The following is a 72089-nucleotide window of genomic DNA, read 5'->3' on the forward strand; positions in this document are numbered from 1 at the left end:
TTACTATAGTTTTCTTGATTCATTAATTTCTGAAAGGAATATAATGATCACAATGTGTTCTGATTTATTATTAAAATGGCTTGTTGAATCAAGCAATTTTTACTTGAAATCAATTAAACGAAACTTGTATATTTAATTTTTAAAGAGTTTATAAAGCGTTAAGACGAGTATCATTTGTAACAATTAATTGCGGTGGCAAAAAATTCTTGAAAAAAAAATTGATTTGAACATATTGAATATTCTGGGTAGTATTGTACCCTTTAAAGTGCTTTATGAAAATAGTGATATTGGTATCAAACAGATCAACTAAAAAATTGTAATGAATTATATCTATAACATTATTTAGGTTTCAAATAGGGGTATTTTTTATTACTATTTATGGTGATTTATTATTTAAATGTTTTTAAAATTTGAAATTAAAGTTTTTATTTAGATATTTTAATATATATTGTACAACTAATGGTATTGACTAAAAATTGATCTGATAACATTTAAAAATTTAGTAATTAATATAACACAGTATTAATAGATGAGAAAGTATGTATTTTGTAATATAGAAGGTTTATACCTACACCAAAATTCTTAGTAAACATCATTCATGGTATGTTCTTAAGTTTAAATACTCAATAGGGAGACTCTCATTGTAAGTTCTTGATCCATAATAGCAAAACATTTGTGTAGTACACGTCCATCCAAATTATGCATAATACATTGAATACTGAAATGAAAAATTATGGTATAATCAAACAAATTATTCTTATTGCTCTACAAATCTTAATTATGACCTAACTGAATGTTGTGTGTAGTAGACTGTATAAACATTGGTAAGGTGAATCCAGTGGGATTGGATTCAATCTTACCAATTGAAAATCGAACGGTTTTTAAATAAAACAATTTAGATATTTAGAATATGATGTTTATGTTTATTATAGTTTTCTTGATTCATTAATTTCTGAAAGGAATATAATGACCACAATGTGTTCTGATTTATTATTAAAATGGCTTGTTGAATCAAGCAATTTTTACTTGAAATCAATTAAACGAAACTTGTATATTTAATTTTTAAAGAGTTTATAAAGCGTTAAGACGAGTATCATTTGTAACAATTAATTGCAGTGGCAAAAAATTCTTGAAAAAAAAATTGATTTGAACATATTGAATATTCTGGGTAGTATTGTACCCTTTAAAGTGCTTTATGAAAATAGTGATATTGGTATCAAACAGATCAACTAAAAAATTGTAATGAATTATATCTATAACATTATTTAGGTTTCAAATAGGGGTATTTTTTATTACTATTTATGGTGATTTATTATTTAAATGTCTTTAAAATTAAAAATTAAAGTTTTTATTTAGATATTTTAATATATATTGTACAACTAATGGTATTGACTAAAATTGATCTGATAACATTTAAAAATTTAGTAATTAATATAACACAGTATTAATAGACGAGAAAAGTATGTATTTTGTAATATAGAAGGTTTATACCTACACCAAAATTCTTAGTAAACATCATTCATGGTAATGTTCTTAAGTTTAAATACTCAATAGGGAGACTCTCATTGTAAGTTCTTGATCCATAATAGCAAAACATTTGTGTAGTACACGTCCATCCAAATTATGCATAATACATTGAATACTGAAATGAAAAATTATGGTATAATCAAACAAATTATTCTTATTGCTCTACAAATCTTAATTATGACCTAACTGAATGTTGTGTGTAGTAGACTGTATAAACATTGGTAAGGTGACTCCAGGTGGGATTGGATTCAATCTTACCAATTGAAAATCGAACGGTTTTTAAATAAAACAATTTAGATATTTAGAATATGATGTTTATGTTTATTATAGTTTTCTTGATTCATTAATCTCTGAAAGGAATATAATGACCACAATGTGTTCTGATTTATTATTAAAATGGCTTGTTGAATCAAGCAATTTTTACTTGAAATCAATTAAACGAAACTTGTATATTTAATTTTTAAAGAGTTTATAAAGCGTTAAGACGAGTATCATTTGTAACAATTAATTGCGGTGGCAAAAAATTCTTGAAAAAAAAATTGATTTGAACATATTGAATATTCTGGGTAGTATTGTACCCTTTAAAGTGCTTTATGAAAATAGTGATATTGGTATCAAACAGATCAACTAAAAAATTGTAATGAATTATATCTATAACATTATTTAGGTTTCAAATAGGGGTATTTTTTATTACTATTTATGGTGATTTATTATTTAAATGTCTTTAAAATTAAAAATTAAAGTTTTATTTAGATATTTTAATATATATTGTACAACTAATGGTATTGACTAAAAATTGATCTGATAACATTTAAAAATTTAGTAATTAATATAACACAGTATTAATAGACGAGAAAAGTATGTATTTTGTAATATAGAAGGTTTATACCTACACCAAAATTCTTAGTAAACATCATTCATGGTATGTTCTTAAGTTTAAATACTCAATAGGGAGACTCTCATTGTAAGTTCTTGATCCATAATAGCAAAACATTTGTGTAGTACACGTCCATCCAAATTATGCATAATACATTGAATACTGAAATGAAAAATTATGGTATAATCAAACAAATTATTCTTATTGCTCTACAAATCTTAATTATGACCTAACTGAATGTTGTGTGTAGTAGACTGTATAAACATTGGTAAGGTGAATCCAGTGGGATTGGATTCAATCTTACCAATTGAAAATCGAACGGTTTTTAAATAAAACAATTTAGATATTTAGAATATGATGTTTATGTTTATTATAGTTTTCTTGATTCATTAATTTCTGAAAGGAATATAATGATCACAATGTGTTCTGATTTATTATTAAAATGGCTTGTTGAATCAAGCAATTTTTACTTGAAATCAATTAAACGAAACTTGTATATTTAATTTTTAAAGAGTTTATAAAGCGTTAAGACGAGTATCATTTGTAACAATTAATTGCGGTGGCAAAAAATTCTTGAAAAAAAAATTGATTTGAACATATTGAATATTCTGGGTAGTATTGTACCCTTTAAAGTGCTTTATGAAAATAGTGATATTGGTATCAAACAGATCAACTAAAAAATTGTAATGAATTATATCTATAACATAATTTAGGTTTCAAATAGGGGTATTTTTTATTACTATTTATGGTGATTTATTATTTAAATGTCTTTAAAATTAAAATTAAAGTTTTTATTTAGATATTTTAATATATATTGTACAACTAATGGTATTGACTAAAAATTGATCTGATAACATTTAAAAATTTAGTAATTAATATAACACAGTATTAATAGATGAGAAAAGTATGTATTTTGTAATATAGAAGGTTTATACCTACACCAAAATTCTTAGTAAACATCATTCATGGTATGTTCTTAAGTTTAAATACTCAATAGGGAGACTCTCATTGTAAGTTCTTGATCCATAATAGCAAAACATTTGTGTAGTACACGTCCATCCAAATTATGCATAATACATTGAATACTGAAATGAAAAATTATGGTATAATCAAACAAATTATTCTTATTGCTCTACAAATCTTAATTATGACCTAACTGAATGTTGTGTGTAGTAGACTGTATAAACATTGGTAAGGTGACTCCAGTGGGATTGGATTCAATCTTACCAATTGAAAATCGAACGGTTTTTAAATAAAACAATTTAGATATTTAGAATATGATGTTTATGTTTATTATAGTTTTCTTGATTCATTAATTTCTGAAAGGAATATAATGATCACAATGTGTTCTGATTTATTATTAAATGGCTTGTTGAATCAAGCAATTTTTACTTGAAATCAATTAAACGAAACTTGTATATTTAATTTTTAAAGAGTTTATAAAGCGTTAAGACGAGTATCATTTGTAACAATTAATTGCGGTGGCAAAAAATTCTTGAAAAAAAAATTGATTTGAACATATTGAATATTCTGGGTAGTATTGTACCCTTTAAAGTGCTTTATGAAAATAGTGATATTGGTATCAAACAGATCAACTAAAAAATTGTAATGAATTATATCTATAACATTATTTAGGTTTCAAATAGGGGTATTTTTTATTACTATTTATGGTGATTTATTATTTAAATGTCTTTAAAATTAAAATTAAAGTTTTTATTTAGATATTTTAATATATATTGTACAACTAATGGTATTGACTAAAAATTGATCTGATAACATTTAAAAATTTAGTAATTAATATAACACAGTATTAATAGATGAGAAAAGTATGTATTTTGTAATATAGAAGGTTTATACCTACACCAAAATTCTTAGTAAACATCATTCATGGTATGTTCTTAAGTTTAAATACTCAATAGGGAGACTCTCATTGTAAGTTCTTGATCCATAATAGCAAAACATTTGTGTAGTACACGTCCATCCAAATTATGCATAATACATTGAATACTGAAATGAAAAATTATGGTATAATCAAACAAATTATTCTTATTGCTCTACAAATCTTAATTATGACCTAACTGAATGTTGTGTGTAGTAGACTGTATAAACATTGGTAAGGTGAATCCAGTGGGATTGGATTCAATCTTACCAATTGAAAATCGAACGGTTTTTAAATAAAACAATTTAGATATTTAGAATATGATGTTTATGTTTATTATAGTTTCTTGATTCATTAATTTCTGAAAGGAATATAATGATCACAATGTGTTCTGATTTATTATTAAAATGGCTTGTTGAATCAAGCAATTTTTACTTGAAATCAATTAAACGAAACTTGTATATTTAATTTTTAAAGAGTTTATAAAGCGTTAAGACGAGTATCATTTGTAACAATTAATTGCGGTGGCAAAAAATTCTTGAAAAAAAAATTGATTTGAACATATTGAATATTCTGGGTAGTATTGTACCCTTTAAAGTGCTTTATGAAAATAGTGATATTGGTATCAAACAGATCAACTAAAAAATTGTAATGAATTATATCTATAACATAATTTAGGTTTCAAATAGGGGTATTTTTTATTACTATTTATGGTGATTTATTATTTAAATGTCTTTAAAATTAAAAATTAAAGTTTTTATTTAGATATTTTAATATATATTGTACAACTAATGGTATTGACTAAAAATTGATCTGATAACATTTAAAAATTTAGTAATTAATATAACACAGTATTAATAGACGAGAAAAGTATGTATTTTGTAATATAGAAGGTTTATACCTACACCAAAATTCTTAGTAAACATCATTCATGGTATGTTCTTAAGTTTAAATACTCAATAGGGAGACTCTCATTGTAAGTTCTTGATCCATAATAGCAAAACATTTGTGTAGTACACGTCCATCCAAATTATGCATAATACATTGAATACTGAAATGAAAAATTATGGTATAATCAAACAAATTATTCTTATTGCTCTACAAATCTTAATTATGACCTAACTGAATGTTGTGTGTAGTAGACTGTATAAACATTGGTAAGGTGACTCCAGTGGGATTGGATTCAATCTTACCAATTGAAAATCGAACGGTTTTAAATAAAACAATTTAGATATTTAGAATATGATGTTTATGTTTATTATAGTTTTCTTGATTCATTAATTTCTGAAAGGAATATAATGATCACAATGTGTTCTGATTTATTATTAAAATGGCTTGTTGAATCAAGCAATTTTTACTTGAAATCAATTAAACGAAACTTGTATATTTAATTTTTAAAGAGTTTATAAAGCGTTAAGACGAGTATCATTTGTAACAATTAATTGCGGTGGCAAAAAATTCTTGAAAAAAAAATTGATTTGAACATATTGAATATTCTGGGTAGTATTGTACCCTTTAAAGTGCTTTATGAAAATAGTGATATTGGTATCAAACAGATCAACTAAAAAATTGTAATGAATTATATCTATAACATAATTTAGGTTTCAAATAGGGGTATTTTTTATTACTATTTATGGTGATTTATTATTTAAATGTCTTTTAAATTAAAAATTAAAGTTTTTATTTGGATATTTTAATATATATTCTACAACTAATGGTATTGACTAAAAATTGATCTGATAACATTTAAAAATTTAGTAATTAATATAACACAGTATTAATAGATGAGAAAAGTATGTATTTTGTAATATAGAAGGTTTATACCTACACCAAAATTCTTAGTAAACATCATTCATGGTATGTTCTTAAGTTTAAATACTCAATAGGGAGACTCTCATTGTAAGTTCTTGATCCATAATAGCAAAACATTTGTGTAGTACACGTCCATCCAAATTATGCATAATACATTGAATACTGAAATGAAAAATTATGGTATAATCAAACAAATTATTCTTATTGCTCTACAAATCTTAATTATGACCTAACTGAATGTTGTGTGTAGTAGACTGTATAAACATTGGTAAGGTGAGTCCAGTGGTTTTGGATTTAATCTTACCAAATGAGAATCGAAAGGTTTTTAAATAAAACAATTTAGATATTTAGAATGTGATGTTTATTATAGTTTACTTGAATCATTAATTTCTGAAAGGAATATAATGATCACAATGTGTTCTGATTTATTATTAAAATGGCTTGTTGAATCAAGCAATTTTTACTTGAAATCAATTAAACGAAACTTGTTTATATAATTTTTAAAGAATTTATAAAGCGTTAAGACGAGTATCATTTGTAACATTTAATTGCAGTGGCAAAAAATTCTTGAAAAAAAAATTGATTTGAACATATTGAATATTCTGTGTAGTATTGTACCCTTTAAAGTGCTTTATGAAAATAGTGATATTGGTATCAAACAGATCAACTAAAAAATTGTAATGAATTATATTTAAAACTGTAATCTGTAAATCTATAAATTTTGCTTTATTATTAAAATGGCTTCTTGAATCAAGCGGTTTTGAACTCAAATCAATTAGACGAAATTTGAATATTTAAATTTTATAAGAATTTAGTAACTGCGAAGACGAGTATCGTTTGTCACATTTAATTGGTCATATTTAAAATAAATTTATTTGAATATAATTAACATTTTAGGCAGTATTCTACACTTTGAATAGTATGCTGAGTTTAGTGATTTAGTTTCAATATGATCAACTAAAAATGTGTAATGAATTATATTTTTAAATGTAAAACAATTTATTGGTTTTAAATATGATTATTATTAATTATTTTTTATAATGATATATAATTTAAATAACTCTAAAATGGAAATCTTAAAGTTTTTATTTAGTTATTTTAATAAATATTGTGTAATTACTGGTATAGATTTAAAATTGATCTAAAAACATTTTAAAGTTTTGTGATTATAATAATAAAATATTTTTAGGTAAAAATAGTATTTGTAATGTAATATAATCATATGTAATCATATATAATCTATAGATAATTTTTGTAATAAGAGGTTAATACCTACACCAAAGTTCTGACTACATATCATTCATGATGTGTTCTTAGCTACAAATGTTCAATAAAGAGACAACCATTATAGTCTTGATCCAGAACCGCTACACTTTTTTTTTAGTACGCTTACTTCCATATTATACACAATAGATTGAATCCTGAAATGAAAAATAATTGTGTAATCAAACAAACAGTAGAAAATTAAAGGAATAATGCTTATTATTCTACAAAACTTAAATATTACCAAACTGAATCTTGTGTAGCATGATGAGTCTAGTGTGTTTAGGTTTAATCTTAAAAAATCAAACGGTTTATAAGTAAAACAATTTAGATATTTAGGATGTGAAGTTTATGTTAATTATAGTTTTCTTGATTAATAAATCTCTGAAATGAGCATAATGATCACAATATGTTCTAATTTATTATTTTACATGGCTTGTTGAATCAAGTAGTTATAAAATCAAATTAAGTACATGAAACTTGTACGTTAAAATTTTATATGAATTTTTAAACCGTGTAGACGAGTATCATTTGTAACATTTAATTGGTCATAGATTAAAAAAAATTATTTGAATATAATGAACATTTTGGGTAGTATTCTACACTTTGAATTGATTGCTGAATATAGTGATATTGGTTTCAAACAGATCAACTAAAAAATTGTAATCAATTATATGTTAAACAATTTATTGCTTTCAAATATGGAAATTATTTGTTACTTTTTATCATGATTAATTATTTAAATAACTCTTAAATGGATATTTTAAAATTGTTATTCAGTTAACATTAAGTATTGTGCAATTTAATGGTATTGATTTAAAATTGATTTGATAATATTTAAAAGCTTTGTGATTAAAATAATACAATATTTTTAAGTGTGAATACCGAGAATAGTATTTGTAATGTAAGATAGGAGGCTTATACCTAAACCAAAATTCTTAGTACTAATCATTCTTGATGTGTTCTTTACTTTAAATATTTAATAAAGAGACAACCGTTTTAGAGTCTTGATCCAGAACGGCTACATTAAGCAACTAAAAAATTGATATTCTTGATTTTAAATCGTTTGAAATAAACTGAAAGTCATGTTTTTATTGATATTATCATTTTAAAATGAGTTATGAACATTTTAAAGTTGTAATATTTTACATAGCTATAACTTTTTTAAAAATTTTAATATCAATAAAACCATGAGACCTTGATATTGTACATCAATTAAATAATATATTGTTTTAGGTATATTCGATTCATAAACTGAGCATATCAGATATAGAAATAATTGATTGGAAACAATAAAAACTGATTTTTAAGCAAGTATACTAATTTACCATATCGGTCGTTATAATATACATATTATAGAAAATGCACAAATGCTAATACACAGGTATTTGAATGTTTAAGATTTAAAAGTTTTTATAATAATATAATGCAGTGTTTTATATTACCCTGCCTGCAATTAGTTATTCAAATATTATACTAGTTGTATGGCAAGCATATTTCGATTGCTAAGCAAAGTATTTAAACAATGACCACCTACTATGCCCTCTACAACATAATATATAATCTAAAACTGTATGATAGTTTAGAATTTTCATTAAAGAACATAGGCCATTAACAATTTAGTATAAAAAAATTCTATGTTAGGTAATTAATTATCATTCATCCACACAAATTTTAATTTTTAAGTTCAACATACATTTCTAGGGCTAAGCAATTGCATAAGATAAATGTCGTTCACCATGCCACAGTATTATAATACACGAAAAATAATACTGTAATATAATATATTATAATATATATATATGTTTAATTTGTAAAACAAGGTTCTCAACTCATGCCAAACCTGAGATGAAAATTCAACTAATATCATCTAAGACTAATAGTAAATCAGTTGTAATAATAAAAAGCAATTTTAATCATCTTATTAAAATTTTAAATCCAGTTTATATCTATTCTTATTTTAGATTAATTCTGAATTTTTTGGATTAAATAAATACTATTTTTGTTGGAAATAATCCTTAGATAATTTGTTACATCAAAACTATAGTGTAGGTAATTAAAACTACTCTGTGTGCAAAAGGTAATAGTAAACTACTAGGTGGGAATAATGTGCTATGAAGCAATTTCAATATATATTTTAAGAATAAAAAAATTCCCACAATATTTTTATCGAACACAATCATGGTGTACAAACTAAGAAACCAGTATACAATACGGCAAAACTTTTTTTGTTTTTAGTTATTCCTTTAAAATTTATGAATTGCTACATAGCACGTTGTAACCACCCATCCATCAACTGTTGATACTAACATACAAAAAATTAATAACTAAAAATAAAATAGAATTAAGACTTGTGTTTAAAAAAAACTTTAGTTTATTTTATACAATCATTTCAACCAACAACAGGTTCAACTGGAACAACAGCAGGTACTGCTACTTCGGGTTTAGATTTAACTTCACTGGTTGGTGCTATGGGTAGAATTTCTTCCTTGGGTTCTTCAACGGTGACATTATCTGGCAAAGGCTTCTTTGGGCCAAGTTTACCTGATTTGTCCCATGGCAACATAATTTTTATCTTGATACCCAAAACTCCTAAAAAATACATATATTAAATTATTAATTATTAATAATTTTCACAAAAAGAATATTAACGTTTACAACAATTACCTTGTCTTAAATAAACGTGTCTAGTAGCCACATTAACATAGTCATTGCATGGGTCACCACTGTGAATCATAAGTCCATCAACGAATTTCATTGACTTGGCACGTTGACCTCTTAATTTACCAGCCACTACGACTTCACACCCCTTAGCTCCACTTTCCATGATGAATCTCAACACACCATAACATGCTCTCCTGATAGCTAAACCGCCAATCAACTTGTAACGTAATGACTCAGCTTGGGCAATAGCACACAATCCACGGTGTGCTACTTTCTCGGCGAAAAGTTCAACTTCTTTGTCTTTGAAGTCAAAACGTTTTTGGATGAGAGATGTAAGTTCGCGAATACGGCGTCCCTTATCGCCCAATACGTCTTGGGTACGTGTTGCAGAAATAACAATTTCTGTGCGCGATGGAGAAGCACGGACATCAACGCCAGAATAACCATCTTCAGCAAGTTCTCGTGTCAAGAACTCGTTGAGTTCTGCACGTAATATACCATCCGACACAAACTAAAAAAAAGAAATAACTGATATTATAATAACTGATAAATTTTACATACAGGTATAGTACCAGTCTAGTGATACGCATTTTGTCTATTCTATCAGACCATTTCTATTTTAATTTTTTGTAGGAGAAATTCATTTCACCATACAATTGTTTTTTAAACAACCTATTGAACTCGACAATTTGAAATTTACTCATCAGAAAAATATGGAGAATATATTAACTTTCAAAGCAAAAATTAGGTTAAAATATGAGTACTTACTTTGAAAAATTAATTAATTAACTATTGGAGCCTGATTTATAATTGTATAGATGAATTACTTTTTTTTTTAAATATTTTATAATAATTTATAATTTATAAATGTTATATTATGTCTTGTTTGAATGTACCTAACAGCATTAGTAAGTATCTCATACCACTGTACTAATGTTTATTTTTAATTTATGGTACTAGATGAATAATTATATATTATATTAAATAATTATAAAAGATATAAATAGTTTAAATTATATAAATACAATATACATTGAAGATTTGTCAAGCTTTAATTATGATAACCATAATATAAAATGTTCTTTTATATTCATTGTATATTTGAGAATTTTGACAAACTAGTCTTAATGTTAAATTCAAACGATTCTAATTTTGATATAATTGTTCTTACTGAAATATGGCTCTTATACGACTTTAATTTTGAGCTGAATGAATATCAAACTATTAACTCACTAACCTAACCTGATAGTGTAACCGTATCTTTTAAAAATTCTCTTAAAATAATTAATGTTTCACTTATGATAATAACTGAGTGTAACTCTGTTGAAATCTCTCTTGATATAGATAATATACCTATTAATATATACAGATCCCAATAGTAATATGGATAACTTTTTGGATAGCTTAAATAATTATCTAGAGCACTTAGATAATTATAATAAATGTTATATCGTTAGTGATCTAAATATTAATATAATGAACCCAAATTTGTCAAATGACTATCTTAATATAATGGCATGTAATAATTTTATCTTTTGCATAAATTAATAACTATACACGTGTAACGAATACAACAAAACTCTTGTATTGATCACATATTTACTAAGAACGTTCCACAAACTCATTTATACTGGAATGTAACATAACATACCATAATGGGACAATAATTCAATTAAATCATCAATTAAATTCAATCAATACACATAATATTAAAAATATTAAAAAGAAAAAAAAGAGTTGATGTGATAAAGCTCATAAATGGAAATATTGATAATGTTATGATAATTGGTTTGATTTTTTAAATACAGATAATATAGATAAAGGTATGAATAGTTTTCTACATAAAATAGATGAAACAATGCTACAAGTAATACAGAAAATAAATTTAATAAACTTAAAACTTGGACAACCAAGGGTTTAGTGATCTATATAAAAAAATAAACACAAGATGTCAAAAAAATTATGACTAAATCCACTTGATATTAATTTAAAAATGAAATTTATAAAATATGAAAATGTATTTACAAGTTTCATAAAAAAAAGCAAAACAAATATATTATCAAACCTTTTTTAAAAAATATAGTTAAAAATGAAATTACGCATAATGATCATATACTAAAAGATAATATAGATATTTATTGCAAACAAATTTAATAAATAATTTATTAATGTAGGTAATTGTATTGAAAAAATATACTAAAAACCAAATTTAAGAAAGAAAATTGGGATAATCTAAATTCTAATTGTCATGTAAAAGATTCTATTTTTCTAATTCCCAATACTCGTGACGAAATATACTAAATATACTCGTATATAAAAAAGATTAAAGATCATTCTACATTTGTTGAATATGGAATTAATAATTTTATACTTAAAAATACTGCTGATAGTTCATCCCTCCCACTAAATTATATTATTTAATTTATCTATATCTTCTGGTATATATCCAACTTGTTTAAAAAAATGTATAATCACTCCTATACTTAAGCAAGGAGATAAACTATTGTGTAGTAACTATAGACCAATCTCTTTATCCTTAACTTTGTCAAAAATCTATAAAAAATGTATTAAATATAGAATTATGTCATTTTTAGACATAAACTCATTCTTCTCTATTTAACAATTTTGATTTCTCAAAGGGAAATCTACATGTGATGCCTACTTTTTCCTTCATAAATATGTACATGGACATCTTGATCAGAATAATAAAGTATTAGATATATTCATGGATATTAAGAAGACATTTGACTGTGTGAATCATCAATTGTTACTTACAAAATTAAATTATGCTGGAATCCGATGTATTGCAAATAATCTAATTAGTTCATATCCAAGTGATAGATCTCAAATAGTTAAAATTAATGATAAACTAAGTCAATCGTTATCAGTAAAGCATGGTGTTCCACAGGGAACAGTCTTGGGTTCATTATTTTTTATCTTATATATTAATGGTTTACTTAATATTAAGACAGAAGCAGAAATAATGTGTTTTGCTGATACACAATCATTCTTGTCAACGATAAAAATATTGAACAATAATATAATAAAGCAAATGTTATTTTTAATTCTACTAAATCATGATTTTATAATAATTTACTTGAATTAAAATTGAGTAAAACAAAACACATTGTTTTTATTATACAAAATATTGATATTCAAAATAATTTAAAAATCTGTCAACACTCGACACAGTGCTTAATGAATAATAGCCTAAACTGTATGTGCATATGTATTGAAAATATTAGCCATATAAAATACCTAGGAATATATATTGACTCGTGTTTAAAATGGAAAAATCATATAGAATATTTAATCTCATTAAGCTGTAAATTCTTTAGATTTATATAGTATTTAGATATATACAGGATAAAACGCAATTAAGAATAATATATATCTCACTAGTTCAGTCAACTATTTCTTATTGGAATTGAGTTGGGGTTGTGCTTATGATATTCATCTAAAAAAACTAAAAAACACTATAAATAAAATAATTAAAGTTATATTAAAGTTACCTAATTACGCATGTTCGGATATTATATACAAGGAGTTAAATTAATTTTATTTTGAAGTTATTAAAAAAAAATTTGTTATTAATTATGCATAAGTATAGGAGTATTGTTCCAATATGTAACCATGATGTTAACACTAGATTTAAGAAAAATTAAATATAAATATACCTAGATGTTATAAATCTTTTGGTCTTAAAAGCTAATTTAATACCGCTATTATTCTTTGTAAAGATTTAAAAATCAATATCAATCTCTTCAAAAACTATTATTTTTTAAGTATAGCATATTAAAACTAATCTAATTTCTAATGTATAATTTAATATATCTTAATCATAAACATTGTTGTTCACATTAGTTATGTTATTATAATTTTCTTTTTTCTCTTCTATATTATATTGTAAAAAATTATTATTTTTTATATATACTTTACTCATAACTATGTTAATTTAAGTATTTATATTGATTGTATCACACTATTTTAAGAACTCGTAATCTTCAATATAAGCATTAGCTTAAACATGGTGAGCAAATATTAAAGCATTATAATTCTATTGTAACAAATTGTGGTTTGGAAAATGAATAAACAATAAATAAATAAGTTGTCAGCAACGTGTATAAAAATGAACATTTATACTATTCCAATAATAGGTATTATAGGCGTAGGTAAGGGGGTTTTGGAAGTTCAAACACCCCCCTCCCACACCAAATTAAAGATAAATAATTCATATTTAATTTTAATGTTTTATAATATTAATATAGACCTAGACCAAATCCCTTCAGAAGATATTTCCTACTTACGCCCATGGTAGGTGTATATATAAAAATGTAAATGTATTTTTAATTAATAAATAAAAGAAGTAATCAGGATGGCAACAGTGAAAAAAATGAAAATATCAATGGGTTGTTTTAAAACTACTCATACCAGTGGAATATATCAGGTAAGCAATAATATTAAAACCATAAATGTAGATAAGTGAAAAATAATTAATATTCTAAGTGTACAATTTTAAATTTCTTTATTAAGATCTATATTATCCTTTTAAATATAATATTATTGGTAAATATTTTGTTAAAATTAACCATAACATTGGCGCAATTTCAATGAAAAAACAAATTTGCTGGTACTTATTTAAAAATTGGGGGCGCTAAGCACACACAAGCCCCCCTCAAATTGGGCCTATGGCAATTATTCTTGATTAGGTTAATATTAACCTAACAATATTATTTGATACAGTTGTTTCAAATCAATAATCAAAAATTGATCGTAAATATCAAATATAATTTTATAATAAATTCATTTAAAAAAAAAAGATGAAACTTATAAATGGCATATGATAACAGACACATGTAGTGATTAATTTATCAAAAATATTTCGAGTAATATTAGGTCATCTTTTTCAAACATTTAAATAAAAAGCGATGTGTTGTAAGATATTATTGTAATAACTAAGTTATTCAAGTTTTTTAATAGTAAATAGAAAACATGCTAGGTGCATAATATACTCACCCTTTTCTTAACAGAAGTCGTTTTAGCTGGCATCTTTTCTAAAAACAATGTATTTCACATAAAAGAATTGAAATGGAGTTTTTAATAAAATATACAATTTCTTAAATCTTACCTTGTTACTTATTTCCAAGGGTCGAGCGCAAAATAAAATTTGACGACACGCTAACGTTTTATAAACGTAGTCATTTGGCATTAAATATGTTAACCAAAAATTTCCTTGACAGATGCAAACATTACAGTGTAGCCAACTCAATTTTAGTCTGTTACAGAAAATATAACGTGGCACATTCTTAAAAATTGTTATTGTATTACAGAATCTGTAATTTTATTACAAGTTATTTTTACAAACAATTACAAGCTGTCAATAAAATACATTGACATTGAATACATTGGTGTGTAGAAGCCGCCTTCAAGGTGATTGAGTAAAAATCGTTTCACCGGAATATCGGTATAAAATGGTAATCAGGTATTAAGAAATTGGTCACTATAACATATGATAAGGTCGGAAACCGGGATTGAGAGTTATCACATATTAGTTATCATTCGGTGTAAAAGTCTGTTTAGACGCATGCCCGGTGCTTTTTTATGATTCGAAAATAATCGTATAGTAATCGAGTATCCAAGTATCAGTCCTTCACAGGTAAGCCACGACAACTACCAGCACCATCAGCTAACAGCAGATTGTCATAACTCCTAACGTCAAAAGTCTAATGTTGTGTTGTAGACGACAAGAGTTCAGTTGAAAAACGTATAAATAATTAAATTAAAAAGTCAATTATCATCAAAGCAGATCGATTTGAACGCAACTAAACCTCCCAGGTAGGCAATCACACAACGTCGGAACGCAAAAAATGTTAAGCATACACTCATAATAATAATAATAAAAATAATAAAAATATATTCTACCGAATGTCCAGTGCTTTATGTACAAGTATATATATATTAAAAAAAAATATACAAAATATTGTATTTGAGTATCTATCTAACGATCATCAACCAGTTTTATAATGATATTAGATATTTAGAATGTGAAGTTTATGTTTATAATATATACATAAAAATATCTATAATGTAATATTGAAGGTTTATACCTACACTAGAATTCTTAGTAAACATCATTCATGGTATGTTCTTAAATATAAATACTCAATAAGGAGACGACCACTGTAAGTTCTTGATCCAGAACCGCAAAACGTTTGTGTAGTACACGTCCATCCAAATCATGCATAATACATTAAATACTGAAATGAAAAATTATGGTATAATCAAACTCTTGAACAATAAAATTGATTCGAACATATTGAATATTCTGGGTAGTATTGTACCCTTTAAAGTGCTTTATGAAAATAGTGATATTGGTATCCAACAGATCAACTAAAAAATTGTAATGCATTATATCTATAACAATATTTAGGTTACAAATAGGGGTATTTTTTATTACTATTTATAGTGATTTATTATTTAAATGTCTTTAAAATTAAAAATTAAAGTTTTGATTCAGTTGCTTTAATAAATATTAGGCAACTAATATTATTGACTAAAAATTGATCTGATAACATTTAAAAATTTAGTAATTAATATAACACAGTATTAATAGACGAGAAAAGTATGTATTTTGTAATATAGAAGGTTTATACCTACACCAAAATTCTTAGTAAACATCATTCATGGTATGTTCTTAAGTTTAAATACTCAATAGGGAGACTCTCATTGTAAGTTCTTGATCCATAATAGCAAAACATTTGTGTAGTACACGTCCATCCAAATTATGCATAATACATTGAATACTGAAATGAAAAATTATGGCATAATCAAACAAATTATTCTTATTGCTCTACAAATCTTAATTATGACCTAACTGAATGTTGTGTGTAGTAGACTGTATAAACATTGGTAAGGTGACTCCAGTGGGTTTGGATTCAATCTTACCAATTGAAAATCGAACGGTTTTTAAATAAAACAATTTAGATATTTAGAATATGATGTTTATGTTTATTATAGTTTTCTTGATTCATTAATTTCTGAAAGGAATATAATGATCACAATGTGTTCTGATTTATTATTAAAATGGCTTGTTGAATCAAGCAATTTTTACTTGAAATCAATTAAACGAAACTTGTATATTTAATTTTTAAAGAGTTTATAAAGCGTTAAGACGAGTATCATTTGTAACAATTAATTGCGGTGGCAAAAAATTCTTGAAAAATAAATTGATTTGAACATATTGAATATTCTGGGTAGTATTGTACCCTTTAAAGTGCTTTATGAAAATAGTGATATTAGTATCAAACAGATCAACTAAAAAATTGTAATGAATTATATCTATAACATTATTTAGGTTTCAAATAGGGGTATTTTTTATTACTATTTATGGTGATTTATTATTTAAATGTTTTTAAAATTTGAAATTAAAGTTTTTATTTAGATATTTTAATATATATTGTACAACTAATGGTATTGACTAAAAATTGATCTGATAACATTTAAAAATTTAGTAATTAATTTAACACAGTATTAATAGACGAGAAAAGTATGTATTTTGTAATATAGAAGGTTTATACCTACACCAAAATTCTTAGTAAACATCATTCATGGTATGTTCTTAAGTTTAAATACTCAATAGGGAGACTCTCATTGTAAGTTCTTGATCCATAATAGCAAAACATTTGTGTAGTACACGTCCATCCAAATTATGCATAATACATTGAATACTGAAATGAAAAATTATGGTATAATCAAACAAATTATTCTTATTGCTCTACAAATCTTAATTATGACCTAACTGAATGTTGTGTGTAGTAGACTGTATAAACATTGGTAAGGTGACTCCAGTGGGATTGGATTCAATCTTACCAATTGAAAATCGAACGGTTTTGAAATAAAACAATTTAGATATTTAGAATATGATGTTTATGTTTATTATAGTTTTCTTGATTCATTAATTTCTGAAAGGAATATAATGATCACAATGTGTTCTGATTTATTATTAAAATGGCTTGTTGAATCAAGCAATTTTTACTTGAAATCAATTAAACGAAACTTGTATATTTAATTTTTAAAGAGTTTATAAAGCGTTAAGACGAGTATCATTTGTAACAATTAATTGCGGTGGCAAAAAATTCTTGAAAAAAAAATTGATTTGAACATATTGAATATTCTGGGTAGTATTGTACCCTTTAAAGTGCTTTATGAAAATAGTGATATTGGTATCAAACAGATCAACTAAAAAATTGTAATGAATTATATCTATAACATAATTTAGGTTTCAAATAGGGGTATTTTTTATTACTATTTATGGTGATTTATTATTTAAATGTCTTTAAAATTAAAAATTAAAGTTTTTATTTAGATATTTTAATATATATTGTACAACTAATGGTATTGACTAAAAATTGATCTGATAACATTTAAAAATTTAGTAATTAATTTAACACAGTATTAATAGACGAGAAAAGTATGTATTTTGTAATATAGAAGGTTTATACCTACACCAAAATTCTTAGTAAACATCATTCATGGTATGTTCTTAAGTTTAAATACTCAATAGGGAGACTCTCATTGTAAGTTCTTGATCCATAATAGCAAAACATTTGTGTAGTACACGTCCATCCAAATTATGCATAATACATTGAATACTGAAATGAAAAATTATGGCATAATCAAACAAATTATTCTTATTGCTCTACAAATCTTAATTATGACCTAACTGAATGTTGTGTGTAGTAGACTGTATAAACATTGGTAAGGTGACTCCAGTGGGATTGGATTCAATCTTACCAATTAAAAATCGAACGGTTTTTAAATAAAACAATTTAGATATTTAGAATATGATGTTTATGTTTATTATAGTTTTCTTGATTCATTAATTTCTGAAAGGAATATAATGATCACAATGTGTTCTGATTTATTATTAAAATGGCTTGTTGAATCAAGCAATTTTTACTTGAAATCAATTAAACGAAACTTGTATATTTAATTTTTAAAGAGTTTATAAAGCGTTAAGACGAGTATCATTTGTAACAATTAATTGCGGTGGCAAAAAATTCTTGAAAAAAAAATTGATTTGAACATATTGAATATTCTGGGTAGTATTGTACCCTTTAAAGTGCTTTATGAAAATAGTGATATTGGTGTCAAACAGATCAACTAAAAAATATTAATGAATTATATCTATAACAATATTTAGGTTTCAAGTAGGGGTATTTTTTATTACTATTTATGGTGATTTATTATTTAAATATCTTTAAAATTAAAAATTAAAGTTTTTATTTAGATATTTTAATATATATTGAACAACTAATGGTATTGACTAAAACTTGATGGACTTGTGTGTTTTGCGTGTTTTAATTGTTGACAAATTATTGGCACCACCTAAATGTATCAAGATCAATTAATTTACATACAATTAGTACTATTAAAATGATTTTGTTATAATTAAATTTTATTAACTTAAAAAATAATATCTATACAAATAATCAAAATTACATTAAAATATTCTAATTTTTTTTTTAACAAGTTGATGCTAAAAATATATATTAAAAATAAAGTTATTCATGTTGAAAATATGTTTGATCTACTTCTGTGGTAACATATGATGTCCTCTTGTTACCGTTCAGAATGTTCCAATAGATCTTAATTTCATTTTCTGTTCAAATCAACTGTTAATCAACATTAAACTTTTTCTGTTATTCTGAAAAATGTAAATTTTAAATTTCTTATCATCAAATATTAATAAAATTATTATTCATTCCAGTTTAAACGTTAAACCACAGAATATATTTTAAGTAAATACTAAATTATATGTATTATTTAAAAAATTAAACTAATTATTTTAATGCATTTTTTTTTTTGATAGTGTTGTTATATTTTAGTTAACCATTTGATTAAAGATATATATATAAAACTATATCTGATCAGCATTATTATGTTTTCATATAAGATTTCATACTTTGCCAAAAACTTTATTTGTATAATTTATGGGTAAGTGATGGGTAAGAAGTGGTTAAATTGAAATCAAAAGTTCAAAGAATGTAAAATAGAAAAGCAACATTAAAAAGTAAATTATTTGTAGCAAAAACGTTTATAAAAAGTGATATTTACAAGGGTTTTCAAGAAACAAAAAAAAATTACTTTAGAGTTCATCGAAAGCCAAGTAGGAGATCAACACAAAAAAACTTAATGATAAAAGGTATATGTTAAATGATAACATATTTGCTTTATTTATTTTCAAGACTTCTCCAAAAGCATATAAATTTTGATAGTCCATATATAATTTCCAAGATAGATGAAACTGATATTGCTAATATCGAAGAATTTTTCAAAACTACATTATCAGAATTAATAGATGAGAGTGATTATGAGGCATACTATAGGATATTTAAAAATAAAATATCGAAGTTTATAGTTCTTGATGGACATAAGAAACAGTTAAGTTTGATTATAGAGTTTAAAAAAAATCAGTTTGTAAAAACACAAAATATCAAAATTAGATCCAACATTGATAAACTTTCAGATAAACCTGGTCAAATAAAAAGTAAAACACTACCTGAAAAACAAAAATCAGCAGTATAAGTACACATTTTCAAGACTAATTTAACAGAAGAGAAAATAATTGTTGAACAAAATGTTGAAGAATGAACTAAAAAATATGATCCACAAAATACATTTTTAATTTCATATTCTGAAGTAGAATATTTATCTGAGGATGTACATGACAAATATTGATTTATAAGCTATAAGATATAACTTATCACTTAAATTTATTAAAAGTTTAAGTAAACAGAATAGTAGACCAACATTTTGCGTAGTATCTCTTTTTATACTCCCACTCCGTTAAACAAAACTTAAAATACTTATACATTTATGACTTATACATTACACATACACTACCGCATGTGTTGTATCTGCCTTACAACTACGTAACATAGCAAATTTATGCTCGCAGCAGATCACGTTTAGCTCTGTCAGTTTAAAAATTAGAGTGAATCGACCTATTATGAAACTTGATGGTAAGAAAATTATCTGTGTTTGAATGTTCGTTTTTTACGATAGTTTAATTTTTTAGCAAGTTATGCGTATATAACATAGCGTAAATTTAAAATGCTCATAACTCATTTAAAAACTTAATAATCGTAAAAAACCAATATACAGATACAGATAATGTTCTTACGATCAGGTTTCATAATAGGTCGATTCACTCTAATTTTAAAACTAACGGAGCTAAACGTGATCTGCTGAGCATAAATTTGCTATGTTACGTACTTGTAAAACTGATACAACATATGCGGGTGTTGCGGCCTCTTAACAAATATAACTTGCATATTATTATTTAGATATTTAATATAGATATTAACATCACTAAATCAAAATTGTAAGTGTAAAAATTAATATAAATGTAAAGTTTATTTCAACAACGTGCTTTCGAATTTCTATATATATGTGTATATATATATATATATATATGTATATACATAAATAATTGTACTTATGACGACAATTATTTTAATAATGTAATGATGTGCGCATAAGCCATCATATCTTTTTTAAATTTAAAATATATATTAAGATAAATATAATAACTATTAGCCATTAACGATAAGATGTTGTACACACACACGCACACACGACATTATATTATATAAGAACTCCAGTCTGCTGGTCAAGGGCCAGACGTGTCATTATTGTCATATTGTACGGACGGTCAAAGGCGTATGTAAGACACTACCTACACAGATTTGTCATGCAATAAAATATAATAATAAGTTATTAGTTATATAAGTTTGTAGTAAATTAAAGTACGTGTATTAAATTTTGTTAAAAAATAGTTAAATAAAATTACAATAGTTATACAAAGAAAGAAGGTGTAATTATTTTAATATAGAAATCAATCACCTCACGTTACATCTTGAAAGCGAACTGCGATTTCAACAAGCAAGTCGACACAGGAATCAGAGAGGTAATATCACCAAGTTATAACTATTTAATAAGTAATGGATTTAGAAATATGTAATAGTCCCCGATTGACTTAGAGTCTTTTTCATTCATTACAATAACTTTTAACAAAAATTAACGTTTTTCATCTGTCATTTTTTACCGATTATCGAATAACCATACATACCACCAGAAAAAATATTCACCAGGTATTGATCGCCCCCAATAAAAAATATCTGGTGTCTCCACTGATTTAATGTCTTAAAATTATTCAAACATTTGATAATTTCTTCAGATTTAGTCAAAGTATAACTTTCGCGATCAACTTTAATATTTAATTTGAATGTATTTTTTTTAAATTTATAATACTACACTTTATTAATATTTTTTACTCTAAAGTTACTTAAAAACATAAGTTTTTATATAAAAAAATAAAAACGATATTTTTTCACAGGTAATGTTTGTTCTGTGTTAATGCGTTTAGTCCATGTTGCGCATGGACCAGACAAAGAAAACAAATTATACGCTGGTCGCTGTGCTCAAAAGATGACGTTATACTCGCATATGTTGTCACTTATCTCTGTCTTACAAATGTAAAACATGGTAAAAACAGTTTTGCACGGCAAAGAACCAAGGAGGCTACAATAATAACTAAGAAACAAAATTTTCACCATATAAAAGTGAAAACTTTGGCTGTGAAATATCGTTTTTATTTTTAGATATAGTAACTAAAAAAAAATTATTCAAGTTTAAAAATAATAGATATTGAAACAATAAGAAATTTTTTCGTATAAATGATATAAAAAAAATAAAAACGATAATTCACAGATAATGTTTGTTCAAAATTACTGCTCGAGTTTAAATTCTCACCGTCGGTGACCGGTTCCCGTACGCACGGAAAATACAATCTCCGTGAACTTTTACGTCCCCCCACTCTATTACAGTGCCTTTGACGTCCACGATCGTCGACGTCGCTGTGGGAGCCAGTCGGTTGGTTGTCTTTTGCCGTCACCCGGGCTTGTCGGATTTACTCCGGTCGCGGTCTTGCGTTTCCGCCGCGAATGCTTTTCGTTATACTGTCAAGTGTTGTTGCGGTCCACCTTTAGTGACTTGTCGTAGCTCGTAGGCGTTGCTCCATTCGGCGTTCGAATACCAGGAATCAACGCCCGTCGTTAAATTGGTGCGGAATAAGTCATCACGTTATTGGTTCTCACAATTACGCGATTGAATCATCCATCGCCACGTGGTTGTATTGTCAACCTTTTACGAAGTCAATCGGACATCCGCAGTTATTTATTTGTGAATAATATTAATTATTACTACATCCACGAGTGCTGCATATAGCATATACCTTCGTCGCCTGATTTACGCGTCGTCGAAACGGCTGGTACGCGAAGTGCGTATACATATATATTGTCGAGTTCGCACTCACCGCTGCCGCGAGGTCGTTGACCCCGGGAGCCATCAGTAGTTACGCGCCTATATTGGCAAGTTGGCTAGTAAATTGGCTAACCTAATATTATATATTTGTGTATCTATTATTTATATGCTAAGTTCTGGGCGCCTATTAAGTTGACCATTACATTGGTCGTAGTAAATTTAATTAGTGAGTGGGAGGGTGGATTTGTTTTGAAACTTGCTCCTTGAGTTTTGAAGACTCGAGCCGCCACTGGCGCCCATATTATAATATTGATATTATTTTATAATTATTATTATATCATTTTGCGCACTGCGCTTAATATTTGCTGTATTTCATATATTTTATATTAAATCGGTAACCCTCATGTCGACACCATACTTGACAAATTCAGTTATCCCGGCCAAATGCTAACCAATAGTTAAAGACACAACAATGTTTTTAACTATATTATGTATCAATTATTTTGAGTCTTAATATAATCAATACAGCCCGAGTGGTTCTATCCCGCGCAAAACAGCTTTTGCTATTTTACATGTGTAAGACGGAGAAAACACATGCGGGTATGGCATCCTCTTAATAATAATTGCAGTTTTTTTAATCGTCCGATTTATGACATTTTAAGGTCAGTCATGAAATTTTAGAGTTTTACAAACTTTTATTTTCGGGTACTTACTAAATATCTACAATATAAATAAATAATAATTATGGTAACAGGTAATAAATTATAATACAATAAAGTTATTGAATAATGCAGTGCTTTTGTACCAACTGTCGTCTGCAATGACCGACCTGTTGTCTGTTTCAAGTTTGATAGAAGTATATACTTTAGTTTATACTTACATGCATTTTACAATAATTATCCATGAGCTTTTTTAAAAGAAAATGCTTCTTAATTGTGCATTCGACTACAGGATTGTCTGTGCCAAGTATCTTTACAATGATGTATTCAAGGGCATCCAAATTTACAATATATTTTTTTAGTATTAATATTTGATTAAAATAAAAATATAATAACAAGCTATTTTTCACACGTAAGTGATTGTTTGGTCCGTGGTGAGCCGGTTGCGGTGCATGGGGCCTTATCTTATGATAATTATATAGGTAAATAGTTATTTAGGTAAATTGAAAAAAATATTTCAGTTACATAAATAAACAAAAATTATTTATAAAATATTTAAAAAAAACAATATAGGTAATAACATATTATTACGATGTCACAAAAGAAATAAAACTAACACATTCACAGCTGTGACCTATGAGCAATCTTTCTAACTATTATAAATTATTAGTTTTTTATTTATTAGCCAAACACTTGATACCAATACCTACACACGAATCAGCATAGCCTGTCAACGATCGTTATCGAAAGAATGCCGATTATAGTCGCCATCTATAAAAAGATGGAACCGATACGAACTTTCGAAAAATAATAGCGTTATGATCAAAAATAATATTAATCGATGGGATATCCAAAAGAATATACAAAGCCTACTATAATAGTCTAGTCACTGCTGTGGCATGTTATTTGGTTTTGTTTTTATTCTTTGTAGATGACATTGTAACTACATACGTGATGCCGTGAAAGATACCATTTTTTACTTTTATTAAATGTTAATTGAAGAATATAAACTGTTGTTTTCAACTAGTGGTAAATATTTTTATTATATTTAAATTTATTATAATTATATTACATTTAAATTGTTTCTTTACATTTTATATTAATAATATAATTGCGGAGGACAGAATAAAAATAAATTTGTAGTGTCAATATTAATGTACTGGGTTATGACTCAAAACTCTATCAATTGCTTTTAAGTTTCCTACTATAGGTCATACTCAAAATGAAGGAGATTCAATGCATGCAAGAACAGAAGGTAAAGCTCAAAAAATATTAAAAGGGGGACCAATTTATGAACCGTCTCAATGGGTGGGTATAATCAAATATGCAAAAAAAAAATTGGAAAAGCTTATATAGTTGATGAAGTACAACAAGCTAAATTTTATGATTTGAAAAAACTATCAACAGACTTAGGTAATAATAATAATATCAATGAAGATGGTGATAAAGTGTTGTGGAATTCAATCAAAATATTTGAAATAGAAAAAGATAATCCTACAATATTGATATACAAAACAAGCTATAGTGAAAAAACATTTAAAAATATTAATGTAAGACAAAAAAAAAAGAAGAAAATCAATTGACTTTAATATCTCAGAATTGAAAACATTGATTTCATCTTGTACAATAAGTTAAAAATAGTAGTCAATATTATAGTGGAAATAACAATAACCTATATTTATAGCTGTCACAAAATTCTATCTAGAATAGTGAGTTATGTATGACACTATTATTACTTGAAATTCCTATAATTAATATTTTATAGGGTCAACATACATTTTTCTTTGCACTTTAAAAAAGTTAGAATAACATTATTCATTGACACAAATACATTTTTTTTTTCAATTAAGTGTCCAAGTGTTATGAACATTTTGAAAATGTATAGTATTTAATTCAGGGGAGAAATTTTAATTTTATAGTTTACGTACACTACGTCACTAATTTGTTTTCAAATACAATTTCAGTACTCATAAAAACAACTAGGAAAATAAATCAAAAAATATGTTTATCTATGAATGTCTAAAATAAAATATATCTTTAATAACTGTAATACCTAACTCATAATATTCATTTTATTGTATTGTTATTTTTAAGATGCATTAAAGACACATTAAAGTACAAAAATACAACAGATAAAAAAAATTGAAATACTGTTAGGAACTTGGCATTTCCACGCATAGAAATAAAAACAAATATATTAAAATAAAATAAGTTTTTTTTCATATAACTTATAATGTTTGTACACTCATAGTTGTATAACCAGAGGAATCATGTTTAGAAAATGTCTTGGGAGCTCACTATTTTAAAAATACATATGTAGTTTTACTCAAATCTTCCGATATATTTCTTATTTTCATTAAATCCTTAGTTAAACAATAGTAACTAAAATATAATTATTTATTGTTTTAAATGTTCTAACATTTGATGATGAAATTCACTATACAATTAATACTTTGAGAATGTACATGACAAATATTAATTGATATTTTATAAAATGAAAACCGTGAGGGCTGAGAGAGCTACTGCCCCAGTACACAGCAGTCCTCGTGTACAACTTAATAAATACTCGAAAGGACAACTTATAGACATTCCATAATGTAATTATGCATGATTTCTGTTTAGCATTTAAAATTCGTTAGAATTAATAAACGTTTTAAAGTAAAAAAAAACTTATCATAATTTTTAATTGAAATAAAACAACTATTTTTATCGTTTTAATTTTTTAAGTTTTTAATTATTTGAATGAAAACATACATTTTTAATTTCATATTCTGAAGTAGAATATTTATCTGAGGATATACATAACAAATATTGATTTATAAGCTATAAGATATAACTTATCACTTATAATTATTTAAAGTTTAAGTAAACATAATAGTCGACCAACATTTTACGTAGTATCTCTTTATACTCCCACTCCCACATATAATAAAATATTTTCAAACACATTATAATATTTTAAAATAATGAGTGTTGTTTCATAAAAGAATCGCCCTGTATAATAAATATTATTGGTACAGCATCATTTTATGTACTTGGTAGTTTTTTTAAAAATTAGTATAGGTACTAATAAAATAAACATTTGCAAGATGTAATACAAGAAGTATTAAAACAATATATTTATTATATAGATAAATTAAAATATATAAAATTCAATTATCATTCCATTGAATAAGTCTTTGATAAAATTCTATTACTAGTAATGGGCAGTGTTTTTTCGCAGTACTCGCCCTCACGTATGTTATATCCTCAGTCTCCTTCCATTTCATTAAGAAGAAACGTTTACTATTATTTAATTGTTTTAAGCTGATGATTTTATCGGGTTGTAATCCATAACGAAATCCATTCATCACAAATATCCCTTTGTTATTGGATACAACTAATTTACTTTCCATGATCTGTTAAAAATTAATAAATAATAATTAGATACATTGTAACAAATATTGTAAAAAAGTCATTTTTTACTCGCAATGTTGAAGTTCCAATTGAAACACATTAAGATATAATATATTTTGAACAAAATGATAAATTATAGTTATTATAGTGCATTTCACATCAAATGTGACTCAAACACAGCGTGACGGGATTCGGTTTTTTGTTAAGATTACTTATAATAGCATTCAAATAAAGTGGGAAATTTAAAATTATTATATTTACATAACTAATGATAACACTATTTTATTTTATATTTTGGTGAGTTCTCAAGATGACTATATTGTTTTTTTTTTAGAATCAAAAATATGCACCTTAAATTGCAACAAAAATCATTTTAGTGATCAAATAGCTTAAAAACTATTTATCTATACAATAAATAACAATATTTTAGCACTTCAAAGAGAGAGTATATTAGATAGATATTTTGAAAACAATATGTTCATTTTAAAAAGATAGTAATTGACAAATGTCAATGTTATACTAATTTTTGAGTGCAGATTAGTATTATAATAAGTTTATAAATTAGGTGTACTTATCGACCAATTAATATTGAAAAATAAAATTGTAATTGTTAAAAACTATTTAATTGCACTTTATGTGTAAAAGTTAGATTGAAATAAAATAAATATCTATTTTTTTGGTGTTGACAAATATACAATGTACCTATTGGTTAAAAATTTGCTGAAAATGTTCCTTAAAATAAAACCTATTAACAAAATAGAAATATGTGCTACAACTGATCGGGAACTCTGTGCACGCTTATGATATGTATTAAGAAAAATGAAACATAAGCTACAAAATTCTTTTGACAATAAAATAATTTGTTCTCTTAACGCTTTTATTTGAATAATAGATGTTTCCGAATCAATTTATTTTTAATTCTAGCTGTAAAAATGTGCACAAAATGTATTAAAAAATTCCAGTTTACAAAATAATATAAAAATATAAGAAATACCCGAAGTATTAAACTTTAATAAATGAATGTTTTAACATGAAAACAACATTTCAAAAGAAAATAAACTATAAAATAAAACAGAACGTACTTACTTATCACTGACTTGGCTATTCCCGAAGATCCGAAAAAACGTATAATATGACGACGGGACAAAAAAAAAAACGAACGATTGTACTATGACCACTTCGTCATATACTAATTATCACACACTCATAAGGTATTGTCAATAATTTATTATTTTTGCAAACTGCTGCGTATACAGATAATAATATTAAATTATATTAGCGAGCAATGTTTCCAAACGATTGGACTTTTTCTACAACAAAATAGGTTAGGTACACGTTCTTTTGTCGGTCGATGCGCATCTATTTTCCCTCCACTTTTTCTCGTTTGGTCACAATCGTAAAATGCACGATAGAAACGGAACGGTTGGCAACGCGACTAACTCGTACACGTAGCCGTCGGGCCGTTAACAGTGTGAGAAATTTGGTCTCCGTGCTATTGACGGCGGCAGATAGCTCCGTGATTCGTGTACCTTATCTCCATTCAGTCTATGCTTCTCTGATAATACGGAGTATAAACACAGACATATAGTAAGCAGCACTGTCGACTGGGGATTTACATTGTTTGCCGGTTTCAGTTATACTATAGTCTGTGTGTCGTATTTGACACACGCAAAACTGGTTGCGGTAAACATGCCACCATGTACTCGGAGCGCTATAGCAACATTCCGTATTCATGGCGTATATGTTTTTTACAATAAGTACATTTTTATCGGAAAAAAATAAAAATTCATGCGCAGAAAGGGATTTTGTTGACCTTTTTTTGATATTATAATTTTTTTTTAACCAATTTCGGTTTAAACGGGCAACTGTTTAAGAGGACGTGTCACCCAGAAATATATGCCGCAAAAACATGTTTTCGTACTTCTAATAATACGGATTACTGAAGGGTTTCACGTGAAAAACACCTATTATGAAATTTGTAGAGGGGAATTTTATCTAGAATCGTATAGAACCCGATTTTCAATATTTTTTATTAATTATTCAAATAATTAAAACAATAAATAGTAAAAAAAAAAACCATAAAATTTATTATGAAATATTGGACGTTTGAAAAAAGATAACAAAAATTGGGCTCTATACGATTCTATATAAAATTCTCCTCTACAATTTTTACTATAGATTTTTTTGCTGTATAATACTTCAGTAAGCCGTATTATTGGAAGTACGAAACCATGTTTTTCGGTAAAAAAAAAATATAATTACGCTCGGACATGTGCTGCGCTCATCGACAGCGGCAGCCTTCGATACTCGTTCTTCATTCCTCCACCACGCACACAGTACCATACAATAGACCAAAACGAGTTTTCTTATCGTGACCGCGTATAGTTTATAAGTACTCAAATAATTATCGTACTGAAATAATAATACTGAGTATGAATGTATGATTGGTATGAATATTATTTAATTTTGTTCGAATTTATATTCATTATTCGTATTATTTGTGCTACTGCTATTGTATAAAATCATTTATCGTAAGGTTGAAGTTTTTCAACATATGATCAAAATTTTTTTTATTTTTAATAAAAAATTTAAATTAGTAAAAATTGCACATATTATTTATAATTGAAAAAATATAAAAGGAAAAACATGAATATCAATGATGAATATTGTTTTATATTTTCCTATAATTTAATTATTGTTCTCGTAAGTCGTAATAGTATATTAGTACCTATAGGCTCGAACACGGTCAAATGGCCGTTGTCGTTTCAACATTAAAACCATTTGCCATCGCCATTTCGCTGTTAAAAAATACCCGATAGGATGCATTAATAGATCAAATACGTCTATGGCATAAATAAAGCGGGGAGAAGTCCACCAAAAAAATTAAAAACAGGTGGGCAAGGTGATATCGCTCTGCTGTATATTAGAGATAGAGAATAAGTCACTATAATGGATGTGTTAAATTTGAATGCAATGACAGGTATTATTGTATGCGAAAAACGATTCTGAACGGAGATGATTTGTCAGTCTAGGATAATTAGTAGGGTATATTATATTATTTGTTACCTATATTTAAATTGTAATATATCGTAATTTTACATGATTTCATAAAAAATTAAATTTCATACGTTAATAAAATTATTTCAACGCTAGGAAATTTTTTTTTAGTTACTTGAAGGAAAACTCATGAAGAATCTTTTTTTGGTTTTTTAACCTAAAGTATAATTCACAAAAATTTTAAGAATGTTCTAAACTTCCTAGCAAATTTTCGCGATTTTGATATATTTCGTAAAGTACATTTTTGTCAGAAATAAATAAAAATTCATGCAGAAAATGCAAAAATGCAGAAAGGGATTTCGTTGACTTTTTTTGATATTATAATTTTTTTTTAACCAATTTCGGTTTTTACGGGCAACCGCTTAATGAGGACAAACAGGGCTGACCCCAATGTGCCCACATTAAGCGGAATCCACTGTATTGTAATAGCAATCGCCATCACAGCCAACCAATGCCTAAATTGTTTTGATTTTTGCTTAATCAATTAGCAAATATAAAACATATTATCGGTATTTTATTTTTATAATCAGTACCTACATTTCTATGAGATATTTAGAGTAGCATATTTTATATATATAAAAAAAAAACATTTAATTAATAGTCTTAAACTATTAATATACATACAGGATAATTTTTTTTTTATTATACACTCATTATTTTGTCAAGTATTAAATTGTTTACATTTTTTTTTCAAAATAATTTGTGTCATGCTTTTCTCGAACTGTTTGAAATTTTTTTTCACCCTTTTATTTAATAGTGAAACTTCTATCAACTTTTAATTTTCAAATGACAACCCCCATTTAAAATTTACTTAATTATTAAGCCTGTTTTTTTTTTTATGAATTTTAATGTTCAAATTATTATTTGTCGTTAATTTTTTAGCGAGATTAGCTTTTCAAAGTTGGATGGTTATACTTCTTATTTCTGAAGACCAGTAGACAAGTGGGTAATAGATAATAAAAGGCACATTTTTTCCTAATATGTTATAAACTCGTTATCAACTATCAACACAATGATGAACTTTGTACCTGTAGTATACCAACGCCACAGCGTAATATGTTTACCTAAGCGGCTAAGTCATAATAACCTGTAAGATGAACACCTAAAAACCTCAAACCACCCAACTTTGAGTAGCTATAACTCATTAACGGTTGAAAGAAAAATAATGATTTTAACGTTAAAATGCATAAAAAAATTAGCTCTACTATCTTATGACACTTTAAATATAAGTTACCATTTGAAAATCAAAAGTTGAAAGTTGGTATAATATAATATAGGTAATTCAGTATAAGAATTTACTTATATTTATTTTATGTATTTTTAGTACCAGTATTATATAAATAATATTAATGTGTAAGGTAAGTAGTACATAATATATAGGGGAGATTTTGGGAATTACAATCTCTTCAGATTTTTAGCTATAGAAATTTGTCAAAGTCCAAAGATAACAATTAAATTAATAATTTTGTACCCTGAAATCAGATGTATTTTAGGCCCTGCCTTTCAGATGATGTACGTAATCTACAACTAATCTATTCTAAGAATATTACTAGGTCTTGAAAATTGTTGAAACACTCATTATTTCAAAAAGTATTCATGTTTTTGAAAACATTTTTTTAAGTTTTTCACTTTTTTTAATGAAACATAGTTTTAATTTCATATTCCAAAGTAGAATAATTTTATGAGTATTTTGATACATAAAAATCGAATATAGGGCGAGTAGTTTATGAGTTATAAGTATTTAAAGGTTAGATGCCCCAAGTGGAGTGGTACATGGTTACCCCGCAAAATGTTTATCCACTACTCCGCTTATCTAAACTTTTAATAAACTCGTTGTTTTTTAACAACTTGAAACTATATAAAAAAATGTTTTCAAAAACATGAATACTTTTTGAAATAATGACTGTTTTATGATAAAAGAATCACGCTGTATAATATTATTAACTGTTGTAAATTTCTTCATATTTCCTATGAAATAACTACTAGTATTTTATATTTATATATTTCTTTTACTTATTATATTATAGTCTTATACTTAATATTTAGTAGTTTTTGTTTTTAGATTTACCTGGCCTATAATAATTTGAAAAAAAAAAATGAAAATTTTTCTTAATGAGAAGAAAGAATAATTTATATAAGTTCTGATGAAGATGGTGAATCCATTACAATCAATATTCAATATTCAGGAGAAAATGACGATAACCAAACCGATACAGATACAAATGATGACGAGGTAGTAAACATTAATTAATCTTGAATAAAAAAAAATATTTATATATTTATGTTGTATTTTCAAAACTTTAGAAAAAGTAAACAAAAACACTCTTGTAAGAGCAACTTAAAACAAATATTGTTATTAATTAAATAATTAAATATTTTATGTTAGAAATTTTTTTCATGTGAATGTATGGTTGTTGCGAGCCCATGGTTTGATTTTGGAAGAAGCAATGACTGCATAAGGCTTATTTTAAAGATGTGATGTTAAAAACGAGTGATAAGTAAATTAAAATAAAATACATTTGTTTAAATAATATATTCACTTGTTGAAAAATTATTTACTTTATACAAAATAAGATGAACAAATTACTATAGGGCATTAGAATTTCAATTTTTTTTCAATGAAACATGCTTTTCAAATAGCATGTTCAATATTTGTTTGAATCCAATTTGATCTAATTGGGATTTTCGATAAGGATTTAATACAATTTTGACAAAACAATGATAATACTAGACTTATTAATATGAAAAAAAAAATGTTCTAATTAAAAATGTTTGGTATCTATATTATATTAGATAAACAATTAACCGTGTTAAGTTGAAACAATCTTGGTGCAGTTACATACATGCATCAGTTATTGTTGTTCATTACTTACTAAATAAAATTAAACATTAACATTAACATTTGAAAATAAAACCAATTAAATTAATTAAATTATTTTTTTTTTTAAATTAGAGCATAATAGCTCAATTATTTAAAAAATTCAATGTAAAATAGTAACTAATATTAATCATAAACTCAACATATAATTTATGTTAATATGTTATAATTAACATATTTCTGTTAATATATGCATTAAGTAAAGACAGTCAAGTCTTGATATGTATAGACTTGTATTATTTATTATTCTCTATATTTTATGGAGAAAAATATAAACAAATTTGAAGTTACAAGCATAAACATGATAACTTATGATTATGAATATTATCATTAAAAACAATCAAACTCAAAAATTACAAACACTGACATACTAACATACTACTGTAACTTTGTATGATACAAATAGTGTTATTAATGTATCTCTTATGTTGGTAAGATTTATCAATATTAGGCGATAATTGTCAACATGAACATCCAAGTACTGTACTCTACACCAAAATACCAAAGCAAAACACAAACCAACACACCGCTACCGAACCCACACTGAGATCGGAAAACCACGCTCAGCAATCAAATGTTGACGTGTCCGATGCTACTTTTGGAAATTTGCGGTTATCGGACACAACTCGCGAGTCGTTGGGAACGGGAAAAGATTACCCGGTACATGTGTACATACAAATAAATTAATGGTACAGCATTAACTAAACTAATACAATACGTATAATAATAATAATCGGATCAACACCATAACACACAACAAAGTAATTACCTATATAATGTTAGACCTAGCGGGCGCCCTGTAATAATAGATTATAATAGCTAATAAAGTAATAATAATAATTTACATACTCCGGCCAATATGACAGAGTATAAAAAAAATACAAATAATAATAATAGATCAAAATAGACAATAGAATATAAAATACGACCTGATCTCGTACGAAGCGGGACGAATACGCAGAAGACCACTCCATCGGTTACAACCTGAACTCTGGGGACTGCAACGGGTTCTTCAAATCGGTACTTTCTCGGCCTTCTCCACAGGTCAGCAATTGGCTGGTAAATAACTACGTATTATTTGCACAATCGCGGATCCAACCGCGTGGTACGCAATCCACGGGAGGATGAACAATAATACAGTAACACGCGATGTTTATTATATACATATATACGGTGTGTACGGCTCGTAAATGCCGACAACACAGTCGACTAAGGAAATTGACGGCACGTAATATATATACCTATATATATATATATATTAATAACGGGGCTAACTGGCCGCGGCGGTATTAGGGTGGTGAACTTCGTAGCGTCCGACGAGTTCAACTCAAAGAAACTGATTTGTCGTCGGCGACGCAAAAAAAGAACGCGTAGTCGGCAAAACGGCTTAAACTACGAATAAACGCGTTGTCTGCACAACATAGTGCTAAGCGGCAAGCGAACGCAACGGTGCGTCGGGCTTGACTAGTCTGAGTTTGACCGCCTGGAAAAGAATAATAATATAAGTTTAAAGGCTGGCGTTACAGCTTATAAGTTAGCACTCCAGACGGGACGGCGAACTTAGGAGGGGGTAAAACCAGCTCGAGAAGATACGCCACCCGCTACACGGTCTAGGGAGATTATCTAATATCTAATCAGGATGTGGCGCGATAATAGATCTACGTTCGAACCAAGGTGTATGGTGTCTAAGGTATCACTTGTTTGAAAACTTGATTGAAAATTTTACTACAGATAGTCATCACCACCGGGAACGCTGTATGTCCTATGAAGGCCAATAAATGAACATTTTTGTACGTCAAGCCATAGAAAATTAAAAATATATTATGATTTAAGGAATAAAATTCAAAATTTTTTTATTGTAAATGACTATAATGACACATGTTTTAAATTATTAGTATGCGTGTATTTAAATACTGTCATTACTCATTTTTAAATTTCCTATTCCAAAATAATATACAAGTTTAATGCTTTTCGTGTTACATTCATTCGTGTTAGTATTCATAATAATTACATGGACGTAAAAAGTTTAATTTATAATCTATTACTATTAACTATACGTTAATGCAGATTAAATTATTTTAAACATTGTAATATAATATATCTATATTCTGTATAAAAAGAATAATAATTTACAAAAATCAATGTTTTATTTAAATATTCATACTATTTGTAACACGATATAATTGAAGTGTGGAATAGAAAAATTCCACGGGCTGATAGGAATTTAACATTAAAAGACTATGTATGTGAATTCATTTTCTGGCTGATTGTATAATCAAAGAAAAAGTTTTTAAGGGGGCTGATAGGAAGGACATACAATACAAATTGTATAAGCCTACATTAATAGCTGGAGCAGTTCCTACTCTTTTCCCAAATTTACCAGAATATTTGAGTGATAAAACTATGAAAAGAAAGCCACCTAAACTGAAGATTGCTTCAACAAAAATAGTACAGCTAACTGAAATGCATAATTATATTTTATTAAATATGTAGATATAGTGTGTCGTAATCGATTATTTTTGTTTCCTAAACAATATTTATTAAATCTAATTTCTTCATATTAATTATTACGTTCCTAATAAAACATATTTTTAAAGTGCTTTATCAATCATCGAAAAATATAAAAATATGGTCGTATCAGAGCATAACAATATTAAAATATCATATTTCAATAGTATTATCTAGAAAAAAATGTACCTATTGCAATTTGCAAGTATTAATGTTAAGGCATTTTGTATTTAACAGTATGAAAACATAGGTCTTCATAGGACAGGAAGCGCATTCTGGTGTCTATAAAACTGTAGTAATAATTTCAATCAAAAGTGTGTATGCATAGGGATCTAGAGTGACGACACCTTATCAATACATCTTGGTTCGAACATGGCTATAATGATTAAATTCACCTCGCAGAAAATATGCATATCTATAATATTCATGATAAATAAGGAATATTACGATTAGTTTTGTACAAAAATGGTGCAGTTGGATTTCAGAGCTGATTATATACTGTATATGCTATACAAGTATATATCGCAGACATAGTAAATTAGTAACATTTCGTACCTAATAATATAGTGTAAAAACTACAAAAGAACGAAAAATAATACAGACCGCCATGCATGACAATGGGCCGCTTTTGTAATCCTCCATTTTTAGCAGATAAAACAATGAACATCTTAGGAAGAGGGACAACGTTTGAGATCAGCTCTAACGTTCTGGATATAAATATGGGTCTAGTAAAGTGGTATGATAACAAACCCATCTATTTATGCTCCAATATTATGGCATCAGCAGAAGTTTTAGCAAAACGATAGAATCGCGAAAAAAAGATTATATACATATTGAAAGACCAGAAATAGTACGTCACTATAATAAAACAATGGGAAGCGTCAACAAGCACGACCAACTAGTAAATTTTTATCATTGTTTTATTAAATCTAAAAAATGGAAAATGCATATGGTCAATCAGGCCTTCGACATGGCTGTAAGTAATAGTTAGAGTATGTTAAAGATACTAAAAAATTAAAAGTCTTACTAAATTTTTGAATGAGATTGAGAGAAGAATTAATTTATGTGGACAAAACAGTCAGTAACTCCCCCTTCGAAGAAAAAAGGATGACCAACGAATACACCATCACCTGTTGTCAAAAAAAATTATAATCAGAAAATCAAAAAATTAAGTTAGTTGATTTACGACCATAAAATATTAGATTATATGATCAGTTGATTTATTTATATACAATATACCACAAATATTTTGAAGGAAATTAAATTGTTAGATCTTAAAAAAAAAAAAATATAAATGTGTCATAGCGTTTGATTGAAATATGCTATTTTTATACCGTTAAATCCCAATGTATATTGCGAATTATTTGAAAAAACAATTTTTTTTTAAAGAAAAAAAAAAAAAGTTCATTCGCTCCGTGACTGTTGTCCGCAACACACGTATCAGTTATCCATGCACGCATTTTCTTTTGTTTCTCAAGTCCAACCTAACCAATTTAATTGTGAATGGTGTCAAAAAAATCTGGATATCGGCCTGTGTTTCCCACTGCTGTCATCGCCACGGTATTTCAACCTCTCAAGCCCAAATCATCCAAAAACTGGTAATATAATTACTATACTACGTCTAAACGGTATCTACGTAATTAATTGTCGTCCACGCTCCCCGGCGTTGCCGGCGGCAGCTATTTATCTAATCTAACCAAAGTCGCGATAACGATAACACGCACAATGAACCGCAATAATAATACAAATACTACTGATTCGAAGAATAAAATCTCAAATAAAAATAAAACAAACTCTGCATCGTCCAGTCGTATACAGAGTGCATCAAGTGATGTGTTCGAAAATTCTGACATGGACATAGACGTTACCAACAAAAAGTCTAGTAAAACCAGTAGGAATCTTTCATCCTCTGGCGAATTTTCCACAAGCAAAATAGCTAAGACGACCCAAAAAAGTATATTTTCAACAACAAATAGATACTCCTGCCTTGCAGTTGAGGACAACTCAGAGATAGCGTTCCCATCTCAAAATCCATCAAATGAAGCATCAGACGACATTAGTGAACCCGCCAAACCTCCACCATCTCCACCGCCAATTATGGTTCATGGCGTACTTGATTTTGTTGCGCTTCGCAACGATTTTCTCAAATTGCTTGGTGCTGAAAATTTCTTATTCAAATCATCCACTAATGATTTAAAAATCCTGACTAAAAACTCCGACTCTTATAGAGCTGTGATAAAGTATTTAATTGAAAATAAAGCCGAGTATCATACCTATCAACAACGTGAGAACAAAGCTTTTCGTGTTGTTGTACGTAATATTCATCCTTCCACCTCTTTAAATGAGGTCGGAATCGCCATTCAAGAAATTGGCTTCACAGTGCGTCAAGTTGCTAATGTCCGTCACAAAACAACAAAAAATTTGCCTCTCTTCTTTGTCGATCTTGAACCTGCTGAGATTAACAAAGAAATATTCCAAGTAACATCCATTCTTCACACCAAAGTTCGAATCGAAGAACCACATAAACGTCGGGATGTAATTCAATGCCAAAACTGCCAGAAATACGGCCACTCCAAAAGCTATTGCTCACACCCACCTCGCTGCGTCCGCTGCGCTGAATTTCACACATCTTCATCTTGCACCATATCCATAGATCAATCTCCAACGTGTGCTCTCTGTGGAGGAAGTCATCCGGCGAACTACCGCGGATGTTCCGTTCACAAAGACTTACAGAAACTTTACAATAATTCCAAAGCTACAACTAAACAAAATGTTAATTTAAATTATAATGTAAATGGGGGTAAAACCACTAGCGATGGAACACTCTCTGGTCAACCCAATCTCAATTTAAATAATACCAAGGAATTCCCAAGCCTTCCGACAAACGTGTCTCACCCACAAGATAGCAAAGACAAATCAAATTACTACAAAAAAAATCATTACAATTCAAATATGTTTAATACTCAACCCGATAACAATCTAACCTCTCAATTTTCCTCATTCTCATCAAAATTAAAATTAGTAATAAATCCTTTAATCCAACTTCTCACTACTGTCATAAATAAACTAGTCCTAAAAGATGTTAAATAAACAAGCGAACGTAAACTCCCTTAGAATTTTTCTTTGGAACGCAAACGGTCTTAAACGTCATGAACCCGAACTGCTCAACCTATTCACTGAAAAACATATAGACATTGCACTTATCGCAGAAACTCACTGCACTTCAACTTCTAAAAACTTTTTCCCCGGGTACAACATTTATCGAGTCGACCACCCTGATGGCTCTGCTCATGGGGGCTCGGCCATTATAATTTCAAAAAAAATACAATGTCAACCGTTACTGAATTACAAAACTAACACTATTCAAGCCACAAACATCCTAATTACTCTGAATCAAATCCCCACAACTATAACCGCAGTTTATTGTCCTCCAAGGCCTGCAATATCACCTGAACATCTCTCCCAGTTTCTGAACTCACTCGGCCGCTCATTTCTTATAGGCGGTGACCTCAATGCCAAACACTCGCAATGGGGCTGTCGAACCGATAACACTAGAGGTCGGTTGCTTCAAAATATTATACTGAACACAAGAATAACATTCATATCTCCTCCAGGACCTACTTACTGGCCTTCCCACCAAAATCGGCACCTCGATATTTTAGATTATTTTCTAACCACAATCCCGAGACACATTACTCATTCCATAAAAAATCTAGCAGATCCAGCATGTGACCATAGTCCAGTTCTTCTCAATTTGAATTGTAAGATTTACTACAATCCTCCCCGTCCTTCCTTAGCGAAAGGACCAGTCAATTGGAGTTCCTTTTCAAAAAATTTAGAAAATGCCACTAACCTAAAAATCTCACTCAAATTAACCGAACAAATCGATGAAGCCGCGCAAAACCTAACGACCTCAATTCAAACCGCCGTTTATAATGCATCGTATGTCAAAAATACACCCGAAAACTCAAAGCATAATATCCTTCCTCCCCAAATCCAAAAATTAATAGTAAAAAAAAGAAGGGTTCGCCCGTTGTGGCAAAGATCCAACCTGCCTTCTGATAAACGGCTATTAAATAATCTATCAAATTTGATCAAAAAACTCATTTCAAAACACAAATCCAACTTTTTCCAAGAAAAATTTCAATCACTAAATTCCAATGACGGCTCTCTATGGAGAACTACCAAAAATATACTCAAAATCAAAGAACAAGCTACACCGCTCAGTGGTCCAAATGGAGAGCTAGCGATCTCTGACAAAGACAAAGCGGAACTTTTTGGAACCCATCTCTCAAATATATTTACACCACATTCTAATGTTAATCCCGAATCCGCACACCTCGACAACATTACAAGATTTCTTAATAGTCCTTTACCAATGTCTCTCCCAGCTAAACACACAACCCCAAATGAAATCAAATACTTAATTAGCAAACTAAAGCCAAGGAAGTCACCTGGATATGACTTAATTACAAACAAATTATTACAACACTTACCCAATAAAACTCTATTACTTCTCACATTTATTTACAATTCCATGTTAAGACTCTCTCACTTCCCCCAAATCTGGAAATTTTCTATAGTAATACTTATACATAAACCTGGTAAACCCAAACACTTACCGTCATCCTTTAGACCTATAAGTCTACTACCAGTTTTAGCCAAATTGTTCGAGAAAATTATCCTTAAAAGAATTAGACCACTTATTCATTCTGAAGTGTGGAGTACCGTCGTGTGAGGTTTATCTTGGTTGTTAGTGTCAAATGAAGTAACACAGGTGTTGGTTATAGGTATATATATTATATTATAATTACTGATTTACGAACTTAACACTGAATACATCAATATTGATATGAATTAAACACTAAAGAAATGAATATTTAAATGAATTACACACTAAAGAAATGAATATTAAATACTAATATTACGAGAGGATCTGATTAAAACTATACGAGGTTCTGCTATAAAAATTATAAGATGCTCTGCTGAGTAACGCAGGTGTCACTCTCTCTTTAGACCAGACTCGACTAATTACCAACAGACGGGGCGCGTTGCAACGGTCCGTCCGAGGTCTTCAGTATGTGCTGACCCAGCCTTTTTGGTCACGTAGACCATCGTGAGAACCGAATCGGTCACACAGGTAATTTATCCTGAGTCAACGCATTTGAGCGTTATATATATGCAAGCTCCATCGGCACATATACATACACACATACATAAATGTATACGCAGTACATACATACATACATACATACATACATACATATATACATACACACAGGCATGCATATACAACATACCCCCAGCGTTAAACTGGAGCAGTCCCTGCGACCTAAGTTACTACTTTTACAAATTTCTTAAACTACGGGTACACCTAGTTACAATACCGCCACATGGTGTCTTTTATACTTAAACTAACTTAATTTTACTTCTAACTTAAAGACAATACAAAAAGGGTTTTTTTTTTTTTTTAAATTACAAACTTAAAGGTTATCTTGATCGTTTTTTGAAAGATTGTCCGCAATTTCCGGATTATACATTTTTATGATTTTATTCTTAAACCTTATAGCTACTGCACTTATAAATAATATAGAAAAGGTTATGGATATATAAAGCATGGTAATATGGAATTCTATTTTAAAAATAAACAATGGTTCTGTGGGTTTAGGCTTAAGTTCACTCGATTCCATCGCTCTATGAGCTAATGAATTAAAATCCTTAAATATTTTTACATTAGTGAGGTTCTGTGGCATAACTGAGCAAAAAGTTTCTGTTAATATTGATTTTATATTGAATTTACGATTTTCCGGTATTATATCAAGCTTAATATTTCTATTGGATTTAGAGAATGGTACGAGTATAGAACTTTTTGTATGAATTTCACAAGATGAGGAGGTGGTCAACCTACCCACACCCGAGATCTCAACTCTGAATGTATGCGGAGGATCTGTGCACTTAATCGTACATAAATCTGGTTGAGTATAGTACAACCAAGAGTTTGTCTTCGATAATCGATGCCAAATGGGTGTCTCTAATGTGACTAGTTTGACTCTACAGTCTTTTGAATGGGTGTTAAATTTAGTTAATTGAGATAACTCGCATAAGTTGGATCCCGTTCGGTAATGGATCGGTTGCTCACCCTTACAAAGTGTATATGACTCTAACTTACTACATGATTCCCATTGACTTACCCCTAATGAGATAAAATTTTCGTTATCGTTACTTAATGCTAGGTAGTCGATTTCAGGGGGAATTAGGGCTATGGTATTTTCGCCATATTGGATGGGTAGTGAAATAGGGTGATACATGGTATATTCCTCAACAGACGTTAAAGGTATTCCTATAAGAAAGACCAAGTAGTGTTCTCTATGCAGGATTGTTAGATCAGAGATTTGTAGAAATTCTGTTAGAGATTCTGCTTTAAGTTCTAGTGGCAATGCTGTTCCTACCGGTAAGTTCATCTTAATTTCCCTCAATTCCATGAGAAATTTCTCCGATGAAAACACGCTTGTATGTATTTCGCCATTCATTGCTGAGTTAATTACGGCCATTAAATTTTGGGTTTCGTATGAATACTGATTAAGTAAAATTTCGAAAAGAAACGCCTGTTCCAGTAGCCTTGTTTTAAATTCTATTTTGTCAAGCTTTTGTATGACTACTCTAGTTTGCTCTTGTAAATACTGGAGATTTTCCTCCAGTTTTTCCTGATGCTCTGTGATCTTCTTTATCTGTTTGTCTGTATCCACCTGCATGATTCTTATCCTCTCCGAGCTTAAGGTGATGTTCTGATTTCTGCTTAGACTGAGAGCTATTATTTGTTTGAATATGAAATCGGTGTCAATATTTGAATACATGCCATACAAGACTTTCACCATCCGTTGTACTGTGTGGACCAATCCTCGTCGTATCCTAGCTTCCCCCGTGTATTTATCTCCAATGGAAAGCAGCATATTACGATGACTGGTTTCGATTTCATACAGGTAGGGCAATGTTGCTCTTGAAAATACCTGTACGAATTGTTCGCATGCATTTGATATTTCCGTACTTCCGAACCGCTCTGTCATTTGTCCGCAAATTTTTGCGGTAGCTTCATACAGCGACATTATATCCTGGTATTTATAACCCGGATCTGCGAGGTCGATGTATGCTACTAAGTCCCAATTGAGATCTGATATCTTCATTGACCCATGGTGCTCGAAATATAAACCCTGATGATCTTGGTATGACGTGATGTTATAGGCATACGTGGATAACTCTACAGGATGTTCCGCTTTATGTTCTGAGGCATCAGAGGTGATTATGATTGATTGAGATAAAATTCTGAAACAAGATTTACGTTTTCTTTTCATAATTAATTCCAGTTCCCAATAAAGCTTATATACAGTGCTTTGATCCTTAATTGTAGTTAAGCAGAAAATGATTTTTTTTTTTCACTTAAGATTATGTTAGTATTTACATTCCCAGATTTATCAAGCTATTCACAATGTTCAGTCCGCAAAAACACGAATAAGATTCTTGTGTACTGTCACCCTTTTACGCTCTTTTTGTAAGGTTACATTTTCGTTGGCTTTAAGCTCGATTACTTCATAAGGTCCCAGCCACTTGGGGCTGAGTTTCCCTTTTCTTGCACTATTCTTGAGCAATACACGATCACCTACATGTACAGTGATTTGATTTTGCTTTTGGTCATAATACTCTTTCGTCTTTAGTTTTTGTTCCACCAGGCGATCCCTGGCTATTTGATGTGACAGTTGGAGTTTCTGCTTTAACTCCAAATGATAATCCTCATAATTGTACCGAGGTTCTGGGGGTTTCATGAACGAATTTGGCATGTTTATGGTGCGCCCATACATTAACTCGTATGGCTGCTTTCCAGTGGAACGATGTTCTGATGAATTGAAAACGAACATAGCATACGGTATGAATGTATCCCAGTTCATTTGATCCTGGTCTATGAAATGCCGAAGGTATTCCCCCAGAGTCCGATGACTCCTTTCCAAGGCTCCGTTAGCCTGTGGGTGATACGGCGAGGTGTTGCATTTTTTTATTTTCAGCAGCTTGCATGTTTCAGCTAATACTCGGCTCAGAAACTCTGTCCCCTGATCACTGACCAATGCTCTCGGAATTCCATGAAGACATACGCATGACGTCACAAAGTGATACGCCACTGTATTAGCCTCATGGTTGAACATAGGGACGGCCATTGAGAATTTGGTTAGGTCATCCTGCATTGTCAGGATATATGCATTATTGCTGTCTGTTTTCGGTAGAGGACCGACCACATCGATAAACACCTTTTCGAAAGGTTCCGTCGCTGTAGTACTTATAATCATAGGCTGCCTGATATTCTTGTTACTTGTTTTGTGTATTTGACATGACGGACATTTGGAGACGTACTCTTTTACGTCATCCGCCAATCCCTTCCAGTTGAATTGCATCTGAATACGCTTCAATGTTTGGTTTATTCCGCGATGACCTCCTAGCGGGCTGGCATGGTACTCTGCCAAAACTTGTTGTTTTTCTGAGTCCTTCAACTCAGTTTGAGGATACACATGGATCTCTATGTTTGTTTCCTTGAATATAAACCGGAACATGGTCCTAATCGCAGACCAATCTAGTTGATCACTTCCGCTACCAATCGGAGGAAGCGCCAGCTTTTCAATTTTGAGTTCGATGCAGATAGCTCTGAGGTTCTGTATTGCCAGAAACATGTCCTCTAAAGATGATTTTTGCCAATATTTGCATTTAGTAATCATGTACAAGATATACCGATCCTCTTGTCGAATATATACAACTTCGTGGATTTTTGGATTTTGGCTCTTTAATATTTCTACGTTGCCAAATTTTCTACGAAACATGAGAGCTGTGCCTTGGTTCATTTTCAAGTCTTGTGATACACAATGCGCTAAGCTGTAATCTGATGGAGCGTCAAATAGATCCCCTGTTTCCTCTATAACTTTATTGTTGGTTATTGATTTTCCCTCCACTAGCTCCAAGTAAGTGTCGAAATTCAGTTGTGTGAGTGGAACGAAGGTACTGTTTAGCATAACTCGTCCCATTCGACTTAACGCGTCCGCATTTGTATTTGCTACACCTGGTTTGTACACCACCTCATACTGATATTCGGCCAACTTAAGCCTCCAGCGCATGAGTCGGGACCCCGGGTCCTTCACATTGAATAGCCACGTGAGTGGCTGATGGTCGGTGTAAATTCGAAACTTTCGACCTAAAAGATACGGCCGGAAATGCTTGACTGACCAAATTATGCTTAACAGTTCCTTTTCTGTAGTGCTATAATTTTGTTCCGCTTTGTTTAGTGTACGCGATGCGTAGGCAATAGGTAGGTCATGACCTATTTCACCCTGTGAGATAATGCTGCCAATAGCGTACTGACTTGCGTCCGTTGTTAATACGAATGATTCCTCAAAATTTGGATATTGAAGAATCGGGGCTGTTACCAGTTTTTGGATGAGTGCCTCGAACGCTGTCTGACACTCTGCGGTCCATTCAAAAGGTTGGCCCTTCTTTAACAACGACGTCATTGGCTTTGTGATTTGGCTATAGTTTTCAATGAATCTCCTATAATAACCCGAGAGTCCGAGGAATTGCTTAATTTCGGTTGGATTTCTGGGTACGGGGTGATCTCGTACGCAGCTGATTTTTGTCGGATCGGGTCTCACACCCGCATCCGTTATTAAATGTCCGAGGTAGATGACTTCGCGTCTAAGGAATTGACATTTGTTCGGTTGAAGCTGTAGGTTGAATTTCCGCAATCGTTGGAATACTTCTTCCAGCCTAGTCTCGTGTTCCATTAGATCGACTGCGTGTATAATAATATCATCTAGATATACAAACGCCTTCATACCATTCAGTCCTGTCAACACGTTGTTCATCAAACGCTGGAACGTGCTTGGGGCACCACATAGTCCGAAGGGCATTCGGACAAACTCGAAGTGACCTTTGTCTGTTGAAAATCCCGTCTTCTCACAGTCTTGTGGTCGAATTGGTACTTGATGGTAACCACTGGCGAGGTCTAGCGTAGTGTAATATCTGGAGCGTCCTAGTTGGTCCAGAATTTCATCGATCCTTGGAATTGGAAAAGCATCCCCGATGGTAAGCTGGTTGAGACGGCGAAAATCCACACAGACCCTGAATTGTGGTTTCCCGTTCGCGTCAGGTTTCTTAGGTACCACTACTAGAGGTGCGTTCCATGGCGATTCTGACGGTTGAATAATATTATCCTCTTCTAATTTTTCCATTTGCTCGACAATCACCTGTCTATGAGCGTAGGGAAGCCTATATGGCCTGATGTTTACTGGAGCCGTTCCTTCCGGAATTTTGATTTCATGCTGGATCGCTGTGGTGAACGATAGAGGTTCTCCCTCAAAATGGAATAAATCCTGATATTTTTTACATATTCGTAGGAGGCTGGCTCGCTCCTCGTGATTTAGGTGGTCCATTCGAATTGTTTCTGTTAACCTTTTTTTTCGGCTCTCTTTAACTTTCTGTTCTTCTATTTGATGACAGACGTAGGCACCTGATTCTCTGAAGATTTCGTGTTGCACACCCCCCAGTCGGGGTGGAAACAATTCGATGGGATCCTCTGACGTGTTTATTACCGAGACCAATATTTGTCCATCCTTTACATGATTGACAATATTTCCCGATACAATCCCTTTTTCTCCGATGTTCTGCGCATGGATTATTAAGGTTGTTCCATCTTCCTTGTCTGTCAAGACGGGTATGAGTGTTTCCGAACGTGGTTGGATAATCTGAGGTTCTGGAGGTTCTGGATTTGGAGATTCTGTCGACAATGTAGAGGTTCTGAAGTTAATATTTATTCCATTGTCTCGAAGAAATGGAGCGCCCAAAATCCCTGCTTCTGATATAGGAAAGTTGTCATGCGTTACCTGGAACACGGCAATTGTATCTTCTGTTCCAAGTTGGATTTTTAAAGTGACTGATCCTATGGTGAACACTGGCTGTGAATTTATACCTGTTAGTTTGTAAATAGTGGTTTCGTCCACCAGTATATTTTTCTTCAGCTCTGAAAGTTTTATCATATTTACGTCACTACCAGTATCCACCAACAATCTTACTTTTTCCTTTACACACTGTTCAATCTTGAGCGAGGTCGTATTGTCTATCAATGCTGCTGAGAAGTGGAGGGCCGTTGCAGACTTAAAACAGCGCTCTGAATCTGCTGAACCGAACGTGCGCTGGTTGTGCTCGGCTCTGCCCCATTTCCCGCATTCTGATGCTCTGTGGTGACTTCTTTTGGGTCCTGTTCCTTTTTGCTGTTTACGTATCTCCTTTTGCGGCATTCTTCTAGCTCGTGCCCTTCTTTCTTGCAATATCTACATATCAATACATTTCTAACGGAGTTTTTGGAATTTTGTTGTCCACTTTGTTGATTGGCTCTAAACTTTTCTTGATCCCATTGTGATGCTCTGCAGTCTCTGGCAAAATGATTTGTTCTGCCACACTTGAAACAGCCCTTATTGGTGTTGTTGTTTTTACCATTGTTTCCATTTCTTGACACTCCGGAATAAGATTTTGATGGCTGTTGATTCTTGGTGTTAGTTTGTATATTGAACAATTGAGTTTCCTTCGCCAGGTTTCCCTCTGTTTCCTCTTCTAAAGCGAATACTAACGCATCGCTCAGCTTCTTAGGGCCTCGCGCTTTTAATAATATCCGATAAGATTCGGGTAAGCCGCTTATAAATGCGTTGAGCACCTGATTGTGTAACAACCTTTCAATATCCGTTCCATTCGCGTAATCCCCCCCCTCCATTGTTGCACTAATTAAGTCGTGTAATAATTGCTCCATTTTATTATAATATTCTTGCACTCCTTCATCAGGACTCTTCTTGCACGTGAGCAATTTCATGTGCAGCTGGGGTAGTAACTTTTTGGTTTCCGATATTTCCACAATATTTTTCCGGAATTCCTTGTACGTCGTTATGTCCTTATATCTTATCGACCGCAATGCTCTTCCTGATAGCTTAATTATCAGTCCCTGTACTAACAAATCGACCTGATCCGGATCGACAATCCTGACTGCGAAATCACACGCCCTTAGGAAATGATATGCTTGGTCGGAGCTTGTTCCATCGAAGTTCGGTACTACGCGCATTGCTGCGTCGATGCTTACTCCAGATTTGTGTGTTTCTGTCTTAAGATTAGAGGTTTCTAGCTTCTGTTGGTCTTCCATTTTTCCTATTTGTAGCTCTGAGTTGTTTTGACGTACTGTATTTTCCGAATATTTTTGATTTTCTTGATTCGATTGAGTTTCTGGACGTTCTGAGTTTGTCTTGTCTTTTTGATGTTCTGTATGCTGTACGTGCTGCTGATGTTCTGAATTTTGTTGATGTTCTGGATGTGCGTTGGTCACTTGCTTTCTTAGAAAATACCTGGTTGAACCTAAAAGCTCGTCCGCTTGTTCTATCGTCTCTCTTGCACTACGTAACCAACTACTTGGTTCATACAATTCTCCACTAGAGGGATCACTACTAGAGCTACTTAAATCTATTAAATCTGAATTGATGCTATCATTTGACCCTGAGTTCGACATGCATTAGCCAAAAATAAATAAATGAATAAATCCCAATTATTGAATAAATTAAATAGATTGACGTAAATTAGTTGTGAACAGTATTATAAATACTGAAATATATTAAATCTAAATTGGTGCTACCATTAGACCCTGAATTCGACACGCACTAGCATAAATAAATCCCGATTAACGAATACATTAAATAAAACTTACGCGATGATGCATAATAAATACCGCTGCATTATGATTATGTTGATTGTTATTGTTTACTGGTTGATAAGATTTCCGTTGATAGTGTGGCGGTGTTGATACGACGTCCGCTGATAGTGCTGTAGAACTGTCCCACTGGTGCGGCGGCGGCGGTGCGTACTGGAACGAAGACGTGTACAGCTCCCCTCCCTGACGGCGCGAATTATATCGCGGCGGCACTTCAATCACCGTGTTACTGATTTTTGAACGAAATCTGTGCTGGTGTATTGACACAAAAACCGATTACACTTGGACGGCGGTAAATCCACGTAGGTTAGTGATCTCTAAAATTGCACTGTCGTAAAGTGAATTACGACAATTCTTCGCTTTCAGAGATCCCACCGCTGCCACCAATGAAGTGTGGAGTACCGTCGTGTGAGGTTTATCTTGGTTGTTAGTGTCAAATGAAGTAACACAGGTGTTGGTTATAGGTATATATATTATATTATAATTACTGATTTACGAACTTAACACTGAATACATCAATATTGATATGAATTAAACACTAAAGAAATGAATATTTAAATGAATTACACACTAAAGAAATGAATATTAAATACTAATATTACGAGAGGATCTGATTAAAACTATACGAGGTTCTGCTATAAAAATTATAAGATGCTCTGCTGAGTAACGCAGGTGTCACTCTCTCTTTAGACCAGACTCGACTAATTACCAACAGACGGGGCGCGTTGCAACGGTCCGTCCGAGGTCTTCAGTATGTGCTGACCCAGCCTTTTTGGTCACGTAGACCATCGTGAGAACCGAATCGGTCACACAGGTAATTTATCCTGAGTCAACGCATTTGAGCGTTATATATATGCAAGCTCCATCGGCACATATATACATACACACATACATAAATATATACGCAGTACATACATACATACATACATACATACATACATATATACATACACACAGGCATGCATATACAACAATTCAAACAATATAATACCAGACACACAATTTGGTTTCAGGACATCCCACTCGACAGTACATCAAATACATAGAATTACTGATAAAATTCAAACTTCGTTCGAAAATAAAGAATACTGCCCAGGAGTTTTTCTAAATGTGGCCCAAGCCTTCGATAGAGTGTGGCACGAGGGCCTCCTATACAAGTTAAAATTATTCCTCCCAGCTCCCTACTATCTAATAATCCAATCCTACCTCTATGATCGTACATTTGTAGTTCGACAGGGCGACTCAATATCCTCCTACTTTCTAATCTCTGCCGGTGTTCCACAAGGAAGTGACTTATCACCCGATTTATTCAACATATATACATCAGATATTCCGAAAACAGATAACACAACCATAGCAACTTATGCAGATGATACTGCTATACTGTCCTCCAATTCAGACCCTATTCTATCTTCAAACTATCTCCAAAAACACCTCAATTTAATAAACACCTGGGCAACCAAGTGGAAAATTCTAATAAATCCCGATAAATCTTTCCAAGTGCCATTTACTCTGCGTAAACACAATCTCCCCTCGCTCCAACTTCAAGGAGTCGAGATTCCTTCATCGAACCAGGTAAAATACTTGGGAATTTTACTAGACAAAAGATTGACATGGGGACCTCATCTCAAGTCCAAACGTAAAATCCTAAACCACTGCCTTCATCTACTCAGGCCGATTCTTAAATCCAAACTGTCAATACACACAAAGTCCACATTGTACAAATCTCTACTCAGACCCATTTGGGCGTACGGTATGCAAATCTGGGGATGTGCCAAACCTTCTCAAGTCCGCACTATCCAAGCTTCCCAGTCCATCACTCTCAGGTTAATAGCCTCGGCCCCTTGGTACGTAACAAATGAAACCCTGCACAACGATTTAAGAATTCCAACAGTTGAACAACTAGCTAAATTATACTACAACAGATTTCACTCCAAACTGCAACATCATTTCAATCCTTTAATCATTCACCTAGCATCACGTAATCTTCCTGACAACCCTCCACGTCGACTTAAAAGAAATTGGTGTCGTGATCTATTAAATTAATTAATGAAGAAAAAATAAATTACTAGAGGGTACCACGCTGGATGATTTCCCTCATCATGTGCTTCATGTGTATTTTATTATGTATATAGTGTTATATCAGTCATCCATTTTACTTATTGTGTCATGTAATACAGATCGTAAATTTTCTAATAAAAAAAAAAAAAAAAAAAAAAGGAAAAAAAGTCGGGAATGAGTGGGTTTTAAAAAAAAATATTAATTTAAACTATTTAGTACGAGAAGGTCATAGGAAACGTGTCTGCTGTATTTACAAGAAAGAGCAAGAAAATAAAAATAAAGAATCGTCACAATCAAAAGTGAATGCATTCATAAGTTGTTCAGCTATCATGAAACTAAATGAGGAAAACAGCAAGTGGTAGATTCGAGTGCTAGTGACCATATTATTACCATATTATGGTAATTGAAACGAAAAAAGTTTGAGTTTTTATGAATTGAAAATTTTTGTTAAATAGGAAAATGATAAAAATGTAACTAAATTGTAATTCTTAGGTGGATAATTAAGCTAGCTTTAGCATAAAATATTAATGAGAGATCCGATATCACACCAGAGCGGTATAACGATTTGAATCCATAAAACCGTCGGCGTGAACAGCCCCAAAATTTCTATTTTTTTTTTAAAACTTTTTTCTAAAACTATTATAGCTTAAAAGTTGGTTAATAGTCCATTAAAAAAGGATTATCAAGTAGATACACAATGTGAAATCAAAAATTTTTGAAAAAAATTATTTAATTGTTCACAGTTAATAAAATAGTTATGTTTTATTAGATTTTCATTTAGCGTGGTAGATTACCGAAACTGTAGAACAGATTTTGTTACCTATTTGGGGTCTTATTAGATTCACATTGGTTAGGAGAAGTGTTGTGAAGATTTTCAGAACTTTTTCTTCAATCGTTAACTCACTAGAAAGCTATAAAGCTGAAAAACATAAAAAACCGCCTAATAAAGTGTGTTTTATTTTTTTTTTTTTAAAGTTCTGTAGTGAATTAACTATAAAAGATAAAATTCTGAAAATATTCACTACATTTCTCCTAGCAAATGTGAATCTAAAAAGACCCCAAACAACAGAATCCGGTCTTCGGTTTCAGTGATCTATCTCACAAAATGAAAATAGAATACATCAGTGGCGTGGGTATTAAAAGAACGTAAGCAGAGATATTTTTTTTTTTAAAAAGTGATTAAATACTATGACTAATAATAAATTATGTATAAACATATTTCATCCTTTTAACACTTTTAATATTTTTAAAAATATACTAGTTAATTGTACAATAAATGAATTAAATTATAAATTATAAACATTATTACTAATTATTATAAACGTGTATCACTTTTAAAATTTCATTTAAAACATAAATGTATTCGTCTTGGTTTTTTTGAGTAGTCTTCAATTACTTCATCATAAAAACTATTTTCTTTTTGAATTTTGGTTAGTAATTGTTTTTCAATAGATAAAATTGACAATGCTGATAGTCTATTTTGTGATTGAGAGTTTCTTAAATATGTATGTATCCTTTTCAAAGTCGAAAATGAACGTTCAGCACCTGCACTTGTTGCTGGAATTGTTAAAATTAAAGATGATAATTTTGTAACTTGAGGTAAACTTTCAGATAGTTCAGTTGATTTAAGATATAACCAAAGTTCGTTAATATTTCTTTTATGAAATTCGGTTGACGAATACACAATAGTTAATTCACTTTTTAGTATAGAAAAATCAAAATATTCACCTTACGAATTTTTCAGTGAATCCATAGAACTTGTTGGAAACTGATTAACAAACTGCTCAAATTTTGAAAAATCCAATAATGAAAAAAATAGTAATTTAGACATTTCGGAAAATCTCTCATTAATTTTTGTTAACAATACATCAATGATTTCAAAAAATAGTCTTCGGTAATTGGTTTTTTTGTCTTCAAAAACTTTAATTATTCTTAGTCTTTTTGATCTTAATGGAATTTCGATATTTAAATACTGTTCAAATTTGGACCAAATTTGATCAAAATTATTTCTCATATTTTTTAAGTGATTAATAAAATCTAAAATTGTTGTATCACAATAAGTGACATCAAATTTTTTTGTTTGCAATATGTTAAACAGAATAGTTGCTTGAGGTAAAATATTACCAAATATTAAAAGGAAAAAATTAAAATCAAAATCTTGAATCGTTTGAAAAAAATCCTCTAGCTCACGATAATATTTCACTGTCCCACTTTTCTCCATTTTCTATAATTGTGTTCATGAGATTTAATACTTCTTGTCTATACTCGGATATCATTTCAACGAGTCTACTGTTATAATTCCACCTAGTTGGGGCGACAGATGGAAATCTTTTTTTTACTTCTCGTTCAAGTGCATAAATTCTTTTTGTAGATTTTGAAAAAAAAGATGAAAGTCCAGAATGTGTGAGGAAAAATATTTTACATTCTTTTATGTGATCAGCGGACTGTTTTAATATTAAATTAAGTTTGTGAGCATAACAATGTACAAACATTGCATTTTTGCATTTCGATCGTACAAGCGCTTGCAGACCATTATGTTGCCCAGATATAACTGCGGTCCCGTCATATGTTTGTGCTATTAATTTATTTTCACAGTTATATTTTTGTAAAATATTAAAGATATGTCCGGCTAAGCATTTGGCAGATCGATCTTGACTGACGTCAAAAATCTTTCCTGTACCTCTTCATATGTCATATATCGAAAAATTATTGATAATTGAGATTTCGAAACGACGTCGGTGGTTTCATCCATAATTATAGAAACAAAATCAACATTTTTTATTTCTAATGCAATTTTTTTCATTAGAACATTAGAAATTGATTGTATAAGATCGTTTTGTATATCTCCAGAAAGTCCAGAAAAAACAGTGGCAGTCGAAAGGTGTCCGCTTAATTTGAGATCAAGTGTCCCCATCAAATTAATTAATTCTACGTAATTACCCCGATTTGTGGAAGTTATTTGTTCATCGTGTCCACGAAACGGAAACTCTTGTTTGGCCAAATAACACGTTGCATCAATTAATCGGCTAACAACATAACGATTATTTTTTATTATTTCGTTATATTGTTCGATACTTTTTTTATAAGTTTCACTAAGGCATGTTTCGATTCTAACATTACCAATTTTTTTTAAAGTGATTAAACATTCAATATGTAAACGATTTGTTTCATGGCGATGTTTCAAATTATGATAATTACTTAAATCATCAAAACCAAATTTTGACCAAACGTTTGACTCACGTGAAAATAAAATACAAGGCCAACAGTAAAGTTTTCGAGATTTTTCACAACCAGATAACCATTTATTTGAATCATAATAGGATGATTAAAATATCGAAAAGTTTTTTTATTTTTTGATTTTAAATTTTGAAGTTTTGGAGTAGGTCTTCCTTTATTTATAATATTTTGTTTTTCAAAAAATGAGTTAGTTCCAAAAGATTTTTGTAATAATTGTTCAATAATACATTTACAATAATTATTATCGTTTAAATTTAAATTTGAGGTACTTGCCAATGAATCCATGTTATAAATTCGATAAAATAAAGAATGTATATTTTCAAAAGTCTATTTGGCGAATGACAGTGTACTGTGTAAATAAGAAAAAACGGCTACAGTCTACAACGCGTCGGATTACGTGCTGGTCGCTACTTGTTTCTCGCGTAAGCAATATCAAATGTGCTTACAAACGCTAGTTAAATACGTGACCCCTTCTATGACTATGACGTTATAGGATATTCGTAAGCAACAGTTCCGCGTAAGCAATTTCAGAATGTGTTACACTACAAATCGTATTATGATATGCCGTTAACATAATGGATTAAAAATAGACCGTCAATCGATAATTTTCCCTAAATATAGTACACAGTACACGACACAAACAAAACAATAACAATAACCACTATTTACTACCAATAACTTTAAATATTTTATAAATAAAAATAAAATTTTAAAATTTAATCATTTATTATGTACCTACCTATAATATAATAATATAATATTATATTATATTCTTAATATTAGTCGTGATCTAATTTATTATTCCTTTTATTTAAAGTGTAAGCAGTGCTTACAGTGCTTAAATGCACGCTACGCCCCTGGAATACATTATACATACATATTGCATACAATTAATAAATTTCTAAAAATTGAAAATCAAGAAAGTTGACATGCCGATCTCTGTCATGGCAATCGTAGTTTTTTTTTTTTGTGTGTTATTTTATTATAAACTATTAATAATTATAGATAATAATTGAATACGACGAATGCATGAATGGCGTTGTAAGGGTGGTGTGGGGAGCGAAGACCCACGGATCACTTTGGTCAACATAAATTTAGCCCAAATCGCACCTATGATTATATGTAGATTAGGCCGCAACCGGGGCACCGATCAACATAAGCCAATACGGTCCGGCAGTTCTGTTCCGTTCGTTACGTTTTTCCAACGTGGATCGTAATTGTATCGTAGGCGCGAATCGCAATAGTTTAACATTTATATCATTTTTATTGTAGGCGTTAATCGTCACAATTTATTATATTTTTCATGATCATTTTTATTATATTATTACTATGTTTTAGTGTTTAATTGTGTCTACGTAGTTATATTATACTATTTTGAATAGGTAGCAGCTAGCCAACCGAGCACCGTCTATACGAGCAGGGTCGGCGCTAAGTATTTTGCCGCCCTGTGCAGTTAATAAAATGCCGCCCCTTTCAATACTTTTTGTCATATAATTAGTACATAGTATTATTTATTTTATACAAAATTAATTATAAACTGGACTAAATTGTAGGAGAATAGGAGTTTAAACGGTGAAATAAATAATCAATTTATTTATTTACATTTTACATTGTTACACTTAATATTTTTTTCACAAAAGTTTTTTATTTACATTTATAAAAATAAATGGTAGTTCATATTTACAATTAATAATTCATACAACAATAAATCATAATTTTATAAATGTTTTCTTGCTTTTAACTTAGCAAAATCGTCGACTAACTTTTTCTCTGTTAATTCTTGACCAACTTCGTGTTCAATTGAGATCATGGCTAGACCACAAAGTCGTTCGTTTTTCATTGTTGAGCGTAAGTATGTTTTGATAAGTTTCAATTTCGAAAAACTTCTTTCACCAGTTGCCACTGATACTGGTAATGTTATCAAAATTCGTAAGGCAATGGATAGGTTTGGTGCAAAGTCACCTGCATTTATCACAAATGTTAAGAGTTCATAAGGTGTTAAGTTATCATCAACCATAGCTGATACTGACTTTAATTCATGGGCCATTTCAATTCCATTGATATCTGTTGAATCACCATCGGTAAGAAGAATTTGTAAGTCTTTGCAATGTTTTAATAGTTCTTCATGTGTAAGATTTTTTATTTTTTTTATATTGTAAAGAAACGAAAAATTGTTATTATGTTCTTTTAGTTGTTCAAATCTATTATTCACGCTATTTATAGCTACATCAAGTGTAAAGTAATAAAAATGTATTTTGAATTGCTGTTTTGGGTCAATAACTGGTTCATCGTTGTGTTCATAATCAAAGTGTTTACGAGTACGTCGTGGTTTAACTCTACCCCGTGAGTTCTCAAAAACAGACTCTACTCCCATTTCCGTCGCAAGTGCTGTTGAATCTATAATCATTTTCTCAAAAGATTCTTCAGATCTCAGTTCATTTAAATGTTTCAATAAAGTTTCTAAAATGCCCAAAGCTAAAGATATGTCAAAATTTGGTTTTTGCATTAATTTATTAACTGGATTTATATGATTAAGTATGTCGTACCAAATGACAACAGAACAAATAAATTTAAATGTTTTAATAAGATTACATAAACATTCAGCTTCATGTTTTACCATCGGATCTAAATTTATATTTTCTGATATTTCAAACAAAGCATCATAAATTTCACCTATGTAATTTCGAAACGGTTTAAGTGCGTCTATTCGACTTTCCCACCGGGTTTGACTTAATGGTTTGAGTGTTAGTTCTTTAACATGTTTTAAAAGAATTTGCCAACGAATAGTTGAGGCAGAAAAAAAGTTGAATACTTTTTGAATTATATCAAAAAACGCTACAGCTTCTTTTGAAGATTTTGCGGCATCATTTACAACAAGATTTAAGGAATGCGCACTACAAGGAACAAAAAATGCACGTGGATTAATATTTCGAATGTGCCGTTGGACTCCGGAGTGCACACCTTTCATATTGGCTCCATTGTCATATCCTTGTCCTCGCATATTACTCAAAGGTATATTCAGCTCACGTAATATATTTAAAAGTACATCGCATAGATTTTCTCCAGTACTATTTTCAACTGAAATAAAACCAAGAAAATGTTCACGTATGGTAACTTTTGAATCTTCAATTGACACAAAACGAATAATAATAGTCATGAGCTCCGAGTGACTTATATCAGGAGTACAATCTAGTATAATACTATAATACTTCGCTTCGCTAACCATAGTAACTATGCGAGACTTAATAGACTGAGCTAATAAATTAATCATCTCATTTTGAATATCTTTTCCTAAATAATGGCTTATATTTTTTTTACTATTAATTATTCTTCTTACATGTTCAGCCATCACAGAATCATACTTAGCCATAAGTTCAATTAATTTTAAAAAATTTCCATTATTATGTTTGAATAACTGATCAGATGATCCACGAAAAGCTAAATTTTGATGACCGAGAAATTGTACTACCGACATGATACGTTGTAAAACTTCATTCCAATGCCTACACTCAGATTCTAAAATACGTTGGTTTACGTCATCAATTGTTTTTGTTTTTTTTAACCTCAATGACAATTCTAACCATGTACTATATGCGGTCAAATGATTTTTTGATGTTTCATGTCCTTTTAACATTTGTGTACAATGCCTCCAGTCATTATACCCTTCTAAAGCCAACTTAGAGTTTGAATTATCAAATAGTTTACAGCAAAAACAAAATATTACGTCATTGGAAATAGAGTATACAAGCCATGTTCTTGTGACATTTTCTCCATTACTCATACTTCGTTTGTAATGAAATTGTGTGAATTTTCGTCCTTGATCATCTGAAGGAAATACAAAATTTGCATTTAACGGAGCAGGAGGGCCTTTTTCAACCAACAATGTTTTAAAGTCGTTATTAATAATTAAAGGCCATTCCGCAGGGTCTGTACTGATAACATTTTCTGTTGAACTTTTGGCTACTGTAGTTTCAGAAGGTACAGTGGCATCTATAACTGAGAAAGAGTCAACAACTTCACTAGGTTGTACAACTACAGCATTTGAAATATTTAATGAAGAGGAAGAACCCGTTAAAAATTTTTTGATAGAATTAGACTGTTTTTTAATTACAGCTTCTTTTTCACGTTTTCTTTTCCTATATTCTGCACCTGAAAGTCGCTGTCTACCATCCGACATATTGGCGCTTTCTTAACTTTTTACTACATAAATAAAAAATATAATTTGTTAAAAATAAGCATGTCACTAAAACATGGATAAATGATCTTTGAGTCTGTATTTAATATTTTTGCCGAGAAACATGAAAATTGACACTTGTCATTTTCTAACAAAAATCATCTCAAATTTCTTTAAAAAAAAAATGTGATAGTTTTAAAAAAAGGGTAACTTACTAAAAATTTTTTAAATATATGTTGACGTATGTATACGGTTGAATTACATAAAATGAGAACACAATGTATGAAAATAATACAGTTTTTCAAAACCCCAAACAAACAATACAATTATTATTATTGACTATCCTAATTCCTAGAGTCAACCCAAATAATAAAATAATAATATAGCTAATAGGTTTTTAATTTTGAAAATTAAAAATTCACTTCCTAAATATATTAGGAATATATAAATACATTCAAAATTTAAAATCAGATATCGGGATGTATTCTTTTTTCTTAATTTTTCATTGTATTTACATAAATTACCTACTTAATATTAATAATATTACAATTATTTAAAATAAAAAAATTACTCACCAAATTATTAATATTAAAATATGACGTGTTGAATGTTGAATGTTGATCGACTAAATAATATGCACAATGCACAGCACTCTATAATCGTTGACACTACGACTCGTTAACAAATGACATTATACTAGGTACGTATAGTTCGATAGTTGTCAATCGTCATAAGTAAACTAGTTTGTATCGCTGACAATAAATTACGAGTATTGATTATTGTATATACGATTTTGGGGATCTTTATCATGATTTGATTCGGTTCATGTTTACTAATTGGAAACCATAAAGATATTAGATAATCGCGAAACACGCCGAGCGACAATGCTAGCGGCTTGCCCGCACATTATATTATACCTAATTATCTACTAATAGCTCTTACTTAGGTACTACATACAATGACACAGTTCCAGTCAAAATAATATAATGAGCATTATTTTTATTTTAGATTTACAGTGAGTAGTGGTGAAAAATACATATTTTTATTTATAAACAATGCCGCCCCTAAAATTCTAAAAAAATTGCCGCCCTGTGCGATCGCACAGGTCGCACGTGCCTTCCGCCGGCCCTGTATACGAGGTCTAATCAAAAAGTATCGAGACTGATACGATTAATCGTAAACCGGTTTGAGTATGAACTTGCATGTGCTATATTAATCTAACTTTATATGTTGGGAAAATATATTAGACATAGATTAGATTAAAATTGTTTCAGTCGGCTTCTAGGTGCGATTAAGTCAAGTATGTTTTTACGTCCCGTCGGATTTCATAATGAGCGAAAATACAGAACAACGAGTGTGCATTAAATTTTGCCATAAACTGGGAAAAACGGCTACTGAAACCTACCAAATGTTATTGTTAGCTTATGGAGATGAAACCATGTCCCGTGCTCGCATTTTTGAATGGTTTAAACGATTTAAAGAGGGTAGAACAACTGTTGAAAGTGATGAACGTGAAGGACGCCCATCAACAAGCCGCAATGAGGAAATGATACAAAAAATACGAACAGCAATACGAGGTAACCGTCGTTTGACAATTATGGAACTTAGTAATGAGTTTCAAATTTAATTTGGATCAGTTCAAACCATATTGACGACTGATTTAGACATGAGAAGAGTTGCAGCCAAATTTGTACCAAAACTGCTCTCAGGTGAGCAAAAAGAAAATCGAAAACAGATCGCCACTGATTTGCTAGAGTGTTCCGAATCTGATGATTTTTTTTTAAAATCAATTATAACTGGTGACGAGACTTGGGTATATGGCTACGATCCAGAAACAAAGGTACAATCTTCGCAGTGGAAGACACCTGATTCACCACGACCCAAAAAAGCTCGTCAAGTTCGGAGTCAAGTGAAGGTCATGTTGACTGTTTTTTTTGACTACCAAGGTGTTGTTCATCATGAGTATGCTCCTAAAGGACAGACTATAACAAAGGAGTACTACATTGATGTTCTTCGCCGTTTACGAGACGCTGTACGAAGAAAAAGACCCGAGTTTAAAGAGTCTGGTAGTTGGAAATTGCATCACGATAATGCACCAGCCCATTCAGCCCATGTTATGCAGCAGTTTTTGGCTAAACATGGTATCCCAGTTGTTTCTCAACCCCCCTATTCACCAGACCTAGCTCCATGTGATTTTTTTTTATTCCCAAAAATAAAAATTTTTATATTAAAAAAATAGTAGTAAATAATAATATATTGGTTAAATTCAGTTATTGAAGCCTGATGTAATAAACCACAACACAACACAACACGTGTAATATTCGTTAACGAATGACGTATATTGCTGTTGGGTCGTAGCCTGTAGGGACGTAGATGGTTTGTGTACAACACCACAATACAAATTCCTTAAGTACAATTGGTAACCAAATCAAAAACGAAGGCGAAAAGGAAAAATGTAAAGACCCCATTCAAAATTGTGCGCCGGTCAGATGTAAACCAACCGCGCCTTGCGTGAAGCACTTTGAGAATCACTGTTTATCAAAAAAAAAAAAAATGTTCCTAACACATTGCCAGCGGCCACTTTTCATTCTCCCGACTATAGTACCTATTATGCAAGCAAATATGAAATCGGATCGCACTTGGGACAAGTATATTATAAATGTTGAGTGTCAATTAAATAACGCTTACAACAAAACATTAGGAGATACTCCATTCCATGTACTTTTTGGTTATTGGCCTAGCTTCAACGATGGCGTTTTGCGACATGCTGTTGTAACAGAGGAATGGGATGCAGTTGAACAATTACAAGATGAGGTGCGCAAACAGATTGCAAAGGAACATAAGAAGTGGAAGAGTAGGTACGATTCCAAACACAGTTTACCTATACAATACAAAGTAGGAAAGATAGTGTTTATACGAAAGCCTCCTGAAGCAACTGGAGAGCCCACTAAGCTCCAAACAAAATATCGTGAACTACTGGTTGTGGCAAAAGTATTACCAAATAATGTATACGGTATATCATCAACAAACAGTGAGGGAGGAAGGAGTTATGCGACAACAGTTTATGTGTCACATATAAAGGGGTACCATTTACCTGAATCTGAGGAAGAAGGGGACTTGCAATTAGATGATGAGGAATCATTAAACCAAATCATAGAACAAACCCAAGAGATTGACAACGAAGTGGAACGAGAAACTGATAATGAACAGGAACCAGAGACTGACAACGAACAGGAACTTAAGACTGATTGTGAACTAAGAGAACCGAGGACCAGGAGGACAAGAAGACCTCCTACTTGGCATAATTCCTACCAGTTGTGATATTCATGTAATAATACTTTAGTAATACTATAATAAGTTTGTTATTATTATTTTTTTAAATATTATTTTATTTTGTTTGTTTATTAATTTTATAAGTATCATTATATATCAGTATGTACAAGTTAGAGTGAAAGTGACACTCTATTGCTGAACGTTAAAATTATTAACTACTTGAAATTGTTTTAAGTGAGGGCACTTAAAGTTCAGGATGCCCGAATTTTATCAATAATGAGATATGGTTGTCATGGTAGAAGGACAGTTAGTCTACATTGTGCGAACGACTCGGTGGTCTATTGTTTGACACTGTGTCGCTGGTCATTTTTTTTTATGAGTAATTAATGTGTTAATAAATATCTATTAAATTAAACATATGAGTTACTTTATTATAACACACATTAGCATTCACTGGATTTGCTCGGCGAACCCGTCCAACCCTTTTGAATTGCTATACATAAATACACACAATACACAGATCGGTCAGTGTGTGAGTGAGCGTACGCAGAAGAAGCGACCAGGCGAACGGTCTATTATCATTTTTCTAGTTTCTACCCATTTTTCTCAAATACTGGCCTGTTAAATGATATTTCACTTGCACGCCAATTTACTGATAAATACGATTCCACAGTATCTCTTGAGTTTTTATACACTATTCTGGATATCTCACCTTCAACCACTTCTTCATTCATGTATTTTTTTATGTACAAAGATATTAGCTCCTTTTTGTAAGATATTGCGTCACTTATTTTGTGGTCATCTTTACCCAAGTATTCTTTTTTCTCATCTTCATTCAATCATTACAGTGGCTATTGGATCTGAGTTTCTAATGGCTTTTGCGTATTTCTCTAGACTCTAGAGTCTAGAATGTTGAAGGAGCAAATAGGTATACTCTTTATTAACTCAATAGTCTTAGATCCCTTCCTATTATTCTCTTTTATTATCTCTTTTGCTGCTTTTAGTAAGAATTTTTTCCTTGACTCTGCAATATCGGTAATGCTTGCCTCATTTATTTCTCCATAGTTGAATAAAAGGATGTGTTTGTTTTTTCAAAAATGTTTACTACCGCCATAGTCGCATATTTATACCGACTTGCCGTTCTCGCAGCCGACGATTGTAGAGTTCATCTCGGATCGAGTACTTGTCACCATTGTATGTACGTATTTTATTTATTTTTTCAATTTTCAAATGACCCTGTTAACCGGTATGTGATTCGAATAGACGAATTTTTTCTATTTGTTAGCATACGTTCAAATCAGAATCAGCCGTTTTGAGTCTAATAGGCAAATGAGTCAATTAACCGTGAGCCCAATAAGCGGCAACAATTTTATATCAATGTTAGTATCAAATTTCCAAATAGAAGTATGATTGTGGCCTTCTACATTTGAAAAACTATGGTGCCACCCTTCTGTTTTGTTGTTGGTTTGATGTTGATTATCAATGGTAGTTTGATGGACTTTCCAAATTGGTGATAGAATATTTCGAAGTCTGATACCATTATTTGGATTATACTGAAAACTTCTAAAAACCCATAGACATATCACCATGAATCGCTGAATCAAAATAATCTACCAAACCTGTTGCATAATTGTTCTTAAAAAATTGATTCCTTCTAATACTTTGTTTTCTGGTAAAAATGCTAGATTACAGAGATTTTCTACAAATTATACTAACATTATTATTTCTATACATGTTTTCGTTCAAGACTGTGTTTGTTTATGCGTTTTTTTATGAGATTTATGAGCAAAATACTAGTGTAATAAATATTGATTTAACTTGAAACCTTTCTACACTTGGTTGTTGGAATGCAGTCGGCGATAATGCAAAGTTGTTATCCATAAACCATACTTCAGCTTCTGATAACAATTTTAACCCATCATCTATGGTGAAAGTTGTTATACTTTCATCCGAGTTTGAACCATTATTATACAGAAAAAAATCTTTTAAACTTTAGTTCACCAGTAGTGCACCAATTATCTATTAATAATTTCTAAAAAATTAATCCTTATTTATAAATTATTAATAATTTTTAATTTATGGAATTACCTTCGACTCCCTTTCGATTCCTTCGATTTCCATATAATGTCCCCCACGTGCTAAAATAACTACCGATAAATTTGAAAACTACTTCTCTACCTTAGGGCAGCAATTTATTGCTGGAGGAGACTTCAAATCTAAACACCCCGGATGGGGAAATCGTTCTACAAACACAAAAGGTCAAACACTCATGTCTTAACCTCAAAAACATCACTTTTTAACATCCTTTCCTGGTTTTACTAAAGACTACCTGACATCCTCAACATATTAATTGCGAAAATACTAATCCACCTTAGTACAAACGTAACTAACCTAGACTATATCACCCCGATCAATATTAAGCAAAGCGCTATGCCCATTAAATTAACTAGACCATTTGTCACCTCTGGCAGATAAAATTGGTCTAAATTTATAAATCTAGTCTTTATCAAAATTAGCTTCCAATCCTCATTAAAAACTACTCTTGAAATAGACAAGGTTAGGTTAGGAGTTGCAACAAAGATTACATAATGCTTTCGGTACAGACAGCGAATCGGATGAATCAACAACGGCTGTAAACTGAGAAGACACTGATATTAGTGAACCAGAAGAGATAACAAACCATAGAGAAAGGAGTTCAGCTAAAATACAAACACCGGACGACTTAACCGATGAAATCGATCTGAAATACAACAATATCAGTGATGAAGAAGAACAAATGACATTACCCATTGGAAGGATCCAAGGAGAGACCAGTCATATATATATAGCCCAACAAGCCAAGGCATTAGCACAATTCCAACGGCAGGTCGTTGCACGAGTGACCAAGTATCAACAAAAGTCGACAGGGGCGATACCAAAAGTTACTACCGACGCAGAAGGAAAACGGATGCGAGTAGAAGAAATGGTAAAAAATGAAATGGAAATTATCCAGCAGGTTGAACATGCGATGCGAGGAAGAAGTATAGTGGAGGCCACCATGGAGATGATGCAACTGAAGAGAAAAATCACGGAGCAGGAAGAATCAAAACAAAGGGACTATTGCCTGAATCGACTAGTAATAACCGAGAACAAAGAAAGGCACAATTATGCTATTCAAGCATCGGTTTCAGCCATATCAGATAGACTAGAATCAAGTAGTAAAGTGCCAGTTCCCAATTTAAGCAAGGCAGACAAAAGAACTGCCGTCAAGTGTATGTGGTATCAAAAGAAAAGGAACAACAAAAGAAAATAGATAAGAAGGTCAATGATGGTAACGTAACCACTTGTATATTTGTATATAATAAATATTTCCTTTGTATATATTTTGATCTTGTCCCAATATATAAAATTATATACAAAGAAAAAGGGGACTATGTAACAAACATGAACTATCCGTTAATCAGTAATTGTTTAAAACACACTCACGACCTCTATGTTATAGTGGCGGAGGTCATGCACAACAACAAATATCACCACCAACGCAATGACACAACGCGCTATTCCGCGATCAGTCATTGTTCCCAGGTAGCGGCTAGTGGCACCATCTCTCTAGACTTTTCTACCGATTCTAACTCAAAGGGTGAGTCTGGGACTTAGCGACCCACACCCAAAACACCAGGGGGTGTGAGGGAGCGCTCAGCAACAGCTAAATACTTGCGCCAACGAGTTAAAAACAGAACACACCGAGATGAAAATTCTAAACTACGTAACACTATAGAAACACACATAAGGGCTACAAGTCAAAGCTATCGTAGTCTTCCGATCAGATACGCTCACAGCTAATACCTGGTTAGCAAATGACTTCTTCTTTCGGCTACTTGTAAAAGATATAGTCAGAGAAGGGTCATTTGCTCGGCCGATCAGCTGTGAGCCGTATTCACCCGTTTAATACCGACGCATTATTTTCAGTGCCTTCCGTCCGTGTAACATTGACACAACAACTGCAGATGTTTCTGGAAGTAATTGAGGAAGTGGGTGGTGACGTAGTCAGTAAATTAGATGATGGAAACTTTTCAGTGCTTTGTATTAATTTAAATATTATGTAAAAATCTTTTGAAGCCCCATGCTCAACTGTCATTCAAATTGACACATCGTTTGATTTTGACATGTTCAAAGATAAATTATGTGGCTTTTTTTATCTCAATCCTACAACCACTAAAAGCGAAATGTGTATGCTTGTATTTTTATCAGAAAAGACCAGCAGTAATCTCAGTTTTTAAAACGATATGTATTCAACATGCCAATATTTTCATAGTTGACAAAGATTTTAATGAAATTTCCGTTTTGAAGGAAGTGTTTGAAAAAGCAACGATTTTACTATGAACATTTCACGCAATAAAATACGTTAAAAATCTTGTAACAACAGCACCCGTAGTGGTTAAAATTAAAAATTACATTATGAGTAAATCCAAGAATATGTTCTATGCTCGGAGTGAAGAGCATACCTACGATGAAAATATAAATATTTTTCGGCTGCGTGGCCGCCCTCGTCTGCATACCAGCCGTCCGTCTCTTCCTTGTTGTGGTACTGTTCACTGATTACAACTATATCAGTGTTTGTATCGTTCGCGACTGCCAGTGCAAGGTCTTACGCAGCCCGGCCTACTCCAACGTTTATTTGGAGTAAACGAATCATTGTGGTGGGTTGTGGATTTGCTCCTCCTCCTCCGAGTTAAGGAGTGCCCTAAAGGCAAGACGAGTGTCCTCTGTCGAGTGACATTCCGCTGCAAGATGTCCTCTCTCGCCACACTCTCTGCAGCACTCTTTCCGGTCAGGACCTGAGCACTCGTCCTTAGAGTGCCCGAATGCAAGACATCTTGGGCATCTACCCTTGCCCCGAAGCCTCCGGAGACTGCCCTCAGTCGCTTCTAGTAATTTAGCGAACAATAACTTTTCTTGCGGTAGAGCTTTGAATCTGTTCGCGAAGTGGTCTTCTTTTCCGCAACTATTGCAACATTTGGACCTATCCAGGCCGTTGCAGGTCTTCGCGTCGTGCCCATAAGCCAGACATCGGAAACACCTAGACCTAGGCCTTCTATCACACGCGCAGATCCTACATCTTACCGTGCCGATCTTTATGTGGCCGGCGCCCAACAGGATAAGAGCTGCCGCTGGTGGGACAAGTGCTTTAGCGACCTGGACCCCTCCGTAATGTTTCCTTAGACCTATCACGCTGACTTCATCGCGCTCGTTGCCTGCAGTTGTCGAGATGGCATCTCGGATCTCTTCCCTTTCCGACCATTCATCTAGGTCTCTAATTTCCACCATGGTTTTTGGTTGTAATGTCTTGACTCCTATGTCCGTGCCCACCGATCTGGCTACTTCCGCCCTGACTGCCTCTACCTGGGTGTCGTCGCCGCGGATTTGTATCAGTAAGCCTCCGTTTTTTGCCTGGCGCATTCCCACGATGTTATTTCCGATGATTTCCTTGTTGGACTCTTGGCGTATTTTCTTGGCCACTGCTGTAAAGTCTTCCTTGCTGGCGTTCACAAGTATCGCTGGTGGCTTGGATCGCGGCACCGGTCTTTTCCCTTTGCGAGTGCTACTTGACTCGGCTGTAGCTGAGTCTGAAATCTGCTTCCTTGGCCTACTGCCAGCGACCTCCGACCACGAAGTGCCAGGACCATGATTAGGATATAGGATCCAAAGCAGCAATTATTTTTTCTAGTTACTATCCTAGTCAGCTAGCCTATTGTCCTGGCTACTAAGTCTCTCTTGTGCCCAAAACATATTACCACCCAGGCCCTCCGTCGGTTGGTTTTGTGGCAAAGAATTTATTTGCTGCTGGATTTGCTGATAGTGCTGAAGCTGGTCTCCGCATAGTTCGTTAATCATTTTCATAGTTTAGCTGTGTTGCTGTTGTTGTAATTGCAAGTGTCGCATCCGCTGTTCAGTGGCCTCTGGTGATCGCGTCATGCCTATTTTCTTAGCGATATTAAGGAATTCTCTAAAGCATGTGCCTAATGCTCTAGTTCCCGACTTAATATCCGTTTTGGTGTTAGACGCAGCCAGAACCGATGCTTCAACCTAACCGTTGAGTGTCTTCCAGTAATTTTTCATACTTCGCCTCAGTTTGTGGACGACTCAAAGCCGTTGAGCTGCCCTCGGTGGTTTTCGTTTGAGTGACAGAGGGCTGGCTGGCCGCCCCCGCAACCTCAGAGGTTTTGGTTCCGATCTTTTTTGCTCCTGGTAGTCCGGTGTCCTTGTTCTTTTGCGCATTGCCGTTTTGGTTGGTCGATATCGACTTCTGGGGCGTACCACCCCCAGCCGCCGTCTCCTGGGGTCCGACCACCCCTTGTAGGGAGAACCCAGGACGAGATTCATTGATATTGTTTTGTAGTTCCATCGTAAATTTTTGGTTGGCTTAGCTCCACCGTCGACGCTAGCCTCGCGTCGTCTGTCAGTGTTCCGTCCGTTTGCCTAATCTTCCAGGACGCCGGGGGTCGATCGCTCCCCCGGTGAAGAGCTTGTCCGCGACCGCTTATTCGTCCAACCCGAAGGTATGGCTTATTTCGCGGCTACCCTGTATTGCTACAGGGCGTTCCCCTATCCGCAACCTGGGGACGCACCCGATGGCATGCTCATGCTCCACCGCTCCACGGTGGTCAACTGTGGCCTCCGGCGTGGGTAGTGGTGAGGCTGGTTGCGACTGCTGTGGTAGTTGCTGCTGAACGGCTGGCTCGAGCTGGGCCACAGGCTGCTGTTGTGGCGATGGCTGCTGGGGCTGGAATTGGCCCTGTTGGTCCCACCCATCGTACCGCTGGTACGTGAAGGCCGCACGCCGGGGTGGTCCACGTCCTGATGGTCCTGCCTTAGGCCTTACCTAGGCCTGGGGGTGGTCTCTTGACCGAAGCGCCATCCCTCGGCGAATCCCCGCCGCTTGAACAACGCCCATGCGGTCGGGCTGGCTCGTATATGGCCGAACTACGCGGTGTCCGCTCGTTACACCGTCCAACCACCCACCGCATCGTTGGGACCGTCTCACGATAGCCTTCGGACGTCCCGCAACAATTATGCTGCAATCGACTGGAGCCTCTCAACGTGGATGTTAAGCGCGTTCGGTTATGGGTCGGTGGCTACTCGGTCTTCCATCTGTAAACAAAACATGTTTAGTTAGTAATCTCTAACGGTCTTACAGCTCGCTTTATCGCCGAGATATGTAATTTGGGTAGGGTGTTTACCCTCCATCAAAAACACTCCGGTTCCTAATCGTTTACACAACCTAACTGATCCTAACCATTTCGGAGAAAACCCGCATGAACCCGCTTTTCTGCACTTGACAGCGGATGCACTTTATAATAGACCCAATCCCCTACCGACAGACGGATTCTGCCCTTGTTGTCTATAGTTACTAAAAGCTCTCGTATTTTGTGAGTGAGCACCGTGGCCAGCCGTGTTTCACACCTTTTTATAATTAAAAAACGACAGATAACATATATAAATCGACAAGTGCATCTCTACAGTCTCAAGCACATATCACCCACCAAAACTGAAAAATAACCGCTGAATTACAATAAAACGTTATGTCTTCCTTGAACGACGAGCTACCACGACAATGGGCTGCCACCTGTACACAAATAGGACCCGGCCGCAGCCAGCAAAACAAATCTCACCACCGAGCCGAAGAAACCGGGACTAGGGCGGAATTCCCGTGTAGTCGGAATACAGTGCGCCTGTATTAACGCCGCTACACGTATTTTGACTCTAGCCCGGGGACTAACTCCGTCGGTATATCCGTGCTATGAGCCGCGGTCGCCCAACAGTCCAGCAGCCGAGGAGTTGCCCCCGATTCACCGGACCACCACCGAATTTTACACGGTTGAAATGCAGTTCGCCTGTATTAACGCCGCCGTGTGAGTGACGGTACTCCCGGTTCCGATGAATTTAACCGTGAGTCTTATATATTCCACCGTATATGTGTTTGTGAATTTGTATTACCTTTCTATTAAACGTTCGAACGAACGAAAATTATTTGTAAAAGAAAATATTGTATTGATTTATATAAATATATGTAATAAACGGAAAGTATTATAATTCAAAAAACCGACTTATTACACCTTATTATCAATTATTTTCCATAACGATAAAGTTGTTGTATTTGCAGTACTAGATCTAGCTGCAGTTTCTTTAGGTATGGTATTTTCTATTTGTACGCCCTGAAGTTTCCTGCTAAATGCACTTTTGGCCGTTATAAATTTACTGTCTGATGAAAAGCGTTGAAAAAGCGTGGATCCAAAATGATAGATTGGTCTACAACATCATACTCCTCGAGATTCCCATAGTACGTTCTTAAAACATTTTGTAACGCCGTTGCCATTTTTTCCACGTCGTGCCATATTCCATTTTTTTTTAAATACTTGATGATAAATAATCATTCAAAAATTCATAATATAAAATAATTTTTGAAATAGTTACTATTTTTTCAGCGATGATTTCTTCGGTAACATCATTGAAGATACATAGAACATCACAGCACTGTGACAGCAAGTCCCATTCTTGATTGGTAATGTTGTTCAATTCATTAATTATTACAGCTAAAGTTGCTAGTACAGAGTCTTTTATTTTTAAAACCCTTTGGATCATATGGAACATGGAATTCCACCTGGTATTACAATCTTATTTTATTTACTCGCATTCCATTTATTGTTGAAGATTTTTGAGTTTATTGAGGGCTAAAGTACTTCGTTTAAATATTCAACGATATCTTTAACCTTCGTTATTACAGATTGGACTGATTCTAACCCTTTCTGTACAGCAATATTTAAGACATGGGCAAAACAAGGAAAATGCCGCCAATTATTTTTTTTTATTGCCTACTTAATATTTGCTGAATTATCCGTAACCACAGCAGATACTTTATTTTCCAGCCCTCAATCATTCACCATTTTCAATAGAAATTTACTTTTAACTCATCAGCAGCATGTTTCTCGGTAAATGAAAAATAAACCTAATAAACGAGTACATAATTATGCATCTGCGTGTTAATGATGTGTACTATAACTGACATAACATTTTGGTTGTTAATAGATGTCCAGGCGTCTATCGTGAGGCTTACAGGTGACACATTTTGGATATCAGATTTCACTCTTTAATTAGCACTTTCATACAACTGCAACCACAAGCTATTTGCAACAGTTTTCTAGTTGGAATTGTATAATTTGGCACAAGCATTTTTATTAATTTTTTAATTCAACTTGTTCAAGTGAACTAAATGAATGGAAATGCTTAATGATGAAACGGGTAATTTGTTGGTTAATGGCTTTAGATTTAGAAATTGACATTGGTTTATTTGTTATGATATAACTAGATATAGATGTTTGATTTGATGATGTGGTTATAGGTGTATTTAAAACTGGAATAGATGAAGTAGTATTCACTGACGTCGTCCGTAAAGGTAGAGTCACTGATGAAGAAATATAATTTAGAAGAGATGGTTGATTTTGAACATTACTTGAAGAAGGCAAGTCGTCAAAGTTCTCAGCATTTGACAATAGAAATGGAGTGACAGCAATAGGATCGTCTGCATTTTCTTAATTCAATATGTTATTGTCCCATTGTCCCTCAACTGCCTATTTAAATGTACAGTAACATGTTTTGTTTTTATGTGTCTCAATAAATTTCCTGTAGATTCTCCACCATAGCTTATTTCTTGAAAACAATAACCACATTTGGCTATTGTATTTTATTTTAAATTAAAATGATTCCACACTGTGTTTCTTTTTCGATTCATTTTTATTACAGGAATAAATATAAAATAGTCACAAAGAATTAACGAGATTATCAGTGAACACTGAAGACTGAAGACTATTTTTAATTTTAATAAATAATAAATAAAAAAGAGAGAAACTTGTTTTATGATTATAGAATTATTTAGCCTAATAAAATTATTATCTCATATTCTAGAAGCAACAAGTAACAACAAAATATCTCTAATTAATCCATTTTTCCAGAAGGCAATTAAAAAAAATAACAAAAAATATGTTCAAATATAATTATTTGTATTGGTAATAACAAACTGAACACAAAAAATCTCAAAACAACATAAATTTTTTTTTTTACTTTCTTGATTTTTAATCAAGTAAGTATGGTAAATGAAATGAAAAAAGTCTTAAACTTCTAAAACTTCAAGAATTTATGTTTAATAGAGAAATCATGAAATTGTAACTCTGTTATAATGAGCAAATGGATATTAAGCTAGCTTTAACATAAAATATTAATGAGAGATATCCGATATCACACCCAGGCGGTATAACGATTTGAATCTACAAAAACGTCGGCGTGAACAGTCCCAAAATGTCTATTATTTAACTTTTCTCCAAAAATATAGCTAAAAAGTTGGTTGATAGCTCATAAAAAAGGGATTATCAATTAGATACAAAATGTGAGATTAAAAATTTTCAAAATAAATTATTTAATTTTTCAAAGTTAAAAAAATAGTTATTTTTGCTAGATTTTAATTTAGCGTGGTAAATTACTGAAACTGGAGAACGGATTTTGTTATTTGGGGTCTTGTTAGATTCGCATTGGATAGGAGAAGTGCAATGAAAATTTACAGAACTTTATCATCAGTCGTTAACTCACTACAAGGCTATAAAGCTGAAAATAAAACCAAGACCCCAAACAACAAAATCCGCTCTCCGGTTTCGGTTAGGTTAACGATGCTGAAATCGTTTATAAAATATAAACT

General features: G+C 31.4%; 3 protein-coding genes and 1 pseudogene across 10 annotated transcripts; all 4 read right to left on the reverse strand.

Moving 5' to 3' along the window:
* Positions 1-1537: 1537 nt before the first annotated feature.
* On the reverse strand, positions 1538-18881 carry LOC113556153 (40S ribosomal protein S3-like). Of its 8 annotated transcripts, none has more exons than XR_003405455.1 (9): positions 18528-18881; positions 17604-17749; positions 16680-16825; positions 6112-6257; positions 5189-5334; positions 4266-4411; positions 3344-3489; positions 2417-2566; positions 1538-1642 (listed from the first exon to the last, which is right to left on the reverse strand). XR_003405455.1 is itself a non-coding variant. In XM_026960929.1 (8 exons), the coding sequence occupies exons 5-8, from the start codon at positions 15229-15231 to the stop codon at positions 9751-9753; spliced, it is 822 nt and encodes a 273-aa protein (XP_026816730.1). In that variant the 5' UTR covers positions 15232-15298; positions 16134-16279; positions 16680-16825; positions 17604-17749; positions 18528-18881; the 3' UTR covers positions 9741-9750. The 8 variants fall into 8 exon arrangements, 4 of the variants coding, with proteins under 4 accessions (XP_026816730.1, XP_026816731.1, XP_026816732.1 ...); XR_003405454.1 differs by having other exon boundaries at positions 1540-1642; positions 2421-2566; positions 4262-4411; XR_003405453.1 differs by having other exon boundaries at positions 1540-1642; positions 2421-2566; positions 6108-6257.
* An 8278-nt stretch (positions 18882-27159) lies between these two features.
* Positions 27160-36513, reverse strand: LOC113557695. The gene is made up of 3 exons (XM_026963255.1): positions 36450-36513; positions 35678-35796; positions 27160-27405 (listed from the first exon to the last, which is right to left on the reverse strand). The coding sequence occupies exons 1-3, from the start codon at positions 36511-36513 to the stop codon at positions 27160-27162; spliced, it is 429 nt and encodes a 142-aa protein (XP_026819056.1).
* A 15508-nt stretch (positions 36514-52021) lies between these two features.
* Positions 52022-52474, reverse strand: LOC113559190 (annotated as a pseudogene).
* An 834-nt stretch (positions 52475-53308) lies between these two features.
* LOC113557693 (zinc finger MYM-type protein 1-like) lies at positions 53309-58093 on the reverse strand. The gene is made up of 3 exons (XM_026963254.1): positions 56257-58093; positions 55680-56016; positions 53309-53705 (listed from the first exon to the last, which is right to left on the reverse strand). The coding sequence occupies exons 1-3, from the start codon at positions 58091-58093 to the stop codon at positions 53309-53311; spliced, it is 2571 nt and encodes an 856-aa protein (XP_026819055.1).
* Positions 58094-72089: the final 13996 nt, after the last annotated feature.

Source organism: Rhopalosiphum maidis, chromosome 3 (assembly GCF_003676215.2).
Source record: "Rhopalosiphum maidis isolate BTI-1 chromosome 3, ASM367621v3, whole genome shotgun sequence".
In the NCBI taxonomy this organism is placed as follows: Eukaryota; Metazoa; Arthropoda; class Insecta; order Hemiptera; family Aphididae; genus Rhopalosiphum; species Rhopalosiphum maidis.

What these genes read in the sequence shown, in the direction of transcription:
- LOC113556153 (XM_026960929.1), bottom strand. Translation starts at nt 15,231, where the DNA reads ATGCCAAATGACTACGTTTATAAAACGTTAGCGTGTCGTCAAATTTTA. An exon ending in CGACTTCTGTTAAGAAAAGG is followed by an intron (nt 10,534 to 15,038) that starts GTGAGTATATTA and finishes TCTTTTTTTTAG; the next exon opens with TTTGTGTCGGATGGTATATT. An exon ending in ACACGTTTATTTAAGACAAG is followed by an intron (nt 9,951 to 10,025) that starts GTAATTGTTGTA and finishes TGTATTTTTTAG; the next exon opens with GAGTTTTGGGTATCAAGATA.
- LOC113557695 (XM_026963255.1), bottom strand. Translation starts at nt 36,513, where the DNA reads ATGTTCATTGTTTTATCTGCTAAAAATGGAGGATTACAAAAGCGGCCC. An exon ending in GCCCATTGTCATGCATGGCG is followed by an intron (nt 35,797 to 36,449) that starts GTCTGTATTATT and finishes TATGCATTTCAG; the next exon opens with TTAGCTGTACTATTTTTGTT. An exon ending in GAACTGCTCCAGCTATTAAT is followed by an intron (nt 27,406 to 35,677) that starts GTAGGCTTATAC and finishes AATTTTTAACAG; the next exon opens with ATCATGGAAAGTAAATTAGT.
- LOC113557693 (XM_026963254.1), bottom strand. Translation starts at nt 58,093, where the DNA reads ATGTCGGATGGTAGACAGCGACTTTCAGGTGCAGAATATAGGAAAAGA. An exon ending in TGTTTTTGAGAACTCACGGG is followed by an intron (nt 56,017 to 56,256) that starts GTAGAGTTAAAC and finishes AACATTGCAAAG; the next exon opens with ACTTACAAATTCTTCTTACC. An exon ending in CAAGAATTAACAGAGAAAAA is followed by an intron (nt 53,706 to 55,679) that starts GTTAGTCGACGA and finishes TTATGTTGTTAG; the next exon opens with CCGATTAATTGATGCAACGT.